The sequence below is a fragment of the Andrographis paniculata genome, unplaced genomic scaffold, assembly GCF_009805555.1.
Source record: "Andrographis paniculata isolate CXL003 unplaced genomic scaffold, ASM980555v1 Contig52END, whole genome shotgun sequence".
Lineage (NCBI taxonomy): Eukaryota > Viridiplantae > Streptophyta > Magnoliopsida > Lamiales > Acanthaceae > Andrographis > Andrographis paniculata.
This window is the reverse complement of record NW_026137587.1, coordinates 3,767,578-3,839,666: the sequence shown is the minus strand read 5'-3', so window position 1 is coordinate 3,839,666 and position 72,089 is coordinate 3,767,578. Positions and strand designations below refer to the sequence as shown.

Genomic DNA, 72,089 nt, shown 5'->3' with positions numbered 1-72,089 from the left:
TGTTCTTCCTTATATAAAATTTTTTTAAAAATTTTTATTACTAAAATTAAAGGACAAACCTTGTTTAGTTGAAAGGGTATTTATTATGTTAAGTAGGTAGTACAATTACTAAATTAGGAAATGATAACCTTATTTTGAGACGGACGTAAATAGAAAATGGTAACCTTTCAATTGGACGAAGGGAGAAATTTAGTTGTGTTCTTCCGTATCAGAGGACAAAAATAATACTTAGAGTATACATAAAGTCCCACATTGCGAAAATACAAAAATAAGATAATTCCACGTCACCTGTCCGACGACTATGCGGGCGACAACATAGCAACGGAAACGTCCACATATACGCCGGCCATGCCACAAAGGCACCCGTGATGATCACGTGCGTCTTTCCGGCGCCGGAGGAAAAAAATAATACCGAAGTACACATAATATCCTAAATTGTGAAAGTAAAAAAATATTGTTCGAAAATTATAATTGAACCTACATATAGGGCATTTTATACAATTTTTCCTAAATAAATAAAAAAAAAATGTTTATCTAGCTGCAAAGACTCGCCAAAAGACCGCTCCCAAGTATGGTACGGTATTTTCTCTAATTTTTTTTTGGGTAAACTGTTTTTTTAGTCCCGTAACTTGACCCCTTTATCATTTTAGTCCTGTAAGTGAAGCCTGTCGCAAATTAGTCCCATAAGTGAAAAATTTTCGCTGTTTTAGTCATCCGGCGCCGGAGACGCCCGCATGGCTCGCCGGAGGTGACGTGTCCGCCAGGTGTCGCGCCAGGTCAGCGACACCTGGCGGACACGTGGATTTATTATTATTTTTTTTAATTGGACCAAATAAAAAAATACAAATAAAATGTAAAATAAATTAAAAATAAGTTTTAAAAAAAATAAAAAAAATAAATAAAAAAATCCACGTGTCCGCCAGGTCAGCGACACCTGGCGGACACGTCACCTCCGGCGAGCCACGCGGGCATCTCCGGCGCCGGAGGACTAAAACAACAAAATTTTTTTACTTATGGGACTAGTTTGCGACAGGCTCCACTTACGGGACTAAAATGATAAGAGGGTCCAGTTACGGGATTAAAAGAACAGTTTACCCTTTTTTTTTCCATTATATATATATATATATAAAATATGGCGATGTCCGTGTTGTGGGTGCCCTAAGAGCAATCATAATGGCTCTTGGGGAAAACTTTGAAATACTGATGTGTTAATAATTTTTTAAAATATGGATAAAAGATGGTAAAAAATTCCACAGCGACTTGTTTAATCATTCAAGTTTCTTATTGAAAGATGTAGAAATTGGAAAAAAATTCAATAATCTTCTTCACCCATTTCTCTATTCACAAATTCAAGCAAAAATCGATTAACTAAGACATCTACATCTTCAATTTATCTCTGGGAACTCCGACAATGAAGAATTGCACAAGTTGCTCTCCCTCTCATACTCTTTGTTATTCTATCTTAAAGATGCCGGGGTCGAACGAATTTCAGGTAATTTAATCTCTCAGTTTCACAGTCTATTAATTAAAGCTTTATGAATCTTTAAATCATTTTCTTTTCTTCCTGAATCACTACTTGATACATACAAAGGAATAGCATAAGTGTTTATAAATTTCTAGATGAGTTTTTTAGTTAGGTTTATCAGTTGACCACTTCAAATATTCTATTACTAATATTTTGAAATAGTTCACAAGAACCTTTTTGAAATGGTTGATGAATTTGTGAATTTCGGTCTTTAGCTTTCATTGTATAGTTTCAATCGACTAATGAAATGTTAGTGTTATTAACTGGGCTCTAAATGAAATTCTGATAATAAACTTAGTATTGTACATATTTTGGACGTGGAATTACTCTGAGCGACAATTGATTCTTTATTGCTTCTCAAAATCAAGGATAAAGTTTGTTGCAGTTTTCACGGTTGTTATAATGTCAAACTTTGAATGAGTTTATTAGACGTGTTATCAGGTTTTATATAAAAATAAACAGTGAACCTTGTCTAAATTGTCTTGAATGAATGAATATTGCATCTATCAAAATGTTTAATTATATTTGCTCATTTGTGGATGTACTATCAACTTTATGTTTACCATTTCCGAGTTTTCTTCTTATAGAGGATTTTTGGATGATTTATTTGAAAACATCTTTGTTGTTTTATAGGTGGTTTCACTATAATGGTCTTTCTTCATTGATGAATATATAAATTTGATGAACCATTTGAGCTATTGTAACTTGTTCTACATATTAAGATTTCAAATGTTCAAGTGCAAACACTTTTGCAGTGATCTATAAATGATAGTTTTTATGTTGTAGTTCTCTCTCTCCTGTGTAATACTACCTTCATCGAAATGATCACATTTTTCTACACAAATGTGGAATATTGTAACACCTGGTACCTCACCTCAACTTCCGTTTCAAAAAAGTCACGCATTACAAGGCAACACATTAGCCTTTAATGGTAGCCGTCCACCTTTTTAGTCTAAAGTTCATTCTCAAAGCACCCATTCTGTAAGGCATCCTCAGACAAACCAACGCGCAAATAAGAATTGGAGTAGTGAGGAGGGTGTAGAGTTGACTATTGCTCAGTATAACATGATGACGGATGCACGAGTTGAAGTTGGCCAGAAAAACCAAAGTTTATGGGGGCATGTATGCGAGAATTTTGGAGTGCTTATAGAAAAATATTTTGGTGTAAGTAGATTAAAAACATAAGAGAACACCGGGAGGGCGTGAGAACTGATATATAAAAATTCGATCAAAATGTAACAAATGGTCGGCCATTTAAGTTCAGGCACAATCATAACATGACCTACATTGTGTTATGCACTAAATTAACAACATACATATAAACAATAATATACAAACAACCAAATTAGCCAACATTAAAACACAAAATATTGAAATGTCATCCATTTATCTTCTTCCAATTTTGCATGGACATGTACATCGAAGTGCATTACTTATACAAGGATGTTGAGACGTAGCACTTGAATCTTTAATATAGAAGGATCTCTCCTCTTTGTTTCAAATTTCCGATATCATTGTTTATTTAGATCGTCATCCTAACACTACCAATTATTGCACGGATTATATTTGGATTGTTTACATTCCTAAAGCCTTTTAGTACGTCATCTTTGCCATATTGATATTTTGGACCCATCACGCAGCCTGATATTTAAAAAGTAAATGTTTAATATGTATCAAAAGGTCCCGTCATAAAGCAATAGAGAATGAAAATTTTACGTGATCAGACAATAATTGTCATAAGTCACTCAAATTTAAAAGAAGACAAATTCCAATTTTATAATCCTAGGATTTTTCGTACAGGTTACATTTCCCAAAAATTCAAGAGTAGTTTAAATGATCTATACCTACTTGCCATGGACATAACAACTCACAAGTACACATCAATAATTTGATATAATCTATAGATATTTCCAACCAGACAACTAAGATGTCCCCAAACTAGTTTGATCAAATATTAGAAAAATCAAATAAATCAGTAGTGCAAACTTTAAATTCCTCGAAGAAATCAATCAATTATAATTCTGCACAGAAGAAATTTCTACTAAATTTATTCACAAACATATTACATCATAAATTATAGTCTACACACGAAAAGAAATTATAATTTATCATAGCTTGCAATTAAAATCTTAAAGCTATAGAAATTTTAAATTAAATTGTTTTTTTGAACGTGTAGAGCAACCACAATCAAATCGATTCACATCAAATCATGTATTTTTCCAAGCATTACGATGCAACTCTAACCAATAAAATCCACTAGGAACATAATTTAAATCAATATTGTATTAGACATTTGCTAACCTGAAATTCACAGAGCGTTTCATGTCCTCTTTGAAGCGATTTCAGCATTTCTTTTAGCCCTCCAAAATAGATTGGATAATGTTACTCTCGAACAACCTTGATTATCTCCTACGAATACAAAAATTGTCATTTGGAGCGAACCCTCATTTCACAAAATAATTGAGAGCAAAATTTCTAGATCGAACACATACCAAGCCAAGAACACCTTCTCTATGGATATGTCCAAGAACAATCAAAACAACAGTGAAACCCTTCACTCAAAACAATTCCCATTTGAACGACTTCCTTCAACTACCTGCAATAGGAAAGACAATAAAAACAAAACATAAATTTTCAAAAATAGAAACGACGACACGCAAGGAGATAGGATAACGAGATGAGAGAAATACCAAAGTAAAAAATTACTTTATTTGGAGAAGAGAGAGGTGGAGAATGAAGAGAGAAGGAAGAAAATTCAATTGACGGAGTCTCACATGCACCAAGTTGCATCCTTTTTTACACGAAAAAAAAAAACCCTGACAGTCGGACCATTGTACAATACGTTTTTTAGAGGCTAGGGAAAAAAATAAGAATTTTACAAAAGTAGTCTCTATTTAAGAGCATTGTGATTGCTTTAAGCTTCTTTCATGTTAATGTTTGCAATGACGGTGTAGTACATGCTACTATTAATTTTAGTATAAAATATTATATTCATACAATAAATAACAAAAATGAACTTGCAACATACATTTTGATTTAATATAATACTACTGATAGTTGGAAATCGCATGCATTTTATAGTCATATCATATGCAATATTTGGGTGATTTTGATTGGATTCTACCTAATTTATATGCGAATTGTTTATTTGTTGTGTGCAGAGGGAAAATATTAAATTTTGCATAATTGGTAGAGAAAGGAAATAAAATTAATTAAAGGTTCAAAAGTCCATCTACAAAATAATTAGGGCAAAAATCAAATAAGAAGAAAAAAAACACGCCTATTGCCAAGGGGAGAACGGCTAGGGCAGAAACGCACAGGAGCAGAAGATTGACAGATTCATAGATCACACATGAGCAAATCGACAGAGAAGATTTCCCCCTCCCACTATGACTTCATCTTTCTCTTTTATTCTTTGTTATTTGATTATGGAGTAGATACTTTTCTGGTTTGAGGGGTGATAATGTTTTGGTTCTTTTGTTTTGGAGATTCTTGATTTTCTTTATAAAAGTTCTTTTGGATTATCAATATTTGTCTAATTCTGATAATAGCGTTTGTGATTGTTAGATTGATTGAATATTTTGGTACCGATATTTAAATTAGTCTGATAATCTAAAGTCAATTCATGTAGGATATCCGTAATTGTATTCGCACTTGAATAGGTGATAACCAGGTTGAATAGTTCATTCCCAGGGGTTAGACAATCAAATCTAATTGCTCCTCTTAGGTAGTAATTGTTTTGAATTGGGTTTTTCTAGATTACAATGCGGTTAGCAATATTCTTATGAGCGCACCTAGGTTTATTTGCTTAATTAGGGATAGTTAATGGTCGTACCTTAATCACCTGCACCGTAAGGAAAAATTGGTTGTCAGAGCTTGTTGATAACTATAACCAATTTATTGATACTTTAATAAGAATTAATTTTATTGAATTAATGATAAAACACAAGTGCCATAACTGCTTCATCCCTTGAGCCAGGCATCCCTTGATAGTCAGTTCCCCATTAATTTAATTGCTTTATTATTTTATTTTCATTAGATAATAAAAGAAAATTCCCCCTTTATTTACTGCAGTAGAACACGAAAGAGTGAATCACACAATCCCTATGGAGACGATCCCTTCCCCTATATTACATTAAATTGTGATCACGGATTATGTGAAATATTTGATTGACCGCGCGACAGTCAACTACCTCTGTCTGGCTCTAAGGATTCTATTTATTTTTAGCGCGTGAATCATTGAATATAAATTATTATATTAAAATATAGTACAAATTAAAAAAAATTACAAAAATACTTCTATTTGTGTCTTATAATACTAATAAAAGGATATTTGTACAAAAAATTATACAAATATAAAAATATTTTTAATGTTAAGTACAATGACACAAAATGTAAATGTGATCCTTAGAAGCGGACGGAGAGAATATATATTAAATGAAAACATATTGTTTGTTTATTTTATAGAGTATGTATTACCTCAACTTTAAATAAATTATGCATGTGTACGATTGAGAGCAAGATTAAAACTATTAACAGTTGTTGCTACTATGCTGGCTAATATTATAGTCCAATATAACATTTACAACATATAAAATATATACAAACAACACATGAAATATAGATTGATAGTACAATATATATGTTAATATAATATAAATACAATGCATGATAATAATCAATATAGAATATATTACAACCGATGACAATACACAATATATATTAGCAAAGGACATCTGTAAACTAGAATATACATCACATGTTAATATAATATAAAGGAAAAATTATCCACAATTTCCATATAGTTTTGAAACTCGGCGTAAATCCTCTATTTACTTTAAAAATGACATGACGCTCCCTTATACTATTAAAAATATTGCATTAAACCACTATGTGGTTTCAAACTCACTATAAATTTCTATTTTACTTTTAAAATTTATATGGCGCCTTCTTATATTTTAAAAATTGTTGCATAAAATCCCCCAATCATGCAAAAAAAAAAAAATATAGATATGAATTTATGTTCTCATTACACAACGGAGATTTCATAGGGCTGAAATTTCATGCAATATTTTTTAAAATATACGAGAGCGTTAAACAATTTTTTAAATACAAAAAATTTTTACACTAAAATTCGAAATTACAAAAGAATTATGCGCAATTTTATCTAATATAAATACAGTGTATGATAATTGTCCAGATAGAGTATATATTAGCATAGCACACCTAAAACTAGAACGGACATCACATGTAAATAATCAGTACAGTGCTTAATCAGCACTCTTACCTCCTTTTCTTTTTTCTTTTTTTTTTTCTTTTTTCGTTCAAACTTCATTTATTTATAGTCAAGCAAGTAAGAAAACAAACAAACAAACGCAGCCAACCTAGTTCTTCCTTTTTCGAACCCATGCCCATTCGGGCACTAGCCTTAGTGCCTACTGCCTACTGCCTACTGCCTACACCACCTTTTTAACCTTTTCTACATATGTACATACATATACATATACATATATATATATATACATACATACACGTATGTATATGTGTATATAGAGATGGGGTGGGAGTGAGGGTGGGAGGCAGGCATGTTAATGTTAATAGTAGTAGTAGTAGTGTTGGGGATTCCGAGGTTGTCTGACCTTGAAGTTTGGAGTGGCGCTTCAAGCCGAAGCCGAACAATCTTCTCTGCGTGATATTTAAAAGTATACTCATCAGTCCCAATACAATAGAATTGTTTACTATTTTTGTCTATTTAAAAATAATATTCTCATTTTCATAAATAATCGTATCACTGTAAAATTATTCTTACTTTTTCATTACTAGTACACAATTATCACTACTTTTTTACACTAATACACTCACAAGGACAAAAAAATATTTTACTTGTATTTTTTATCCACTGCCAATATAATATCAATATTCCTTAAATTCCGTGCCAAACTATATTTAATACTCCCTCCGTACCTCCTATCATGTTCGTATTATTGTTTATATTCATCCCACATCTCATGTCACTCCTTTTTTTGGAAAATGATTACACACTTTAATTTTATTTTTAATTTTTTAATTTAATTGTTTTTAATTTTAATTAAATTAATTAATTATATTAATTTTAATTTATAATTATTTATAGTATAAAATAATTATTTTTATAAATATATTTTTAATTATCTATTAATTATATTTATGCTAAATTATGGTGCTTATAGTAACTCAGATGTCCAATGTTGGACGGAGGAAGTATAATATAGTTCAGATTCAGTTCCCATCTTCACCATTTCTTAACCTTTCTTCTATTGATTCTCCCACCTACCTAAGTCCTTTTCTCTTTAATTAATTATTCTCACTTCATTTTTAGTTAAGAAAATAAAATGCATTTTATGAGACATTATTTTTATACATTATCTTAAAAATAAAACATGCATGCTCACACTTTTATTATTATTATTATTATTATTATTTACAAGGACATGCAAAGTTATTCTTGATTTACATGACCCCTATAGCTAGGCTCACATATATTGTTATTATTTATTAGGGTTCGAAAAGTTGCTAGTATTATTTATTTCCATATGTGTGCATAAAATTGTAAATACATAATTAATTTTACTACACAATTATAGGTTTTGTTTGTTTAGTATTTTTTATTTGAAGAATTTTCTCGGTGTAAAATATAAAAAATTATATTGATAATATAAAAAATAATATTTTATATTGAATGTTAATATTTCTGTTATGATAATATAGATATATGGAGAATCGTGTCAAAATAAAAAAGTTTAAACAAACAAACCCTATATATGTATGTAAATATCAAGAAATGGGGCTACATTACACAACTATCATAATTTTTTTCTTAGAAGAAAATGTTGTTTGTTAATTCATGTTTTTACGGTTATGTTTACATATTAATTTTTGGAAATTATAGAATTTTGAATATTATAAAAATTATTAAAATGAAACTATATACAGAACATTATTAAAAAGGCTCTGGTTACATACATTCAAGGAGAAAATAAATTGAAAATTATTATGTATAATATATTAATTAAAAAATAAATACTCCTTCCGTCCAACTGAAAGGGTGACGTTTGTTTTTTACACATAGATTTTTTAATATTAATATTATATTATTTTGTAGTAAAAAGGACAAAAATATCCCTATTAATACAATGTAATATAAAAGTAACGATATTTGTGTAATATATTGTAAGTTGAAAGGATATTTATTATGTTAAGCAAGTAATACAATTACTAAATTAGAAAATAATAACCTTGTTTTGGAATGAACAAAAATGAAAAATGACAATTTTTTAATGGGACGAAGAAAGTATATAATTTAATGATTTGAAGGAGAAAGAAATAAAATTATTAAATAAAAATAATAAAAGAAAATTAATTAAAAACATCCAAAAATCATATCTAAATGTATATAATTGTGGTTGGAAGTGTGGGAGGCCAAACTGGGTAATGATGATTACCACTTTTCAGGACTTTCTATTAATTATTATTATTATTATTATTATTATTATTATTAAAGTCGTTCGCATGCTTATTCATTGGGCATGCCCTTTCACGCACATGCACTATTCTCATTTTAATTTGATTTAATTTCTTAATTATCATGGATTATTTTAATATTAAATACTATTGTAGAGTTTAAATAAAATTAATATTAATTTACATACATATTTTTAACGTTATTAATTTATAAAATATGATTGTTGAATTTAGACTCTTGGAGTGTTTCTTCCGCTTTCAATCTTAAATTTTTATTATTTAATTTCTTGTTATAAAATATTCCATTTAATGATTATTTTAATTTAAAATATTAAAAATAAAAATATAGAAGAATGCACACTGCTTGAGCGCAGATAAATACACCACCGTCAATTAACTTAAAAAATAAATAAATAAAATGGACTCAATTAGACCATTATTGTTTTTATTATTGGCACAATTATTAGTGCAATATATATATGTAGTTTGTGAGGAACATTTTCCAATATGTAAAGTTGAGTGATTATCAAATTGAAAGGTTTAGAATTAATCATATAATGAATTAAAGTTGATTATAAATAAGAATAATAATTTTAGTATGATATATATGTAATGCATAGAATTCATAAACACAAAAAATCATCATGAGGCTAATTTGGTGCAATTATTATTAGGGTAAACTATTTTTTTAGTTCCGTAACTGGACCATTTATCATTTTAATCCCGTAGGTGGAGCATGTCGTAAACTAGTTTTATAAGTGAAAATTTTTCACTATTTTAGCCCTTCGGTGCCAGAGACGCCCACGTAGCTCGCCGGAGGTGACGTGTCCGCGTAGCTCACCTGGCGGACATGTCACTTCCGGCGAGCCACGCGGGCATCTCCGGCGCCGGAGGATTAAAACAGCGAAAAATTTTCACTTATGGGACTAGTTTGCGACAGGCTCCACTTACGGGACTAAAATGATAAGAGGGTTCAGTTACGGGACTAAAAAACAATTTATCTTTATTATTATTATTATTATTATTATTATTATTATTATTTGAATTCACTTTTGGCTTTGAATTGTCAAACATAAGCTATTATGAAATCCTGTCTAGTAAACCACAGTATGAGTATCCTCTTCTATACGTTACACTATTTTCTATACTAAAACTTTAGTCATATTTTATTTTTATGAAAAGTAAATTATACTCCCTCGGTTCCATATCTATATACTCATTTATTTTTTGTACGAATTTTTAAAAATATTAATATTATATTGAAATATAGTAGAAGTAAAGCTAAAAAAATAAATTGCTCTTATTAGTATTGTATGATATAAAAGTGATGACATTTGTGTAATATATTGTAAATTAGAAGGGTATTTGTAATGTTAGGTAGATAGTACAGTTACTAAAAAAGGAAATGGATACTTTGTTAAGGGACGGATGAAGTATTTTATTACAAAGTAAAAAAACTGTTAAAATATGAAATTGAAATTCTCTATTTCAATCATAAGAATGTATACATATTTATAGCAATATATAAATCGTCTAAATAAGACAAGAATCCTACAAATCTCTTAAATAAGATAACTACCATAAATATAATATATTACTTCTAAATATATTTTAATACCCCTCCTCAAACTCAAGATATGATAAAACAAACTTGAGTTTGTCAGAAGTAGTGACAGAAAAAGATATATCCGAAATCTTCCACGTATGAATTTGAATTTGTCAAGATTGACTAAAAGTGGTGTAGCCGTCCACTGGATCAGAGTCAGAAGCAGAACTCTCTATACCGTTAGAGTTGGAAACATGACTCGCTCGCTCATAACGGAACTAGAGTCGAAAACAGGACTCGCTCACTCTATAGAGCTAGAGTCGGAAACAGGACTCTCTCGCTCTCAATAGAGTTAGAGTAAAAAAAAAGACTCTCAACGGCGTTAGAGTCGAAAGTAGACTATGTCAGTGGAGTAGTAGAGACGGAGACGACATAAAAATAACATCATGATCGTGGATAGAAACAAATACATTAATAAAATATAAAAATATATACAGATATAACGGGTTATGGAGGTACCTGAAGAGAATTTGGGTCTGATACCATGTTAGAATATGAAACTGAAATTTTTTATTTCAATTATAAGAATGCATAAATATATTTAGAGTGATATATAAATTGTCTAAATAATTCTACGAATCTTTAAAATAAAATAACTATCATAAATATAATATATTGCTTCTAAATATATTTTAACAAAAACAAATAAAAATTACTTTATCTAAATAATTTCTTATATTTAACAACAAAAAACTTTGAATTCATATGTTTCTTTACGTTTGATTTTGGTGAATGGTTTGAATTTTATATTTAAATAATAGTTTATTTCATGTCTAATGAAAAAAATATATACTTTACTTAAAAATAAAGAAATAAAATAGTAAAAACGGAGAGATAAATTCCAAAGAAACACTCACAGAAAAAGTTACACAGTATACCTAATTTAACCTATCATTTAACAACAAAGGCTGGGATGTCTAATTATTTATTTATTTATTTATCAAATTCAAAAAATTAAATAAAAATTGCTAGCTAGTCATTTTTATTTTTTATTTTTTATTTTTTTCATACACGCAATTTATTTCTTTCTTTCCTCCTGTGACCACAATACCATTTGCGAAATTCCAGCTATATTTTCTTCACAATGCGCCGGTCAGAGCTAGTTCTGAGCAAGGGCAAAACAAAAACAGAGTCCATAAATATATAAATAATATTTTTATTTATAATAAAAGTTTAAATGATTAAATAAAATATATTTAGATGAAAAAATAGTATAAAAAAAAATTCCAAAATTTTATAATCCTATGAATTAGAACAGATAACTTCAGCAATACAAAATAAAGTAAATATGTTCTATATATAATAACTATACATATATATATATATAACATAAAGATTTGACAGACTCGATTTATATTGAATCCTGGGCGAACCACCTCTCGCCCGGGCTCAAAGTTGGCCATGCCGGCGCTGATGTGGTTTTGCTCCGTATTGGTCGCAGCTATATTCGAATTTAATGTTCATTATTTTTCTTTTTCTTCTATTGTTTTTGTATTAGGTATAACATAATACACTTCCGATTTCGTTTCAGTCCTATAAAAGTAGTCAATGAAAATGGGGGAATATTGTAAAAAATATCTCACAAGTATAACCCATTATCATTTTTGTTTTGTATTTATCTTGCTGGCAAAATATATTGCAAAAGTCGCTATTTCTATCATTTGGCCGCGCGTGATTGCGCGTAAGGACGCGTGGTGTGAATTTCACGCGCTGACAAAGGACATAAATAGCGACTTTTGTAAACACGTGGGATATATTTTACAAGGGAGATAAATACAGGACAAAAGTGATAATAAGGTATAAGTGTGAGATATTTTTTTGCAATATTCTCGTGAAAATGTATATTTCATGCGGCATAATATTAGAAGAAGATGTTCTTTACTTGCTTGTTTTCGAGGATTTAATAATTTATTAGTGTTATTAGAATCACAAGATTTATTATTAGATATAAAATGATCAGTTTTGTTTTTGTTTTTATTTTTTAATTTCGAGAAAATTTAATGAAGAAGTAGATGAATGCATCATACCTATTATATATTTATATACTATTACATATATATATATATATATATATTACTTTGGTTTTGGTGAGAATGCGTAAATGAGACAGAAAAAAAGAAGGATTGATGATCCCATCCCATAATAAATATGTATCGTTTAATAGAAGTTAATAATGTAACCACTCATCTACAATAAAAGTCAACGTTTCAAACACATAAAATACTAGTCGCTCTGTTTTAATACAATAGTCTTTGTTTACCATTTTTATCCGTCCCAAAGCAATAGTCTTATTTCTATAAATAACCATATCACCATAAAATTGTCTCTACTTTTTTATTTTTATTACACAATTATCACTATTTTTTACACTAATATACTTACAAAGGCAAAAAAATCTTTTATCCATATTTTTTACCAACTATCAATATTCCTTAAATCTCATACCCAACCCAATTAAGAATATATTTATTGGAGGGAGGGAGTAGTATTTTTTATAATAATATTACAATTCTTTATTTATAAAATTTATTTAATTATTATAATCTTCTTCGCCGAGACATAAAATAATATCCATTTCTTTGGCTGAGATTTGATATTAAATTAAAATGAGGTATTGATTTAAGTTTATGTTTAATACTTTCCCGTCCAATCAGAAAGTACACATAAATTTTTACGTATTTAATATTAAAAATATTTTTGTATTTATATAATTTATTTCACAAATATTATTTGTATCATAAGAGACTAAAAAAAATATTTTTTACATTTTCTCTTTTCATACCGGACCAGGCCGGAATGGGGTTAAGAGGGGAGTTATTGTCTATCGTTGGCCTAGCCTGCTCCAATACCCTAACGAAAATTTCGCTATTAGCAGTTCGTCCTGTTGGTCCTCCAGGACCTAAATAACTCTTTATAGTATGTTTTGATATAATAATTAATATTCAAATATCAACACAAAAAAACAACCGTGTACTTTCTAAGTGGACGGAGAAAATAGTATTTTGATGTGATGTTTTATAACATAAAAAATACTTCATCCGTCCCAAAAGAGTTGTCTTATTTTTTCATTTTCGTCCGTCCCAAAACAATTATCTCGTTTCCTTATTTAGTAACCGTGGTCCTCACTTTATAACAAAATTATTTCTACTTTTCCAAACTATCCACCATTATTACTTTAACTTACTTTTTAAAATTCTTCAAAAAAACAATGGCATTTTAGTCTTTTACATTTTACTTTATACCCACTTTTAATTAAATAGTATTATTCTTTAATTCTCGTGCCAACACTCAATAAGACATACTTTTGAAATGGAGGGAGTATATTTTTGTTAAAGATTGTATAAAATAAATGACTGTGATTTAAAAATCAAATCACAACCAAACAGGAATTACGAGTGAATGCTTGAAACTTGATGAAGATAATTGAAAGACTGTTGTGTTGTGTTTTGTAGTTTTTAGATTTTATTTAAACTAATCGTGCTCTATGCTATACACAAGTATTGTTTATATAAATATATATATATATTTTTCTTTATATTGTATATCCTAATACATCATACATCATAGAGTTACGTTTGGCTTGAAATGCAGTTTGGCTAAGCAATATTTAAAATATTTAAACTAGTCCTTACCTATCTAAAAATAAAAATAAAAACAAAAACAGGTATTACTCAATGGTTAAGCTTAAAAGTCAGTAAAAGATAAAATGAAATACTAGCAAAGTAAAATATAGAGACGTATACACTTCAATAACAATTCTAAAATCATTAGGGTCCTTATCTCTGCAATAGTTTTAGACACAAATAAAATGAGGCATACTTGGTAGAAGAGATATAAGTAAATGAAACTAAACTTAATACTCAAAGAAGTCCTCCCTCCGTTCCAAACATCCTGCAATATATATATTTTTTTTAAGTATGTCTCAAACATCCTGCAATATTTTCAAAATAAAAAATAATTAATTATACTTAATCTCTACCCCACATTTTATCCCCTCACATCATCCAAATAAAATATATATTTTTCTCTCCATCACATCACCTAATTTCTAAATTATTCTACTTAATACTACCAACCTAAAAATTCGTGCAAAAAACAAATATTGCCCATTGTTTGAGAATAGCACTATGAAATCATACTCATCATTATTTAATTCACCTATATTACTACCTTGTTTTTAGAAATTATAAAATATCTAAAATCAAATGTATTTTAAAAATCAAGTAGCAAATAATCACAACGTTTACTTTTTTTTATTATTATTATTTTGTATTTGTATATAATGTGATACTTAAAGTTAAATATCAATGGAAATGGCTAACTTAAACAAATTCTCTAATAAACCATGCGAAATCACCATCCTTAATACAGCGGCGGCTACAGTGCTTAATATATTGTGTGCTATTGGACAATATATAATAAAAAATACAGTGCTTGAACAAAACATACATAATATAGTCTCAACAAAACACAATTTTACTACAGACAACATGCAATATTACTACAGATAATACATTGTATATGTTAATATAATAGAAATATAACACATAAAGTAACAATACATATTATAGTCTCGTACAACAACACAACAGTTGATTTTAGTATATTACATACTTGTTATTATTAAAACAGAAAATGTCAGTATTTATAGAATTAATGCATAGAGCACAATATTTATAGAATTAATGTATAGAGCACACTTATTATCATATCAACACTTGCATAGATATGACGTGTGTTAATATAAAAAATCTTGATAACAAATTGATAACAATTTCAAATATCACCGAATTTTCGCTTAACAGAAAATGTAAAGACCCATCCTTCACATATAGATATATTATATAAATCTCTCAAAGCCCAAGGACAAACCTAATCTAAGCCCAACCCATAGGATCCAAACCTAATTCAATTTTATCATTTATTATTTAATGGAATTATAAGTTAATAAAGCATGGTGAATTTATTTGTGTTCCCAACGTTGGACACAAAACTCTTTATTTTCCTTTATATTCTCTCCTCTTTCACATACAAACCCAACAAAATCAGCATAGCACCCTTAATATTTGATTAAATTATTATTTTTAATATCACAAAGTTGAATATTATATTTGACTTAATTTTACTATTTCTAAATATACACCCTCATAAATGCACCTGAATGACTTGGGTGCTTCGGGTCCGGGTGCATACATCATACATAATGTCTGTGTAAAACTGCCACTACACAATAAATTAAATAACTAATTAATTAATATCGATCATATTCAATCTTTTCTTGTGGGCGGCGGCGGGCAGCTTGACGTGGGTGGCGAATCCGGCGGCTTGGAGGAGGCGGACGGCGTACCAGGTCATGTCGAACTGCCACCACTCGAGGCCGTGGCGGGCCGAGTACTGGAACGCGTGGTGGTTGTTGTGCCACCCTTCTCCGAACGCCACCACCGCCACCCACCAGTTGTTCCGGGAGCTGTCGCCGGTGTTCCACACGCGCCGCCCCCACACGTGGCACGCTGAGTTCACCAGCCACGTTATGTGGTACACCCACACGATCCTCACCCCCTGCAATCAAATCCAACAAATTAATTTGCAATAAAATTGATGCTAAAGATTGTGATTTTGGACTGACCATTCCCCAGACGATGTAAGAAGCCCCTCCCATGGCGTAGAGCAGGCCTCCCAGCAACAATGGATGGACGCCATAGGTGCTTTTTATGAACCTGTAAAAACCTTGCTGTTCTAAATCCCCCACGTTGCTCGGCTTCTCATTCTACAACAACAATTCAGAATTAAAATTAGGACAAAGGGGATCACATCACAAATTCACAATTCTAGTATGATTTGGGGTGCACCCTTTGGATGATATATCTGGTATCGAAGAGCCAGCCCACGTGGCTGAACCAGAAGCCCTCCCTGGGACTGTGCGGATCCTTGTCCGAATCCGAAAACTGATGATGGTACCTGTGCGTGCTCACCCAATCGATCGGGCTGCCCTGCAAGATCCCAATCGTTTAATCAAGAATCAAATTGATGATCGATGATGAATGTGAATTGATGAAGATGATGAACAGACTTGGAGGGCTTGAGCGCCGCAGTAGGCGAAGGAGTACTCGAGCCATTTGGGGATTTTGAAGCTTCTGTGAGAGAGATTCCTGTGATAAGACAGGGTGATTCCTAGAAGCCCTGTAATGAAATATAATCCAACGGCTACCCAGAAGGCTCCCCAGGTGAATGTGAAAGGGGCCCATAAACAGAGAAGATGCATCCCGATTATCACTCCCACCGTCGCCTTTTCCGACAGGAATCTGCTCCTCCGCCGGAGATGGTCTGTCTTCTCCGGCAGATTATTTCTGGGCTTTCCGTCATCGTATTCACGATCGTCTGCTGCCATTGGGATTCTTGCAGGGGAAAAAACTCCTCCGACTCCTATTGGGAATGAAATCGAATTGTTGTTGAGTTTAAGGTTGTTGTTATGCTTGTGTTTGAAGGCTAAGGAAGAAATGGTGGTTGGAGAAGAAGAGCGACTGTGTCTGTGTGTGGGTGTGGGTGTGGGTGTGGGTGTGGGTGTTCTTGCCTTGCACGGCCATGGAATGGTTAGAGTCATTTTGTTCGTGTTCTTTGATGGATCATAACAGACAGACGTGCACTTTAGTTTGGCGCCGATTTAGATGCGGCCTACCCGTAGACGGAAATTACGAGGACACCGTGGCGGCGGGAGGGCGGCGGGGTAGATTAGGTATTGCACTCCGCCTCTCTCTAGGCCTCGCAATTTGATATTCTTAACATTTTTATAAATTTGGATCCGAATTTGAATCTTCAGGATCCGGATCGGATCGGGTCCGACCCGGATTTGATTGATAGATATTTTATTGAATTTGAATTCGTCGTGTTCTGAGATATTTTGGGAGATTGGAGAAAATGGTGTGGATGATTTTGTTCCTCTGCGATTAATATCTAATATCTTATCCCTTTTTAGTTGAATCTGAACTTGACCTCGAGCTCCAACAATGGCGGCTGCGACTGCTTCTCTCTTCGCTTCTTCCAAGCAGATAGCATCGATTTCTAATCGAATCGCGGGTAATTTAATTACTTAGGGTTTTTATTTTGATTCTTTTTCTTAATTAGGGTTCTTTTTACGGATTTGAATTTCTTCAGGGCCTTCATGTGATCATCAATGGCGGATTGCGGCGAACAGGCTTTCAGGGTCTCCTCTGCGGACCAATAATCCGTTCAGGAGAAGGGTAGCGAAGACGACGGAGATTAAGATAAGAGCCGTTGCAACTACCGTCGAGGAGATTAAGGAGTGAGTTCAGTGCTCGATTCTTTTTGCTTCCGCCATTTGTGATTGATTATTGTTGTTGTACTAGTATTATTCTTACTGGATTTTGTTGGAGGCCGCAGATGTGCGCTTCCAACGTGGGCCGAATTCGACTTGGGACGAGCCGCCGTCTACTGGAAGACGATGAACGGTCTTCTTCCGACAGCTGTATGTAGTAAAAATTGCTTCTATCATCAGATCACTGTTTCTAGCTGATATATATCTTATGAGAAATCTGGTTGAATTGAATTGAGAGTTTATGCAAAAACTTGACAGGGAGAGAGATTGAAGCTGTTCTACAATCCGGCCGCAACCAATCTCGCTCCGAATCTGGAATTCGGCATCGCCTTCAACGGTATTATTACATTACATGCCGTAGATATTTCATTGGGGCTGGGATACTATTAGCATGCTGAGTGAATATGTTTAATATTTAATACAATTATTGAAAATCAAAACAGATATTGATTTTGGACACATCAAGATGACACGATTCCGATAAGATCGATAACATAATAGTTGACATATACATGTTTCAAAAAAACACAATATATACTGTATATATATAGTAACTAATCACATTAATTAATTATATTAGTACAATAAGAATGGGTTTCTGTTTGCAGGAGGTTTCAACCAGCCGATCATGTGCGGCGGCGAGCCGCGAGCAATGCTTCGGAAGATCCGAGGGAAAGCCGATCCTCCAATCTACACCATCCAAATATGCATCCCCAAGCACGGTACGGTACACACATATCTTCCTGTCTTGTCTTGTCTTGATGATCAATGATCATCATTGTCCTCCATTGTTATCTGTCTGTTTTGCATTGCATTGCAGCGACGAGTTTGATCTTCTCCTTCACAAATGGAGTCGACTGGGACGGCCCCTACCAGCTCCAGTTTCAGGTCCCAAAAGCCTGGAAGAATCGGCCCCCTGAATTCTTCACCACGGTCAAATATGCATTCCCTCCTTTTCAGACAACCACAGACATTGCTCCCGTCCTGAATATTTTCTGTCCGTTTCAGGGCCTCGCCGAGGAGTTGAGCAAAGAAGGCGCCTGCGAACAAGCCATTTTCCCCGATACAAATGTCGTCGCCACCACTTGCGCTATGGTCGGAAACCTGTCCGTAGAAGGAGTAAGCTCCCACATATCTATCTTCTTCCCATGAAACAAAACAATCATCCATGTTCTAACATTCTTAACCTCAAACAAACAAACAAACGTTTCTTTGATGCTCAGGGGGATCGATGCAGTCTTGATCTCGTAGCCGGATGTACTGACCCAAGCTCGCCGCTCTTCAACCCCCTCGCCAACGTTGATGACGGCTCCTGCCCACTCTCTGATTCCGAGGATTAGCTTAGTTCGTAGGTAGAATTAAGTAAATATTGTATACTGTACAGACTACAAAACAAATTTCGATTGCAACAACGTTTACATTATTAGTAGTTCCTAAGATTGTTACAACATTGTCCGATCCCAACAAGCCCGGAGAACGGGCCATCTCAGGCTCCGGCTGTCTGAGAAATCATCCAAACCCGAATCGCCCGGATTATATCCGTCAGTGAAACCACGCCGTCAAGAAACCCGGACTCATCGACGACCCAAGCTCGATGAACATGGTTGTTGACAACTTTATCCACTACTTCCCCGAGGAGGGATTCCGGCCGGCACGTGACCAGTTCCTTTGTCAGGTTCCGACCTTCCTGCAATGGGATCTCACCAAGTTTGACAATGAAATCAAGAACCTTCATCTGTGGGCAAGACCGTAGTACGGAAATTGGACATCCTCGAAGATCTGTCGCCGAAAAAGTTCCCACAGGCTTCCTACCTTTTCCCTGCAACCCACATTACAACAATCCACAGATTTTATGAAAGAAACGGACAACAAATTAAACTACGTACATTTCGAAATTAACATAAACAAAATGCTACATTCATAAGCTCTCCTTGATCCTCCCCATCATCATCATCATCATCGTCATCATCGTCCTCCTCCTCCTCGTCGTCCTCCTCCTCCTCCTCCTCCTCCTCCTCCGGAGTAGATTCGACGACGGGAACAGCAGTAAGTGAAGCGCTGTTCATGCACCGGATGGCGTCGATCACTGATGTCTGATCAGTGATGCTGAAAATGATGTCGCTGACCGCTCCGAGTTCTCGGACCGGACGTCCGAGGATGCCTGTGAGCTCATTCTCGTGCGCCTTCAAGTAGGTGACGAGATCCATCTGCGTGAGCATTCTGTAGCTCGACGCCGATTCGACCAGTTCGACTCCGGCTATACTTTCGAGGAGATGACTGTCGACCGGAACTAAAGCTCGGTGTATTCCTTTGCTGAAAGCTTCCATACAATCTAGGATGCTGCCGCCGACAATACAGTCGTTTAATGATGGGATGGAATGAATTGTAATATTTTGGGGGTAGGGAAATTCATTAGGTTTTACCCTGTGTTGGAGTTGAGTGTCCACAAGCTGAGGCTCTCCAGGCACCGTCCGATGATCGAAGATACGGGGACCTGCATCCGACGGTCCAGATCATCTCCGGACGAATCGCCGGCGATGTGCGCAACCACGTCCAGCATTGTCACCATCCCTATGTAGTGCTTCCGCGCTGCTCCCGTCTGCTTGTCCGATTCCAAAATCATCGACCCTCCCGCGCCGATCCAGTGCCCCGGCGGCGCCGCCACCGGAACAGCCACGACGCGGTTTGCCTGGAGAGCGTTCATTGTGTCGGCGAGCGACGCCGTGTACGGCACCTCCACCAGTCGCCGCTTGTCGGCGATTAACTCCTTCACTTTCCTCTCCCATAAATGCTGCTCCGCCTGAGAGGCGGCGCGGAACTCGCTGGCCTTGCCTTCTATTCTGGCAGCGTGCATGATCGATCTAAAAAACTCCGAGAGGACTATAGCGTCCGCCGCACATAAATAAATAGTTTCAACATGCGCCAAAACGGCGTCATTTAAGTGTTGGAATTCCGCGTCCACGTGTCAGCCGAGGAGGACGCATGCAGCATTGCATCACCACCACGTGGCAAGACATTAAATAGGATAATTCCTGCTGTCTGAAATCAAAGCCCAACGCTACATGCATATCACTTTCAGTATACATCACAAGCACAGTCCAATCAGTAGTGTCCCACAGCACAACCTATGAACAAAACAGCATTCCCAACTTTCTTACATCACATGATCGTGTGTTAGCCCGCAGAGACGCTTATTCCAATTCCCGACACAAACTATGCATATATATATTAGACACCATTTGTCACAAAGTATTCTAGTCTTAACAAGGAGTGATATACTAAGACACCATATCACCACTTCATAGTTTGTCTTGGCTACCTCGACGACTGATCCAGGCCACCGGAGGCCGCCGCCGTGCTCGGCCCGGCGGCACCACCATTTTCGTTCGGAGGTGCCGTACCCCACTTCCCCTCAGTTTCCAGGGGCTCCAGCACGTGCACTGCACCATCCGTGAGACCTAACGCGAATTGACAGGGTTCAGTCGGATGCGCCGTCACGACAAGTGGATAAACTCTCGAGCTGATCAGATCAATTCGAACAATGCAGAATTAGACGACGTTATATATACAGCGTAGCATCAATATTCTGTAAGAAACGGCAATGTGTACCTCGGTGTAGATGGCAAATACGCAGAGGGGCTGATTCGGCACCGTAGCTTCAGCCCTGCACTGGCGAAGACATTGATGCTGCCGTCATCAAAGCTCGCGTATATTGACTGGCTGTCGCAGGAGTACGTTGCGTTGGTTATCGCAGCGGCAGATGATTCGCGAGAAACCCACTGCCATCGACAAACTCTAGTTAGAAATTGTATTTCAGTTGTGCTAGTCAGAGCCGGAAGGTTCTGGAACAGTACCTGACTGATGAGTTCCAGTTTGGAAGCTTCATATACGGCGATTTGCGTCTCGTGGACAGCCAATACATGCGTTCGATCCTGGTGAAATTGCACGTGCATCTGCGCTATGGGATTTGACGTACGCCCTGCGGGAATCTGCAGAAACTTGCTCGCCTTTTTCTCCCATCCATCTAAACTCCAGACACATATCTGGACCACAAAAGTTGTAAGAAAACTAGAGTGTAGGTGTAATGTAATTACAAATGGGAAGGCAGTCGCTAACCTGCGCATCGGCTCCCGATGAAACGAGAACATCTAGAAGACTGGAAAAGGCGAGGCCAGTTACCCTCTTCTGATGACCTTTGAGCTTGCTTTTCACCTGCCCAAAAGGCAACAAATCGAATCAGAAATTTGCATAATCCAGTGGTAATAAAGGAAGTAGTACCTCGTCGACGCGAACGTTGTATATTTGTATGGACGAGTCCTCCATGCCAATAGCAATGACGTTGTTGTCCTGAGGATGGAAGGCAAGATAGGTTGCAGCCGGTGGAGGCGGCATAAAGGTTGTCATTGTCTGAAAAGATGGAAGTGCACAAATCAGTCAGCATTAAAATCCTACACAACATTTGTAGGCGAACCATGACAATTCCGTAACCTTAAATGTCATCATATTAAACAGGGAGATTTTCCCTCCTGATGCTGACATAACATAGGAGTCATTCTTGGAAAGTGCAAAGCACGGCACGGCTTCCTCGAGGTTTGTCTCGCTTATATCATTGGTCATCAAGATTCCACTAGAAGGTTGCCAGAGTTGAGGCGGCACTGCAGCCGTCGCCTACAAAGGAAAAATACGAAAACAATATAATCCAGCGGGCACAAGGGGAGCGAAAGATAATAAGATTCCGAAAAAGTAGCACCTTTCCGGTAGAGTTTCGTTCATTCCGTTGCCATTTCCAAAGCTTGTGGACGGCGTTATATGCTAACGCCAAAATGGCATTGCCAGAATTTGTGTAAATCAACCGAATAATCTGAAATGAAAAGATGCCCTCTAAGCACACAGCAATTTAATGGAATATAAAAAGATCGTTAATGTATATATACCCTCACGGCCAACAAAGCATCAGGAAGACGCAAGGACCGAAGCTGAGACTGTTCAGTTATTTCAGTCAGCTTCCAAATCTTTGATTTCTCCAGATCATCAGATATTCTGGGTTTTGTGTCAGCCAAATTCCTGCCTTCCCCGTTCTGCCAACAGGTAAAAGGTGGTTAATCTGTCTTTTAATTAGCTGGCAAAAATTGACATGACACGACAATCCAATACGAAATAATTGAATTTTGATCAAATATTTCAACTCGATTAGATATACGGATTGGTACTAACCCTATACGGTAATGACAGGTAATAAACGGGTCGGGTTAAGGTTGAGGCTCTCAACTCAAATCCGACACAACATCACGATTATAATATATTTATTATATATGTAAGATAATTATAATTTAGTAATTAGTCCACATAATTCATTATGCACATTATACTAGAACCAACAAAAACTAACATAACACGACAATCCAATACGAAATAATTGAATTTTGATCAAATATTTCAACTCGATTAGATATACGGGTTGGTACTAACCCTATACGGTAATGACAGGTAATAAACGGGTCGGGTTAAGGTTGAGGCTCTCAACTCAAATCCGACACAACATCACGATTATAATATATTTATTATATATGTAAGATAATTATAATTTAGTAATTAGTCCACATAATTCATTATGCAGCATTATACTAGAACCAACCAAAACTAACATAGCACGACAATATGACAAGATAATTGAATTTGAATTAAGAATTTCGATTTAATTATGTACACGGGTCACCACGGATCGACACGATGATAAAAAGGTTGGGTTAGAGTTGAGTTATTTAACCCGTTTAAAATATTCAATCCGACACGAATCGACTCACTGTCAGCTCTACTTTTAATAATTAATATTTCTGCAAAGAAATCAGAAAAAGCCAATGCTCACCAATGTTATAACATTCTTCATTGGTAAACTTCGATCGGGGCCGACACCAGGCCCCACTGCTGAACTAGAAGCTGCCGATGCACCTATTGTATGTGCCTGTAGAGCAAACAGTTGAATTAAAACCAACTAGTTTCAGATTCATCAAAATGGGGAATGTCAAAGTTACCTTTGCAGTCGAGCCAGCACGGTTTTCCATGGAGCGCATTAATCGAATACCATCAGCATTTGCGAGTATTTTAACACCATTGTCACTTGTCGACACGGCCAATAGCCTCCCTCCTTTATTAAATCGAATGCAAGGAGAAGCCTACTGGACAATAAAGGTAGCTACCGTGGTTACTAGTTCCTCTTCGAAACGGTTACAGGAAATGCACAAGGCACAACAAAATTTTAACTCTTACCGGCAAGCCACCATCAGCATCAATGCTACTCAAAAGGTTTACATTGTCCATGTCCCAAAATTTAATTTTGAACTCATCACCAGCAGCCAAGAACCTGTTCATCACTGTATCAAATTGCACCACTCCACCGACAGAACGTTTGCCCAGACCAAGATATGTCCTCTTGATAGCTCCTTCACTCTCATTCCATTCCACAATGAATGATTCCCCATCTTTGCTCGTACCACAGGAGAATAGCCTACCGTTTGTTATAAATAATGAAGTGTTAGGAAAATATGATCAAGAATGCAAAGTAAAAATAAATAAATAAACATAAATAAATAAGAAGGGTTTATGCACCTAGTCCCATCATCACTGTAGGCCATGGTGGTACAAGAGTGACCCGGAGCATCATAATCCAGTCTTGAACCCATATTGTCGTATAACCAAGCCTTTATCTTTCCATCAACAGAAGTTGAAAAGATGAACTGAAATAGAAAATACCACAATATTATAAACAGACCAGAAAAAAAATGCCGAGGGGAAAAACAGAACATGTAAATGAGAAAAGGAGTGTGCAAAGGTACATATTCGCATTAGAAAAATTACCTGAATGTTTTCTTTGTGGTGTGGGCATATGGAATAAACAGGCGCCTCATGACCATCAAAAGTATACTGCTTAGCACCAGAGATAACATCCCACACCTATACAAAAACCAATCAGCCCTTTGGAAAAAGTTAAACTCAAATGTCAAATAATTTACTATAGTATATATACAGACCTTGATTGTCTTATCATCCCCGCAGGTTATGATGCACATATGCTTGTTCAGGAAAGAAAAGGCAAGATCGTTGACACTACCGGTGTGGGCATCAATCTGAAAAATTAACCAAACAAATATAAATTTGGTCTTCATATTTATACTTCTTGAGTGTTGGAAACAGAGATCAGATTATGAAAATATACTCCCAAAATGCCAACACAAACCTCAAGGCGATTCCTTATATCATCACCGCTGTAATGAATGTACAGGTGAACTATATGCTTTGAATATGCAACACCTGGACCAAATTTTCAAGAACCAAAGCGTAAGCGACAACAACAAATTCTATGCAGCTATAAGTTATAAACTATTGATTAGAGAATCATATATATTGCAAGTAGAATGATACATATAAAAAAAACAGAATCCTTTAACTTCATACCAGCAAGGTTTCCATCAGGACTCCACACGACACGGTTGACAGATGCAGTAAAGTCATTAGCCAAAGATGCCTTGGAAAAAGGCCCACATATTAGCCTTCACTTGCAGATAAGAAAACAAATTTGACAGAACCGCCATACCTGAAGTGTCATTGAGCAAGTCCCAACGTCCCACACTTTGAATTCCCTAGATGCAAGCTTCTCCCCAGTACTCACTTCCCAGAGAGAAATCTCACCGGTACTAGTTCCAACTAAAAATAAAGGAGCAAAGGACAATTAAATTTTGTGATATTCTAAGGATTTGGGACACACAACCACCTCTATACTCCAAACCATTTAATGAAAAGGAATTCCTATCGAATGATCCGGGGTGTAATCCATGCATGAATTATACAATATCCAATAAATTGCATGAGAACTATCATGTCATGAAGTTCAAACCCTAAAGACCAAATGAAAGAAGTGAAGCTAATACAGCAGAGATTTCTTGTAATCCTATTCATTTGCTGCATAAATGTAGAGGATTGTGTCCAACAATAGCATGAGCTAACCTAGAAGTATAGTCGGGTCTGCCGGACTGAAATCCATGCTCTTCACAACAGAACCCTGACTCAAATTTGCTACAACAGTCTTGGGTAGGTCATCAGCAGAATACGTATAGGCATGGCTCTGACCAGGATACACAACAGGCAATACATTGACAGGAAGATTTGTGGCCTGAAATTTTTCATGGAAGGTATTATAGAAGTATCACAAAAAACAGAAGAAAACTACAACAAAGAGTGAACAGAAATCTCTGAGAAGTACTTGAATAATTGCAAGCCATTTCATGACCAGATAATTTTAAAGTAACTATTGGAACTCAACAATTATTTTCATGTTAGATATATAAAATTCCAATCCAATATCTCAAACAGGGAGCAGTACCTCCTCGGGGAATCCAAAAGGTCTTGATCTCTTCAGCACATGTTCGGAATCTGCAGTTTGATAGTCCATTGCTGCATTGTTAGAAGGAGGAGTCCTAGGACGCTTTATCATAGACACTACCATGACATTTCGACACAAGACAAACAGTTGATTAGGTACAATAAATCTGGTCAGCAAGAGAAGGGGGATTTTACAAGAAAACACACTACAATTACATTTCGATCCAAGGTTATGATTCCACAATTCCATGCTAGAAAAAAAACCTTGGCTACAACAAAATAAAAAGGGAAAGTAATGCCAAAAAAGTGGTCAAAAATCAAAATCTTTAGAAGTAATCACAATTGAGAATAAATATAATTACCAGGATTAGTGGGGGGAGTTAATCCCATAGGTCCGACAGAAACAGCTTGATGTGGCACAGCAGATGGACTGGCCATCCATCCTGCAAGTGATGCGGTCAATGGAGCTGGAGCATGCTGGAATGGCTGTTAAGAAAACAACAATGGCAACATATTCAATAAAATTTATCTTCTCATCAGAATAACAGGGACAGGCAACAAAAGTCTCCACTATAGCTTACCGTAGGACCTCCTCCCATTGGTGGAAACCCACCAACTTTAGGACCCATTGGACCCATCGGAGCCATTGGACCCATTAATGGATTAGCAACTGGGGATGGAGCCCGAGCACCATTTGGCTGCCCACAAGCATGGTCCACAAAGAGAGTCTTTATATCAGGGTTGGGTTTTGGATTCTTACAAAGTTGGTGCTGCCAGTTTAAGCTGAAAGCCGATGACAAGCATAAATATTCTGATTATTATCTCATTAAATAGCCAAAAATAATACATATGCACATATGTCACTCCATTTACAGAATCTTTTCCACTGCTAACCTCTGGTTGATTAGTGTTCTCAATCTTGAGTTCTTTAAAGTAGGAAACTGAAGCTTCTCGCGAAACAGAGGATTAGCTTCAATTAATTTCTTTAGCTCAACAAGCATTATAGCTCTAGCTGACTTGGTATCTCCATATTTCGAAAGCTGGTCGTTTTCCCTGGCATGAAATATTAAAATTAATACAATGATGTGACTAAAGAAACTGCCAGGATTTATTACATCCAGAAGCCAAAATCCACATGTAAAAAGTGCACTATAGACACTCTACGGTACAGTTACTAGCATTCAATTCAAACCCATTCGCCATTATACAAAACCTTAATAGAACACTTAAGATTATTAATTCCTACAATGCAGTATACATTTGCGTCAGCAAACATAGCAATTGTAAGCAATAACAATCAAACCCTGCCATCATTTTAACTGCAACAATTTCCTTCAAGTAACATATTGTAAGCATTTTTTAAAATTCAAAACCTTAAACAACAACAGAGAAAAATGAGCAATAATCCATAATCTCAAATATGTGTAATTCTTCCACACAATTGTAACCACATTTATCATTCCAACATCAACTCCATTCATTTATACCTAAAGTTCTGCAAGGTGAGGAGCATCGTAATTTCCTTGAAGAGATCTTCATTGAACGTTGAAAATACTTTCAAATCTTTCGTAAGAATCTCCACAGCCCTAGCATGATCCCGCCTGTAAAAGAATTAAAAAGATATTTTTTAACAACAAAAGCATTATTCTTATCCCCAATTTTCTCATCCAGGAAAAAACAAATCTCAGCGCTCACTTGTCAAGGGCTTCGAGATACTTCTGCTTTCGGAGCTCGAAGAATATTTTCATGGAGTATCTGTTGTCATCAACCTTCGTGAAACCAGATAAATACTTTTCTACCTCCTCCCATTCCCCATTTGTCACCATATCTTCAAAATATCTCATGTTGAAGAAATACCCAGACTCTTTCTCCAGTCTTCAATCATTTTAAAAAACACACGCAATAAATAAATACCCTCCATTAACCACTCGAATCAATTACATACACAAAAACAAAGAAAAAAATGAAGACCAGACTCACCTGTGCACAGTATCCTTGAACTTCTCTTCGTCTAGAAACTGAAGAATCAAAAATACAAGTTCTCTACTTAAAGACGACATCCTGTAAAACAATCACAAAATCCGGAATTCAGCAGATCGGCAAACACTCCGGATTCCCACACCTTCAAATTTCAACAAAATCACATCACAATTACTGATTTCCCCCATCGCAAAACCCTCGTAGAAGCTTAAACCTAGAGCAGTAACGACCAGAAAGTGCAAGATTGAAAACCAAGCAGTGAGGGCAACTTGACACAAGCAAACTTTTACCTCGGAATTCGGCAAGTGAGTCAAAACGAAAGCAAAGATCAAGAGTTTTTCTAGGGTTTCCCGTCAACCTATTTTTCGCCCTTTCAGCAGAGGCAAGTTTTCCACACCGTCAGATGCACTTCTTCTTCGCACACATATCCTTCTTCCACAATCGCTCCAATCCTCATGGATTCTCTTCCGCTCCGTCTCCTTCTCAAAGGCCAACGCAGAAATCGTTGCGCGCGAGAGCTTCGAGCGGACGGAAAGTCGAAAGACAACAACGCCGACCTTCGTGTGGGGATGCAAAGGCAGAGGAAACACGAGATGAAAGGAGGGTTTTCGCGCCGGGTATTTACTGAGCGCTCCTTGGACTTCTACGCCGGATGAATCTACACCGTTGGATGACATAGATTGTAATCTACAGTAGTGTTCTGAAGTTGGAATCCCAGTTGCTGCTGTGTTAGTTGTAAGAAAAAGGACAGAAGTTGTAATTAACGATACTTGGCGGCTCCTGATTAATCTGAACCGTCAATTTTGTAGGTCCAATACGATTTCCCCGTAATGAACGGGTTGGATCATGTCCGGATTTCAGGTCCCTGCACTGGGACGGTCCGCATGTTTAATAAGTACTTTGTGATAAGGGCCCACCTATGTAAGAAATCAAAATAAAAATTGATGTCCCCATCTTTCAACGTCGTCGCTGACATGGTGGTATTTTAGTTCTTAATTTTATAGTATCTCTATCTCATTTTATTTATTTGTCTAATATATTTATTTTTATCTGTTTTATGTTATTTTAAAAAAATAAAATAGTTATATTTTCTATTATATTTTAAATTTTATAATTAATAATTTTTAATTAAATAATTAATTATTTTAATTTTAATATATAATATTTATATATGAATAATATTTTTATTAATATACTTTTTAATTATTCGTTAATTATATTTTACACAAATTTTGTGTGAGCAAAAATTATTTTTAGTCACATTCAATATTATAATTATCAATTTTGATTTCATTAAAAAAATTTTATCAATTTTTGTTCTACTCAAATGAATATTATCAATTTAATTCTAAGATAATTGACTGGCACTGAACACGACCGTTGTTGCTTTGATCGTGCCCGTGTTCATATTTATTTTATTATTTTTACTTCTTTGTTAAAATTATTTGATATATATATTTATAAATCAACAACAATATTTTTTACAATTATTTTCTAATATAAAAAATAATCAATTTTTAATATTTTAAAAAAATAATTGCAATAAACGTAAAAATAATAATATATTAATATATATTTTAAATAATCATCATTATATATATTTTTAAAAATTTATAGTAAAACTTTTAAAATATTATTTTAAAATTTTTACTATATCGTTTTCAGTAAAAATTTTGAAAAATATATAAGATGATAATTAAAAATATATATTAATATATTATTATTTTTATATTTTTTTTTACTATTATTTTTTAATATATTAAAAATTAATTATTTTTTATATTATAAAATAATTGTAAAAAATATTTTGTTGAATTATAAATATATATATCAAATAATTTTTAAAAAAATATAAAAAATATTACATTGTCAATACATTTTCATTCATTTGACACTATTCATTTTTTTCAAAAAAAAATATCACATCAAATACACTTTTTTCTTAAAAAATATCAAATCAAATGCTAACTTTTTATTTTCCACAAATTTTCAAAATTTCAAAAACTTTCAAAAACTTTTATCTAAACAAAGCTCGTAATAAAGTAAATTAATATATACTTAAGCATAATCATGGTAAAATGTCAAAGGAATATTAATGCACCAATAAATAAAATATTATCTTCAAATCCAAAAGAACAAAGAGAGCAAAACTGGGAGTTTGTTTCTTTTATCTCAAATATAAAGTTTTTACTATTTAAACTTTGCAATTTTTTAAAAAAATTGCTTTTTTTTTTTTTCTCACAAAATATTTTATCATACATTATTTTAATATCAAATTCAAATCAAAATTTTTTTAAACCCATCAAAAGAAACATACGCGGCACCAACATAGACAGACAAATACACAATATTTGTTACCTAAACTAATAGAACAATAGGATAAGATAGGACTAGCAAGAGAATCTCTACATTGTTGCTAATAACAAGTCCCTACACCCCCAGTCTGGTGCAGCATTGCATCTATCTCGTCTCCATTCTCCATCTCCAACTGCAAAAACATATAATTATATATATATATATATGTTATGTTAAGACAATCGGTTTAATTAGCTAGGCTCTGTTGACGGACATAGATGAACAAACATAGTTGAATAAGTAACTCAATGTTGCATTTAAGATATTAAGCGATACCATAATCTATGGATGGACTGGATTTGAGGTGATAATGACATGAAAAGTGAAAAATGGAATAACCTCATCTAGCTGCTGCTCCGCTCGGATGCGACGCCCATCAAACAAAAATGCAATGGAGTTAGGATCCAAAGAACGATGATTGCAGCAAGTAAACATGAGCTTCTTCAATTGTACGGTCTTCTTAATTTTGAAATACAATTTACTCCCATCTTGCAACACAACAAGGAATCAAATAAGTAACCACCGGCATAGATTCCATACATATAGAAAAATTTTGAAGTGACCGTATCAAATTGCAACAGTAAGATTGCAGTGATATTGTAGGAGATGAGGATATCTAACGAGAGAATCAACCAATACATTAATTTAATACATGGTTTTCAGAAGATAATTGAGACAACAATTACAATGAAAGACTTTGCAGATGAATTTATACCATTGAGTGTATAAGAACAATAAAACAGAATATAAGATTTACGACAAACTATTAATTGTTTCAGGTGAAGATCATAGCTACATTTAGCTTCAAACAACCACAATTAATTGCTCGAGCGAACGCAATCGCATGAACCTGAATTGTAATAACAATCACCAAAACAAAAGTTCCCAAAAAAAAAAAAACCGCTTCAGCGATCTTTTCAACATATAAATCCACCAAACATCAGCACATAAAACGATCAGATACGCATAGGCATATGAAGCTTGCGAGTCAAAACCTAGAACAACTGTACCTATCAACTACTCGTCATTTCATAATTTCGGAGAACAACAACCTGCAATAAACCGCAGCGCGAACCAACAAAAACTGCATAACATAAAATAAAACAATAATCGGAAGCGCTCATGTAAAAGATTTTGGAAGAAAGCAAGTTAAGGCTTAGACAACCACAAACTTCTCCTTTCACTTGAGACTAATGTGTGACGATGCATCCACCGGCTTTATATCGTCTTCGACGCTCGACATTCTCACAATCGTCAATTAAACTGATGATGCTCGGATTCAAAGTTTGTACTTCGTAATAAGAAGTGCCACTTCCCACAACACCATACTTTGGAAATAGTACCAACGGTTGAGATTTTTTCAGCGTGTGATCTGACGGTAGATAAATTACCCAATTAATTACTTTGTGGGCGAGATATTAAACGTGATTTTGTGTATGTAACCTATCTATAAATAATAATAAAAATACTATCTATAAATACTAAAAAAAACTATCGATTATTTTTTATCTCATTCAATTATCATTTAATTAATTTTAGTCATATAGAAATTTTTTCATCAAAAGTGATCCTAAGTAATATTTTTTAGTTATTTTTGGTATCATCATTGTATTTATAATATAACATGCTGACGTGATATAAGAAAAACTGACGCAGTATGCAATATGTAACAAATACGGCCGTATTTACTATAGCATGCCCGTATTACTTCAATTAAATAATAAGAACATGTTAAAAACTAAACGGGCTCGTGTTTGAAAACAAATTCAATTTTGCAAGCTAAATTTGGCCGGTAAGGGTAAGTAATATGGGTTTGCTTGTTTGGGATTTTGGATTTTGGATTAAGATGTGAATAATAAAAATTTTGAATTTAAATAATTGTATGATGTGATATAAATAGGTGTTGATGTGATATTTTGAATATAAAATTAATTTATAATACTCCCCCCGTCTGCCGGCAAGAGTTACATTTATGTTTTGCGTCATTGTATTTAACATTAAAAATATTCTTATATTTGTATAATTTCTTATGCAAATGTCATTATATTAGTATTATAAGACACTAATAAAAATATTTTTGCAATTTCTCCGACAAAGAATTTTGCTACCTTAGGACCGTTATAGTTTCGGCCTCCGAATCTTGTCGTGACGCTTTGGTTAGGCCGTACATTAGCCCCAGTCCATGGCTTAGCCCATAAGGGCCATGCGGACTTGACATCATTTCCACCTTCCTCCAACACCTGTCCCCAATGGAAGAATGAGTGATATTTTTCCTTGCATATCATGGCCTTTAGCCGCTCATTGAAGGTCCCATAGTTCCTTAGGGGGTAAAGAACAAGAAACCAAAGACTAACAACAATACCAATCTAAAACCAACAAAAGGAAGAACTTTTTTTATTAGTTGAAATTGGCAGACGTAGGTAAACAGCTGGGCCGGCATTCAATATTCCCTGGTCGCACTCCAACATTATTAATTACTTGGTGTAGGACCTTTTTTAATCCCGCATTTTAGGAATTCTCGTGCCTACCTCTTTGCCCCCGAATGATCGGTGTGATGATTAGGCACCTTAGACGAAAGAGTGGTCTTTTAGGATTAACTGCATCGAATTTCATTGATTCGTTTTTCCCGGGTCTCATGGATGGAGGGTCTGGAGTCAGATCAAAATTCATACCACAGATCGGATCGGAAAGGTAAGAAGCATCTGACTCATAAGCTACTAAGACCCGAAAGCGCTTCGGTCAAAAACATCTACCACAAACTCATTCCAATGAAATCCTTCCCCTATCTTGACGGAAAATGGACTATTTGTTCATCTGTGAGAGGTGTTTCACTTTTCTATCACAATACTTGTACGCTATCGGTCATTGAGGAATACTTAGGCTTAGGCTTAGTGGGTGTCTCCCTGGTGCCCGTGGATGACAGTGCGTAAACCCCCAAGCCGCTATTAACGAGGTCTCGGTTAAATTCCCTTCCTTGAGGCCAACACAGGATAAAGGCAGAGGCTGAGCATACAATAAATGCCGAGCTGCTTGGAGAGTCGCCGGTCAAAAGGTCTTTCTTTTGTGCAACAATCAAGAACAATACTTTCTAAAAAGTCTACCATGATGATAGCAAAGTCAAGTGCAATATGAAGCTAACTGATAGCGCCCTTCCACTACTTACGACACTACCAAATGTATACACCGGAAATTTGCCCCACTGGAGAAAGAGAGAAATCACAGACTAAATTGTCCTATGAAGACTCGTTTTTGTTACTGTTATACTCTTCTTTGCTCCTTTAGCAGTGAACTGCGCAAATTCCTTGAAGTTGAAAGACAAAAGAGTAAATTGTAACTCTTGCAAACCGATTAAGAGAATATAATATTAAAAATAAAAAATAAATATTTGATTTGATATTTTTGGATGAATAGCGAAAAATGAAAGAAATCTTTAAAACAAACACACCCTACTGCATATGGGTCATTCTTTATAAATATATTAAATGATTTATATATAAATTATTTTGAATTATATTCTATTAATAATAGAAATATTTTTAATATTATATAAAAATTATTGTTTTAGAAAATGACATTTAAATTATATATTTATTAAGATTTCATTTTTACAATATTTTAAAAATTTTGTTGTTAGTTATTAAATATATTTATTTTTGTTAATTTAAATATTCTATAAGAAAATTTATAGGAGTATATTTTCATTGATAATTGTATCGTATTAAAAATACATTATGATATTAATTAAAACATACCTATAATATATAAATTTGATTCATATTTAATTAATATATCAAATTGAAGTTTTATATGTTATTTTTATTATTTTTAAATTTTAATGTAAAAAAATTATACTCACTGCAACTCGAAAACTTATGTATCATTGAGTGGAAATAAAGACTAAGAAGGTATTATATTTTAATGTTAAAGTAAAATGGGTAAAACCAAAGTGAGAGTATTAGCATAAATTTATTTTAAAAATTGATAAAAAAAATATAATAATAATAAGTAGAAAAAATAATAATAAAATTGTTAATATTTCTACTATTTACTATTTAACATAAATAAATCTTAATATGATATTTTTAACGTGAATGTGTATAGTGTATTAATATTTTTTTAAAAAATGTGAAGAAAAAATTAGGAAGAATTTTTTTTTTCTTTTTAAAAAAATCATATATATTATACCATAAATTAAATATTAATTAAAAAAAATCACTTTTGATACAACTTCCAATTTAAAACCAAACCACTGACCAAACACTATAATATAAATATGTTTTACATTATTATTATTATTATTATTATTATTATTATTATTATTATTATTATTTGAAACTCTAATGCCGTATCTTATTTTAACTAGTTTGAAAAAATATAACCCAACCTTCTTATAAAGTAATATAGGATGGGCCAACCCAACTCTCTCAATCTATTTTAACGGTTTTATTTCAAATTTAACCAAAGTTTGTCTCAATACTTGAACTATATTTCAACAGTTAATTTTCAAGTAAAAAATTTCAAATTAAATTTGTTTTTATGGAATCAAAATTGTGCCGATAAAATTATTTGGATTTCTCCTTACCGCATAATGGATAAACATTATCTAGAAAATTATTACAATTAGCCATTATGGATTTCTATTATCCTGACGTCCTTTTTACCTTTAAAAGGCCGGATTTTTTTTTCCATAATTTTTATATAAATGTCGAATCCCTAATTTTTGCAATAAGCTTTGAAAACTTTTCATGGATACTTCACCTATTTTTCCCGCTACACCTACTTCTTCTCCATCCTTAGGCGATGCTAATTTTGATTGGCATGGCGCAATATCCTCAAAACTCCTACTCGGCTTTCCATGTGGGGAAGCCGCGGCAAAAAGACTCCAAGATTTCTTGATGGAAATGAAAAGATACTATAAGTTTTCATCTTTTGGCGAACAAACTTTCAATGATCTTATCTTGGAACTAGAAGACTTGATGGCAAATTATTCACGCCACCAATTGGTTCTAAGAGGCTATCATAGCGAAGATTCAGCTCTAGCGGAACACTACGAGCACTTAGTGTCGCTATCCTTCATGAATACTTCAATTCATCCAAAGGATCTACAACAAAGAAAGTTTGATATTTTCAAGATTAGGGATAAACTAAGGGATAAATACCAAGATTCTAACGAGTGGATGGTGGAAAAGAAACAACGTTGGAAACATTTCCTTCGAATGTGGGAAGGAATTTGTACTGAAAAGCCACAATGGATAATGGATCTCAACAACGACGTATCTACCCCAAATGATGGATCTGAAGAATAATTTGTTTATATCATAATTGTACTCTGAGTCTTACTAGTCGTTTCGACAATTATTGTTTTTTATTTTTTACAATTCAATAAAATAATTTAAATTTTTAAATGCAAATCATATTTCATAACCTAAAATTATATTGCTATGAGCGGGCAAAGAATCTTGTAGAACACAAGGCTAACAAAGACACATGAACAACTAAAGCTTATAGACTGAGTTATAATTAATCAGATCCCCTAGTACAAATGGATGCTACCATTTGATGTATTTCAAGCAATACCTGAAAGCACTTTCTTAGACCTTTTGACATCGTGCAAGTGGAGGTATGTGAAACTTGCACATACAAGTGCTGCAAATGGGGACGGTGAGATTCGAATTTGAGACCTTGCCAGACTCTGATACCATATCGGATGCAGAATGATCGTCTCACCTAAAAACTCGAACTGTTAGGGAAATGCAACTATTAATTTATATATCCGCAAACAAAAGTCCCCAACAATTTGTTTTTCTTTAATTTTCTTGTAATTTTTGTAAAGAAAACTTGATATTTTGTCCTTATATTTGTTACAATGAATTCCATTTCATTTACCAATAACCTATTTATTACCGAGGACAAACTTCATTTGATGGCCGACATCGCCAAGGTCTTACCACCTTTACTACTTCTGTTGTCACCGCCACAACCGTCACAACTGTTATTCTCCCTTCCAGCATAAACTCTACTATTTCTGACCCTATCTCGAAGTTGTCAAAGTTGAACTCAACTCGAAAATACAAACTCATTTGATTTGAAAATTTTTAGATTTTGGTTTGAATATTTTAAAGGTGGTAATCTCATACTAGCCCAATTTTTTCATGACAGATTGGCTCGGTTCATTTCATATCTGTGCCTGATAGGCTTGGCCCAATTTTAGATCGAATTTGAAAATTTAAGTCAATACCTGATTTCTGTGCTGGAAAAGATTAGCTCAATTTTTTTTTAAAAAAAAACACTTTAATTTTAATTATATTTTATTGTAATTTTTTTAGTGAAATATAAATTATATTAATCTAAACAAATATAATTATAATAAAATAATATTTTTATTGATAATTAAAACCTTGAACACTAAATATATAACTAAATTTTTTTATTATATATTTAAAAAAATATTTAAACTATAATTTTTTTGAAAAATTGGATTGTGCTTGGTCGGCAAGGCCACAAAATATTTTGTAGCTCATTTTAAAATCCAAATCATTATATTTTATACCATGTTTTGGTCTGATTTGAGGCCTTATTTTTTTTTTACCACCTTTAAAACATTTTGAATTTTTAAAAATCGGATCAATTCAAACTGAAAATGAAAAGTTTTAGATTCATCTGATAACCTGAAACTAAAAAACCAGGTCATTAGATAACATAAAACCTAGACCCGATCCGATTTATACCTAATTCACAATAACAATTAATATTGTTTTTACTTAATTTTTAATTATATTATATTAATAAAAATTATATAGTATTATGCTATATTGTGGTTTAAAAATTTGTAATAAAATATATAAATTTAAACTTTGGTATCCATTCCCATTTGAATATATAAATATGCGGTTGAGTAGGACTTAGCATGCTTGAAGTTGGAAGTTTGATCTCCTTAGGATACATGTGTAGGATTAAAAAAGAATGTATATAAATAAAGAAAAACTGCAAATATTTTGAAATATTTCAAATTTTTAAAAATAGCAAAAAAAAATTAAAACGAAAAATATTAAGAGCAAAAGATTTGAAACAAAAAGTACTAAATATTAATATATAATAAAATAAATTATAATGACGACGGTTATTATTATTATTATATTTAATTGGTCCAGGCCAACTTACCTTCGCTACAAGCCAATCCATCGTAGCGAGTGTAAGTTGGCCTGTGGGCCAATTAGAATACTAGAATAATTAATTTTATTATAAAAATTTTTTAATTAATTTTAATTTTAGTAGCTTCAAAATTGTACCGTTGAGGTTGTCTAGATTTATCTTTAATGCATACTAAATACATTTGAAATTCACAAATAGCCGTTATACGTTTTTATGACTCTAACGTCTTTTTTGCCTTTAAAAGAACATATTCTTCTTTCACAATTTTCATGTAAGATATCAAATCCCTAATTTTCATAATAATAAGCCTCAAAATTTTTCCATGGATACTTCACCTGCATTTCCCGCTTCACCGACTTCTTCTCCATCACTAGGCGAACCTAACTTTGATTGGTATAGCGCATTGTCATCAAAACTCTTACTTGGCTTTCCATGCGGAGAAGCAGCAACAAAAACACTCCTAGATTTCTTGATTGAAATGAACAAATGCTATAAGTTTTCAACTTTTGCGGAACAAACTTTCCTTAACTTGCGGTTGGAATTACAAGATTTGATGACAAATTTTTCGGACCACCAATTGGTCCTAAAAGGCTACTATAGTGAAGATTCATCCCTAGCGGAACACCACGAGCACTTGGTGTTCCTCTCCTTAATCAATACTTCAATTCATGAGAAGGATCTTGAGCAAAGAAAGTCTGATATTTTCAAAATCAGAGCTGATCTAAAGAAGAAATATCGAATTTCTAATGAGTGGATGATGGAGAAGAAACAACGTTGGAGGCATTTTATTCAAAGGTGGGAAGAATTTTTTTCTGAAGAGCCTCAATGGAGAATGGATCTCAATGACGCCATAGTTATTCCCAAAGTTGAAACTGAAGAATAAAATCTTGCTAGTTGTTTCGACTTTAATAAGATATATTATGTTTATCTTTTACAATTCAATAAAATAATTTCAAATTTCAAATGCTACTTATATTTCATAACCAAGCCATTGCTACAAGTGATATATATATTTTGGTTCAATGAATAGGCATCAAATATGATATAAAAACGTCAAATTCAATTTTGAGCAACTTATTATCTCACCCATTGACTAGTAGGATATCATGTAGAAATGAAAAAATTTCGAAGTAAAGTAAAACAGGAAAGAGTCTCTATCTACGATCAAATCCTTAGACTATCGGCTATTGAGAGGGCTTAGACCATCTACATCTAAGATACTCATTAAAAGTACATCATCACCATCATGTCATACTCTCCTTTCTTCGTATCATATTCAATTTCTTCAGCATCGCATCGACAAAAAATATATATATATATGTTTATATTTATATCAAAATTATATATTTTCAAAAATAAATATAAATAAAAGTATATTAATATTTATGTCATTATGTATAGAATACAAATTTATACAATTTTAAAATATAAAAATAAAAAATATAATTAAATTATAAAAAATATATATTGATTTTTTTTATTAGTTGAGGTGGAGGAGAGAAGGATATTTTCCTTAGGCATAAGGCAAAAATCCACTTTGGCATTTCTTCTCATTCTCTCTCATGTATTTTGTTAGTTTTTTTTTCCTCCAATTATATTTTACACCTACATCAAAATTTCAAAAATATCTATATTTTTCACCTCATTAAATATTTTATATATTAAGAAAATAAAATTCTACTTTTTCATCGTATTTAATTCTATACTCCCTCCGTCTGGGCTACCGTGTCTCATTTACCGTAGAATTTAGACACATAAATTTATGAGAAGTATAATTAGTAAATAATTAAGAATGTATTAGTGAAAATAATTATCTTATAATAAAAATAATTATAGATTAAAATAATTCATTAGTCTAATTAAAAACAAAAAAATTATAAATTAAAAAAATTAACATGGGATTAAAGTATATAATTTTTTTTTAAAAAAAATGGAAGTGACAGAATAAGTAAGACAAAAAAAAATAGAAAGATGGACACGGTAAGTAGGACGAAGATAATAATATTCAATAAAAGAAAAACTAATATTTTTTATCAATACAAAAAATTAAATAACTATCCGTGTGTAATTTTAATTAAATGACATAGGTTTGCATTTAACTTTATGAATACTTTTATGTGTTTTCAAATTATTATCTATATTGTTTGTAGTTTTAATCATGTCATATAACTTTGCATTTAAATTTATGAATATTTTCATATATTTAAAATTTGTACTTTTAATTAATTTATGTGTGCCGTTAGTAAATATATGTTTACTTTAAACAAGATTTATAATTAAATTAATAGATATCAAATCAAATGTTTAATTCATTGAAAAAATATTTAAAATACAAAAATAATATATTTGAAATTAATTTTTTTAATAAAATTTATAAATATTAAATATAATTATATACAACAAATTCTAATATAATATTTTATTAAATAAATTCCAAAACATAAATATAATATATTGTAAATATAAATTTCATAGTATTAATTAAATAAGAAAAAAAGGCCATGGCCCATACCATATTGAAAGAAACGATGGGTTTATTTGTTTCATAAAATTATTTGATATGATATTTTTTATATAAAATATACAAAATTATATAGATATAATAAGTATGTAATATATTAATTTTATGAAAAAATATATTGATTGTTTTCACAAAACAAACAAACCAAATCCTATTGCATTAAACTATATATTTTTGTGTCAAATGCATTTTCTCTTTTCTTTTTTGTCTTCAATGTTGATGCACTTAAGCAGCTCCGCCGTGAGTAGTAAAACAAACGAACAGTTCACGAGCTTGGCTCAGTTTGACTTGTTTGAACTCATTAAAAATTTCTTTATTAAGTTAAACGAGCCGAACACGAATATATATTTTGGCTCGTTCCGTTAACGAACGAGCTCGAGCTTATTCGATAATATTTATTAAAAAAAAATTAAATTAATAATTTTATAATTAATAAGTATATATATCTTTATAAATATTATATTTTATTATATTTGTATTTAAATTTATTAATAAAAATTATAATTATTATTAACATAATTTAATATTTTTAAAAGAATTAAAAAAATAAAATAAAATTTCTCTTAACAAGCCGAGCCGAGCCGAACACGAACATAAAAATTGCTAAACGAGCCGAGCTCAAACAAAAATTTCGGCTCGTATCTCTTAACGAACGAACACGAGCCGAGCTCGAGTCCTTAACGAGCTGAGCTCAAACATGACAAGCTCGACTCTGTTCAGCTCGTTTACAGCTCTAGTTGTGAGTGCCCTTAGAGAAAATGCAATGGACAAACACTCAAACAACTTCTAATTGATAATATAACTGCGATACTCAGTAATATTTTTTCCGACGCAGACTTTCAATACAAAAAATACAAACCGTTTATATTTTTTCTCGCAACTTTGTCATGTCATCGCATGCACTAAATCAAACTAAAGTTTTTTGTTTTTCTAGCCTCTCAAAATAGGTCATTGTGCCATATAATTTTTTAAAAAAAACCTCAATGGATGGGAGAAGGCTTGGAGAATATAACCATTGCACATACTCTTATGACTAATGCAAATTCTCATCTCATCTTTGACAGATGAATTTCAATTGAAGCTATTCTCTTCGGGGTTTCATATGAGGTCTATTCTATAGAATCTATTTTTATAAATCTAATGCTAGTCAAGATTTCTTTTTCTTTCCTATTCGATCCATTAATGTTGGACTGTACATATGTCGAGCTATTTATTACAATAGCTTAACAAAGACACAACAAACAACTAACGCTTATAGAATTGCTTGTTAGCAATCCCCTAATATACCCATAAATTGGCCTATGCGAATACTTGACAACATGGAAATGTTAGGCAACTCCATCCCCGGTGGAAAATAATGTTTCCTACAATTCGAATGTATTCCAAATATGATTTTGAAAACATCGGAGGCTCTAAAGCTTGTATCTCATCTTCAAATGAGCGTTACATGATAGTAGCGATGAGGTCGGCAAGATTCTCTTAATATAATTATGTATCAGAACCTCCGTTGAATGTATCAAAACCTTGAGCAATTTGTAGCCAAACTGGCACATATAATGCTTGGAATTGTCGCGCCGCATTGGGTTCAACACGAGTTTGTCTTACCCCTGGTACCAAATTCTTTATTCCAAAATTCTTCTATTCCTTCTTCTCCAATTAATAATATGATTGTATTATATTGAGTAAACTGATTTTCTTTATTCCGGTAACATTTATCATTTTAAGTGAAAATTTTTTCAATTTAGTCTTTAATGTTTAGGTGACATCTGCGTGGCAGGCTGGGGGACATATGTAGGCCAGATCACCGTGTCCGCCAAGTGAATTATTTTTATTTTTATTTTTCTTAAATATAAAAATTTTACATGTGACTTTTAATAATTTATATATTAATATAATTTTTAATTCTATTTTTTATATTTTATATTATATTTTTATCCACGTAGCAGCCACGTGGCGCTAACTGACGGACATATGGTTAATTTTTATTTTTTAATATATTTTATACATTTAATTTTATTTGTATTTATTTTTATTAGGAAATAAAAGTAAAAATTATCCACGTGGTGCTAATCTGGCCAACATCGTGTTTGTCAGCCTGCTATGCAAATGCCCATAAGCATTGAAAACTAATTTAAGAAATTTGTAAGATTATTTTAAGACAACATACTCCAGTTACGAAATTAAAATGATAAAAAAAGTGGTAAAAAAGGTCGTTTACCCTTTTATATTTGCAATAACATAGAAGATAAAAAATAATAGTATTTAATTTCATTTGAGTTTTCTTTTTTTAGATTTTTATCTTTATTTATTTAGTTCATTGATTTTTTAAAAAATAAAAAAATTATATATAATCTTAAATTTATTTATTTTTATCACCATAATTTATAATAAAAATACAATTTTTCCATATATACAAATTTGTATTATATATACAAATTTGAATATATGCAGTATAGCTAGTCACGAACACCTAGTGTGTGTATATATATAAGCAGCTATTTGAATTTGATTTGAATAAATATATATATAATTCTATTTATAATCAAAATCAAACTAAAAAATAAAATTTTGACTTGAATAGAAATTTCAATATAATATTTGAATAATTAATAAAAATCAAGCTAAACAAAATATTTTTTCAATTGAAAGTATACATTTGATTAAATAATATACTCCCTTTCCCAGATACCGTGTCTGCTACACTGTAAACACGATATTTTTAGGAGGAGTGTAATTAGTAGATAATTAAGAATTTATTAATGAAAATAATTATTCTAAATTAAAAAAATTAAAAAATTTTAAATGAAATTAAAGTGTGTAATTGGAAAATGACATGGTACGTGGGACGGACAAAAACAACAGCGTGAACATGACATCGGGGACGGAGGGAGTAATATTTTACTAATTAGCAAAGTAATTGTTAATACTTTTGTCGTTTATAAGTATAAAAAAAATATTTTATTATTTTTATATAAATTAGAAATATTTTATAATATATGTATATAATTATATTTGTTATAATACATTTTGATGTGACTGGACGATATTTGATTTATTTCATTTTTGTTAAACCATAATTTGATTAATTTTACACAGTAAAATTCAAGAAAATTGCTGGCAAACTCAACGGGTCCCACTAAATAATTCTTCGTTTGTTTAAATTTAATTAAAATAAAATAAAATATTACTATTAGTTTGTGAAGACATCCCTAATTTTTCGTCCAAACACCGACTGGGCACATTTTTCCTAATCCGACTATTCTCCGGCGACACTCCAATCGAATCGAATCGAAGGAAGCGAAGATGATGTCCGGAAATTATACCTCGATTGACAATCAGAACGTCTCCGGATCTGTTCCTGTAATGCTATTATTTTTGTTAATTTTTAATTGTGGATCTGATTTAACTGCTATATGTTTGTGAATAATTCGATGGGATTTGATGTCGTCGCAGTCGGTCGCAGATCCGCCTTCCCACGTTTCCGTAAAGTTTGCCGGTACGTTGAATTTTCTTTGTAGTAGGGGTGATTTGATTACAGTGTATGTTTGTAGTGGGGGTGATTTGATTTACTTGCTTGATGGCAATTTTTGGTGTGGTGATGCTGTGTGCAGATTCGAATCTGCAAACGTTTCCGCCTGCGGGAGCTCAAGGGAAGATCTCTGGTGCATCGCTTCCCCCTCGCGATGCCGATGGTATTTCTCTTATTTGTGGATTTTGTTTAGTTTATTGTGAATTTTAAGTGTAGAATGGTTTTTCAGATTTAATAAGTAAGCCCTGATCTCTTAACTGGATTTGATTGGTGATGTTCATTTTTAATTGGATAAGTATTGACATTATGGAAGGGATTCAATTCTCTATCTGCCTGTGTTTGTGTAGATCTTTAGAGTTTGGTAGCCCATTCTTGTAGAGTGGTGATCTAGTCTTGGAGTTTTTACCTGGATTCAGCTTAGGCAGTGATAACACTTCGAATTTAAATTGATGAGTTCACCAATAATGATTAGAAGAAGTTAATAAGTATCTTCGAAACTTGATTGTGATGCATAGATCATTTGCATCAGTTGTTCAGGCAATGGTGAATTTAATTATTAACTACCTATGATCCACTGTTTGCAGCATTGCAGCATAGATGTAACTAAGGCAGGCTGATGTAATGCAATTTGATCAAAAAAACGTATCAATTTCGTGCCTACATAATATCTCCATTCCTCATCCCCACCCCACCCTCACTATGTTATTGTTATTTCTCATTTATTTATTGACTTCAGATACATTTGGCAAACCTGCATCTGGTTCTGATGACTCCCAGCAAAGCGGTTGGTTTCGGTCCTTCACTGTTGCTGCATACAGGCCCTATTTTGATGTAGACACATCTGATGTTCTTGAGAGGATTAAAGATTCACTCCTTCCTTTCAATGGAAGTTTCTCTGAAAAGACTGCCGATAACCCAGACTTGTAAGTTTCACTATATGAGACACATATTTACAAATGCACTACATTACGATCATATAGCCTTTATATATGCAAAGTCATTAGTATGTTAGAAGCATCCCTCTACACCACCCTCTGTTGTATACAAGAAGGCTAATTAAAGTGCTTTATTGCAGTTTATTAATTATTATTTCTAATGGAGTTTGTAGGGTTGCCACTATGTGTGCTATCTTGTTATTTACTAATTAACAGAAAATAATGAATGATGTTGATATCTTTTTCAACCCTAGAATTGAGCTTACTTAAAATCTCTAGAAAATAATATTTCACCCTTCTAGCCACCTTCTTTGTCTAATTCTTCATGTTTCATGTGTCAAATGGTAAGTTCTTTTGTTGTGTAGGCACAAGGTTATAATTTGCTGTTTGATCAAATATCATCATATATATATATATGTATATATATATATATATATATATAGTAAGAGCATGTTTGACTCATCATTTTATTTTTATTAAGTAACTTTGGCAACACGTAATACTTAAAACCAATCCCAGTGGGATAAAGGCTTATATAATGAAGTAGATGTATGTTTCAGTATATATAAACATCTACATTTTAGTTCAGGTTTTCTGTGTTTTGCTACTTATTTGTAATTTTATATTTGTGGGTCAAACTTCCGTTGAATGGTGAACAACATCAGATACCTGCCAAAATGCATGATAATTTAGCTCTTTTATGAACAATTTTCTCAGTCCAATCTTCGAAATCAATATTGTCTGCACTTTATGATTTCTTGTATCAACCCCTGTACTGGAACAATCTTATTTGAGGCCTTCCATTTAGCATGTGCTACTATGCTTGTGCCTCCTCTCAATCTTTACTGAAATTACACTGCTAAACTTTTTAGTCGTACAACAACTATTCATTCATCACCCTAATCCTTGTTTTCAAATGTTGCGGCATTTAACCTGTCATGCCTTGTAGGTACGGCCCTTTCTGGATCTGCACTACATTGATATTTGTGGCAGCTTCAATTGGAACATTTGTTACCTACATAGCACACAAGCTGCAAAAAAAGGAATGGGACTATGATATCAATCTTCTGACTTGGTCCGCTGGTTTATTCTATGGCTATGTCACCGCAGTTCCCCTCGTATTGTATATAATCCTCAAGTACTTCTCTGCTCCATCTGGCTTGGCTCAATTGCTTTGTCTCTACGGTTACTCACTGTTTGTCTTCATTCCCGCATTGGTAAGATACATGTTTGCATTTCCCCCACATTTTTGGTAGCACTGGTTTACGAATGCATCATATATAGCTCATTTTGATGTATGGTCTTTTTCCATAATGTACTTACGGAATATCTAGCTAATTAGTGATATATTCTATTTTTTTCAGTTCTATAATCATTCGTTTTCTGCCTGCTTATCGATATGGGCTGCTAAAATCATTTTATAATGTATTTTTTAAAATACCGCAATATTGGTAAAAGCTGTTCCTTTATAAATTTTATTGGTAAATGTTTTGGTACGTTTCATTGTTCCTTTTTAAGTGATTCAATCACATGTATTGACACGGTTACTTGCTTATATATCGCAGTGCTTATCCATTGTTCCCCAAGAAATCTTCCGATGGGTTATTGCAGCCGTAGCTGGTTTCATGTCTGCATCATTTGTCGCCCTCAACCTCAGAAACCACATCAAATCCGCAGGTGAAAGTTGGTTCCTAATTGTTGTGGCAATCTTCTTGCTGCAGCTCGCCCTTGCTCTGGTGCTCAAGTTCTACTTATTCACCGTCACTGTATAACCACCACAAATCGTGTCATATATATATATATATATCCGGCTTCTACATATACACATCAATAGCAGCGACACAGAGACGACACATTTTTCTGATTCCTTCTATTGCGCATCTCCCGGGAACTAGGTGCGTCGAATAGCTCCAAACTGCTACTCTCTTCATTAATTTTTGATAGTGTTTATGGCTATGAATCTGGTTCTCTGTTAGTATCCTTCCATGAATTCAAAATGTGAATACTGAATATATAAATCTCATGAATTTGTTCGACTTTCTCTCCCATTTTAGTATATCGCAGATCTGTCTTAAATGTTACAGCTTTAAAATTTGATGCTTTTTTTTTTTATATGGTTTTTCAATAAGTGTACTTTGTTTAAAGTTGTGAATTTAATGAACTTCATGAATATTGTATGGTAGTTTTTCAATCTGGTTCCTATTGAAGTATATATATATATATATTATTTTATTTTATATGTAAGATATGGAAAATATTGGGTGTGTTTCTTCAGTTAAAAACACATTTTCCCAAAAAACATATTTCTAAGAAAAAATTAATATTTTACACTCATTATTGAACTAAATATTTAATAGGGCAAACAAACCCTTAACTGTTATAAAATTTCTTGCCTTTAACATAATATATATTTTATTGCTAAAATATTACTAAGATAATTAATAGGTGCACATGAATGTAAGACGTGTGACAAAAACTTGTAAATTCTATTGAATTGTGTTTTAATAACAACTTTAGACATACACAATTAATTTCACTGCCTTGTAAACATTAGTGTATTCTCTTTAATGGTATAATCTTTTAATGTTTATTTTAAAAACAATACCTAACTACTACTACTTTATCTAATTTGAAAAATCAGCACCATACTGATTCTCCACGTCTTTATTAAATGCATCATGTGTTGTTTGTAATAAAAATATGTAGTGTTAGTTAATAATTATAACGTATCTTGTACGAGAATAATCAACTATTGTATATGCTGTTATTTATAATATATTAAAGTATATTCTGTATTGTTTATAGTAACACGTGTGCTACTCAACACAAATGCCAAAAGAACATATTTTTGGATTTGTTGGATTTTGGTTAAGTTTGAATATGTATTTAACTTAAGTTTAAATTGTATTTAATTCATAAAATATATATATATTATTAAAATAAGTATAAATTGAATAATAATTTCTTCTTTTAAATAAAAAATAGACAAACCCATTTACTAATTAAGTTCAACATTATTGAAGCATCAGCCCAATAGCACAACTCATTATATCTTCAATAATTATCATTAAGGCCCAATTTATTCTCCTTTTTTAGTTTTAGGTTTGTTTGATTTGGGTTTTAAATTTTTTATTATTCAGCCTTGTTCTCAATCAAAAGTAAAATATTTTAAATTATTATTCATTATTTTAGTAAAAATATATATATATTTTTTTTATAAAATATTCCTTAAAAATTTTTTCAAAGTTAAACATAAATGACACAAAACTATTGACTTCAATTTTCTTTTTTTCTTTTTTATTATACAAATATTACGATTCTTAATAAAAATACAATTTTTTGTTTTACACAATATTATAAACAAACTATTTTGAACAAATAACTTGAAAAAATAAAATAAAATAAACCAAACTCTAAAATAAGCATGCGGGGTGACGTTCAATTTTTTCATCAATTAAATAATTGCAATGAAACTTTATCAATATTCTCATATAAATATTATATTAATAATCACGTTTTTTTTTTTTTTTTTTTTTTTTTTTAAATTTAAGAACAATTAAACAACATATGATGTAATTTTAGTTGATTTTGGTATTAAAAGAATATGTAATGATAATAGAGAAAAAAAAACAAGTTGAATTAACTCCCGATGTTTAATTTATATGTTAAATATGATTCGTTTAATATGATTTATAGTGTCTTTAAAAAAAAAGAAAAATAAAAAACTTGAATTAAATCCGACCAATAGCATCAAGACAGCAACCCTAATGGACACTCCAACCATCTTCCCTTGTCTTAATGAACAGCCAAAACTACACTCGCTATTGTGCTTTTAGTTTTACTTATATTTCTTGTATGATTTTATTTATTTTCTATTTAGTAGAGATGTCATTTTTTAGAATAAATAAATAAATAAAAATAAAAATTACACATTTGAATTTGTTCACTCAATATATTTTTGTACTGTAAGATTCATATAAATATTACAAAAATGAAATATATGCATATTAATATACTCCGTTCGTCCATACACAAAGTAAACATTAATTTAATTTAATAGTATTAATATAAATAAATATAAATTTAAAAGTATTTATAAATATCTAATATGATTAAATTTAGTAATATATACATATAGTATTTGGACGGATGAAAATAATATTATTAAAAAAGAATTCGGAACTCTATCTAAAAATAAATTAATAATAAAAAGAGTTGTTCTTTATAAAGGAAAGCTCCGATTATTTTTTCAACGCGGATCAAATACTCAATAGGTACAATTTATATATTTGGGATGAGCAAAAGGAGTACGTACTTTTAGTTAGTATGTTAAGGCATCTTTAACTTAACTTCATTTATTTAATTTTTACGATGTTGTTACAGTAATTTTATTTTAATCATAATTTTATTTTTAAAATATTCAATTTTTTATTATTTTAAATAATTTTTTATTTTTATAATTTAAAATATTTTTTATAAAAATTTTAAAAATAAAAAATAAATTTAAAAATTTAAATTTAAATTTAAATTTTTTTTAAAAAAATATGATGCAACGTCTGGTACAATCCAAATGACGCTGGTTTGGAGATCCCCTAAATAATATTTCCTCTGTACTGGCTACTATGATTGAATCACTGTAGAAACAAATACTAATATAACACAAAAAATGACGGGTGTGTTTACTTGAGAGATTTTGATTTTAAGTTTTAATTTTAAATAGTAAAATTTTGAATTGAAATATTTGTTTGATGTCATATAATATGTATTAATGTAATATTTTGAATGTAAAATTAAATTTTAGTATAATAAAATAAATAAAAATTGAGTGTTTTGATTTAATATTTTTGAAGAGAAAATAAATTTGAAATAGTAAAATCTAAGGTAAAATCTTGCAGATTAAAAGATTTTAACTTGCAGAATATCAATTCTAAATTACTCCTTCAGATACTAATAACAAAAGAAAAACCACCAACTAGTATCAGTTTTTATATTCCTCCTTGCAAATTGAAAGTATTATTTTTATTATCATATTTCTTATTAAAAATATTTATTTTTTATTATAATACAAATAATTATATATTACTATCAAAATATTTTTAATTTTTATATAAATTATAAATATATCGTTATATAAACATAAAGTATTAAGGTTGTGTCTGATACAGAGAAATGAGGACATGGAAAATGGTATCATTTCTCTTGTTTGTTCGACTCAGATAAATGGAACTTGAAAAATAATCCATATGCAGATAAACATAGAAAAATAATGTTGCAATATATTTTCATTTAATTTTTTTTTTACTTTTTTTTGGTACTATTTAATGTTTATAAATTTTTAAAATTATATTATTTCAATTTTATAAAAATTAAATTTAATTTATTGTTAACTATTTTATTTTTACGATATTTTAAAAAATTGTATTAAAATATAATTTTAAAGAACATCGTATATAATTTATAATATTTATAAAAAAATTCACAAAAAATATTTTTCATTAATTCTCATTTATTAAAACTCTTATTTTTATCTTATTAATCATTTATTATTGTTTCATCATATTTTTTTTTTTATTTTTCAACTGAATTTTCTGTTTTACAAACAAGAAATTAATTTTCATTCTCTATTTAATTTCATTTCTCTCCAATTCTATTATTTTTTTATTTTTTTGATATTCCATTCTTTATACCAAACGCAACTTCAAATAAAAATATCAAAATTATATTTACCTTTTAATAAATTATTAATTATCTTTTAATTTACTATATTAAAATCCAAATACATACTTTTTCTGAACCGAAGAAGTAATTTACAGCATACATACGCATATTATATATATATATGGGATGTCAAATATCAAATCATCACATGCACCTAAATCTTTTAAAATTTGACCTCTTCGGATTTCTTGTCTATATTCATTTAATTATATGCTCCTTTTTTTTTAGATTAAATAAATAAATTTATGTTTTTTTTCATGAGTTCGATACAAATTTGGTTTGAATTTGATATTAAGATAATGTATGATAATATATTTTGCGAAAATATATATTTTTTCGGGTAAAACGTAAAGTCTAAATAGTAAGGACCCGTTTGAATTGATTTAAGAAATAAACAGAAACCAAAAGCAAAAAGCATTAACAAAAAATAGAAGTAGTTCGATTTTATATTTGGATGAATAATTATAAAAGCAGCTTTTTATAAAAAAAATAGTTTAAATATAATAAAGTTAAAAGTACTTATAAATTGTTAAAATTACCGAATAAGACATAGTAATGTTAATACACTCTCACCGTCCAGTTAGAAAGTATACATATTTCTATTTTGGAACGTCCAATTACAAAATAACAATTTCATTAAATACTCCATTTTTTTCATAAATACCCATACTTTACATTTTATACCAAAAAAGTGAAGGCAAAAATATCATTTTACTACTTTTACTTACCCACTATAATTAAAATACTATTATTCCTTAATCTCTGCGCCAAAAGTAATTGTATACTTTTAGCTTTGACGGAGGGAGTATTGTTTATTAAAATTTTCTAATTTATTTAGAATTTTATAAATTATATTTACAAATTTTAATTATCTAAACTAATTGAAAATATATTTATTAAATTTTATGTATAAATTATATTTGTAATTTTTTACTTTATATAAAAATGAAAATTAAAAATTTACAATTAAATTTAAATAATACTATTTTACAAATTATTTTAACTTTATAAATGAAGTATTTAAAAATATTAAATTATCTCCTATATAATTAAAATTTATATTTTTAAAATTTGATATTTTCAATCATAAATTTTAAATTTAATTAAAATAAAATATATAAATTAATAATTAAATACAATTATATTTAATTTTATATAAATAAATTATTTTTATTTTTATTTTACTTGATTACTTAATTTGTTATTATTATTATTATTATTATTAGCGTTAAAATTATAATTGAAATAGTAAAATTCTTTCTATTCTTTTCCAAGAAGTACCTCTTCAAATGTTTTCTAAAAAAGTATTTTTGGAGCCTAAAGCTACTTTTATTTCTGAGAAAAAATCAATACAAATATAAATAAATATATATATATTTTTAAAATAGAAGTCAAAAGCATTTTATAGAAACCAATTCAAACGAAACCTAGAAACTTGAAATTTTGGGTAAAAAAAACAAACTATGTGTGTTTGTTTGGGAGTTTAGATTTTGAGTTGGAATTTGAATAGTAAAAAATTTGAATTTGAATAGCATGTATAATGTGGTATAAATAGGTATTGATGTGATGTTTTAAACGTAAAATTGATTTTTAGTATAATATAAAAAATAAAAAATAAATGTTTAATTTAATATTTTTGGAGAAAAAAATGGGATGAATAGTAAAACTCTAATCCAATCCCCCGAACAAACACACAATATTTATTTATCTGTCTATCTATATTTCAACTACAGTTAATATATGCAAACGTTTTACTTTTTATTTTCTCTTTGTACATTGAAATACTTCTTCCTCCCATTTCTTTTTATTTTTAAGTCTGTTCCACATCAAATGATTTTTTTTATTCTTTTTTGGATAAATTTAATAATTTTTTAAAATATACTTAATAAATATAAATTAATTATTTTTACTAAAAATTATTTTTATTGTTTTAAATAAATAAATATTTTTGTTTATATTTAAATTTTTTATTTTCTTTCTATAAAACTATTTATACTTAATTATAGATAAATAACTATATTTTTATTTATTTGTATTATATAAAATTTTATTATAAAAAAATGATATTCATATTATATACTATTTTTACTAAAATATAATGTTTAAAATATTTAAACATCTATTTTAATTTTTTTAATTATATATATATATTATTTTTTTGTTTAAAAATACTAATAACACTATTTAAAAAAAAAAAATAAAATGACATTATAAGTACTATACTTAAGTTACTAAATTATATTACATAAAATACTGTATTCTAATTAAATGGGTCATTTTACCGTCCAGTATATTAGATCAATTCAAAGATTTCAGATAAGATTTTCCTTTGAAAATATTTGTTTTTTTAGTATTTTTTTTAAAATTTTAATTTGAATAATATTACTTATATTATCAAAATTTATTTATTTGATCGGACACGATTTTTTTAAAAAATAAATAAAAATACATATATATATTTTTTTATAGTACAAAAAGTAAAATAAAAAAAAATGGTATTTTTACTAAAAATGAAACAAAAAAATATTTTTGATAAAAAAAGAAAAAATATATATATATATATAAAGTTGAATGATAAATTTTTTTTTAATATAATATTTTATAAAAATAAATAATACTATATTTTATTGACCTTGTGGTAAAATTAATTTAAATTTATACAAACACGCCCTTTGTTTACTTTGCATTTCATCTCAATTTTTAACCATTCAACTCTCGTAATTGTTCGTAAAAATATTATCTCTTATTATAAAATATTATTTCTCCATTTCTGTTATTATGTCCAGGTTATTATAGACATATGAATTTTGGGAGAAATATATTTAGTAAATAATTAAAAATATATTATTAAAAATAATTATTTCGTAATATAAAAAATAATAAATTAAAATTAGAATAACTAATTAAAATTAAAAGATATATATGTGTTAGAGAATTTAAAATAAAATAAGGTGCGTAATCTTTAAAAAAGTGAAATTAGATGTAAAAGAAATAGCAATATAGACACAATAACTTTTTAGATATGTATAATGACATTTGTATAAAATAGTATATATACATAAAAAATATTTTTAAGATTAGATACAATAACTTAAAAAACAAATGAAGATTTTTTTAAATGACGAAAAAAATATATAAGAGTATTTTAACTAAAATGATTGTAAAGTACAGTTGATGGATTATAGAATAAGACACTGATATGTTAATAATTTTAGACAAAATATAAGAATATTTATTATTTGTACATAAACCAAATTACTACATTAATAAATGAACTTTTTATTGTCGATAGTGTTATGTTGTGAAGTGCCAAATTGAAGTCTAAATTTTTAGGCAATTTGTACAAATTATTGGGTTTTACATCTGCTAGAACTTTTTCTTTAATATTTATAAATACCCAATTTATTTTTTTTCAAATTTATATTGAAAATATTAGTGATATCTAACTAAATCGTCTCTAAACGTAGATCATTATGATTGAACTGAGTTATCAATTGTCATATTTCTTATATGTTTTATTTTTAAATTCTAATTTTAATAATTTTGCAGCAAATAGTTCAAAATGATAGATTTGATATATTGATATTGTTTAAATACTTTATATAAATCTATTTTGCATACTTTAATAAGACAAGTATGCATAAACATTTAATTTTATTTGTATGTACAAGAATAGAAATTTTATGCATGATTAAGAAAAAAAAAAATATATATATATATATAAGATAAATTATAATATAAATGTAAATTCAGTAATTCATACCCTTATGTTGAGACATATATATATATAACTATAAACATAATTTATTGAATCTATCTATAGTTAAATGTTGATCTCCATTGATTCCATATATATATTCTTGAAAATCTTATCATAAACATGAGATGCCAAACCTAGGATTTAGGGTTAGGTTATTACACATGAGTTATATATATATATATACTCCCTCCGTCCCTTCATAATTTGTTCATTATTTCATTTTCGTCTGTCCTATAACAAAATATCAATTTTTTTTAGTAACTGTACTATCTACCTAATATTACAGATACCCTTCCAATTTACAATATATTATACAAATTACTTTTGTATCATACAATACTAATAAGGACAATTAAGTCTTTTTATTTTTATTTCTACTACATTCCAATATAATACTAATATTTTTTAAACTCAGTGCCAAAAGTAAATAGATATATAGATATGAAACAAAGGGAGTACTATGTTTAGGACGGCATCAAATTCTCTATTCTCATTTCCCCTATTTTCCCTATTCCCTCTGATAGAAGGTTGTCACATTACATGTAATGTGAGAGAAGATATTATCTATTCTTTTTATTATTATTATTTTATTTACTTCCTAATTTTTCTAAAATAAAATAAAGATTATATTCTATCTCAATTTTTATTATATTAATTTTTTAAAAAAATTATTATTTTATCAAGATATCACACTTACTATTTAGATTCAATATTTACATAATATTTTTTTTAAAAAATTATTTGAATTTGGTATTGATTTTTATTTTGAATATAATATTTTATGTTTAAATAATAATTTTTTTTTAAAAAAAAGTAACATAAGAAATAAATTAAATTAAATTAAAATTTCATATTATTTTTTATTTTATTTTTAAGAAAATATTTTAATAAATAAAGCAAATGTCTAAATCATAAATTCTAATATTTTTTCATAAAATTTCATATAAAATAATATTATTATAAAATTATGTTAAACAAAATCTGAACATTATATTTTTAAAATATAGTAATATATTTTTTTATGGTAAAATAAAAATATAATAAAAATTAAAATAGAAAAATTATGAATAAGATTTTATTAAAGATATAATTTTTTTTTGAAAAAAAAAAAGTGATAGAATTATAATTAAAAAGAAATACATAAATTTTATTAACGATTTTCATTGAAGAGAATAGAGGGAATAGAAAAGTTCAGGACACACAAAAATACACAATTAAAAGGTGTGTTGTGGGGCACCCCACATGGGTTTAAAATTAAGGGCAAAAAGATTTCATTTTTAGGATAAAAAAGCTAATTTGACAAATCATAGAAATTGACTAACAACAAAAAGGGAAAAGCAAAATTCATAAGTAAATCTTTGGGCAAATCTTGCCACAATAGTCTCATTCAACGGTTCTAACACCATCTTCCTAAAGTGTCTCACTATTTCATCATTACAACAATAATTTATGGTTGATATTTGATCTATGGTTGAAATAGTAATTTTTAGATTCATTAAATAAATCAAGTAATAATATATATCTTTCAATTCAAGGGGTTTTTTTGTTTTTTTCGATAACTCGAGAATTCACAATCATTACATGAAAGTGCGCACTGGGTAAACCTCCGGCCGAACCTAATACCCTATAAACTAAACTTGATAAGGCAAGTTACACCAGGCGATTTAATTTAAGGGTTATTGATCATAATTAACATTGACTGTAGATATAACTTTTATTTATATAACTTTGTTTGGAGGTTTGAATTTTGAGTTGAGATTTGAATAGTAAAAATTTTGAATTGAAATAATTGTATGATATGATATAAATAAATGTTGATGTGATATTTTGAATATAAAATTGATTTTTAGAATAATATAGAAAATGAAAAATAATTTTTGGTAAAATCCCTAAAAAAAACCACGCCCTTTAACTTATTTAAGAGGCTAAGTTAAAGATTTGAGTGAAACAAACTTATTTCTTATGATAGAAATCATACAACTAGGGTGTGTTTCTTTTGATTATGTTTTTGTTTTTTTTTCTTTTACATATATTTTTTTAAAAAAATTAATATATTATATATATTCATTATTTTTATATTAACTATACAATTTTCAATAACTCACAAAAATATATATATATATATTCGTTCAAATTATTTTACAAAACAAACACACTCCGAGATGGAATAAAGTATTTTTCAAAAAATAGTACATATTTGATGTACTTGATTAAAAGTTTTTGACATTTTACTATTTCAATTATATGTTTTTCGGAAACAAAAATTTTCTCACAAAATATTTCATTAAATATTATTTAAATACAAAACTTAAACTAAATTTTTTAAATCAAATCCAAAGAAACACGCAGGTTGTGTTCTTTTGTGGGTTTTACATTTTTACTATTCAAATTCTTATTTTCCTCAAAAAATATTACATCAAACCATTATTTTTTTTTAATATTATACTACAATTTATTTTACATTCAAAATATCATATCAACTTTTATTTATATCACATCAAACAACTATTCAAATTCAATTTTTTACTATTTCAAAATTCAAACTGAAAAACTAAAACCCACAAACAAACACATGCATAGTTCTTTGTTGGTGGCTATCAGTCAATATATCAAATTATCAATACCTACTTCTTTCATTTATTAGTCCAACCTTCAGAAAATTTTGAAATGCAATTCATGCAACTCTTGTGGTTGTTTGTGTAGATTCAAATCACATCAAATTAAATTTTCTTTTATGGTATTGAACATGAAATATGGTATCCTCAATGTTGTAGTAAATTATACTTTTTCCTCCTTCCGTCCCAATACAATAGTCTTGTTTACTATTTTTGTCAGATCCAAAACAATAGTCTTATTTTCATAAATAACCATATCACTGTAAAACTATCCTTACTATTTCATTATTATTACACAATTGTCACTACATTTTACACTAATACACTCACAAGAGCAAAAATGTCTTTTACCTATACTTTTTATTCACTATCAATATAGTATAAATATTCTTTAAATCTCGTGTCCAATACAACCAGTACTATAGTTCGGGGACGGAGGGAGCAGTACATTTTAACTTTGAATTGATTTCTTTTGATTTAATGCATTATATTATTGTGGTTAAATAACACTCAAAACAACTTGTGTGTTTACACAACAAAATTTTTTGATACAACTTTCTACTTAATATTACCAAAAATATAATTTATACACATAAACATAATACATAATACATAGGGTGTGTTTGGTTTGTGTTTCAAACTTGCCATAAAAATACATTATTTTTTTTTACAAAATATAATACTATAAAAATACTATTTAAATTAAAATTTTAAATTAAAATTTCAAATTCAAACCAAAACCAGCTAGGCAACCCTATAATTTATATATTCTATTAATTCATAAAAAAATCAATAATTAAATATAAAATTTTATTTTTATATTATCAATTTCATACTTAGTGTAAAAAAAAATCACTTACATCCAAGAACATAAAGTCAACACACCCAACATAATTTACCATAATAAAATTGACAACAAATTAATATTATAGTCATAAAAAATAAACGGAGTGGTTTGGATATAATACCATAATAAATAAGGTTATATATATATATAGGAAATCACTAGTAAAATATTGAAATCAAATTCAAAAAAGAGCGTAACACTTTTGTTTGTTTGTAGTTTATACATTTTTCACTATTTTTAATTTAAAATAAATATTAATTATAAGTTTTAAAAAAAATTATTTTATAAATTACTTTAGAATAAACTATTTTTTTAGTCCGGAATTTGACCCATTTTATTATTTTAGAGCTTTAAATGGACCAAGTCTGAAAATAGTCCCTTCAATAAAACATTTTTTTGCTAAAATTGTCTTCAGGTGCCAGACTTGTCATGCTAGCCCGCAGTTACTGACGTGGTTGACAGTTTATTGCCACGTATACGTCATATTATCGACACGTGAGATTTTTTTATAATTTTTTATTTTACAAACTGTTTTTTTAGTCTCATATCTCTTATCCCATTATTATTTTAGAACTTTAAATAAACTATGTACGAAAATAGTTCCGCAAATAAAAAATTTTGCACTAAATGATCCTCCCACGTGTATGTGGCGATAACATGTCATCCGCGTCAGCGCCACGTCAACACCGGCTGGCCAACACGGCAAGTTCGACGCCAGAAGACTATTTTAGCGAAATTTCTTTTAGTTACGGGACTGTTTTCATACATAGTCTATTTAAAATTCTAAAATAATAAAAAAATAAAATACGAGACTAAAAAACAGTTTACCCAATATTTTAGTATGGGAGTTTTATTTTCTTTAAAATAAATTCAGTTTCATTTAATTTTTACAATTCTATATATAAAATTAAATCCAACTATGATTTAAATATATATTGAAACCAAATTAAATACACATTGAATGTTCTCCGATCAATGAATCTAAATAACTTCGATATATCTTAAAAATAAAACATGATAGTATTTAATTACAAGGAAATGATGGATATGATACAGAAATAAATTTACAAGGTAAGGTGGGTGGGTGGGTAATTGGGTTATGGGTAGGGGCCAAAATTTGGAGTTATTAATAATCAGGTGATGCTAATATATATATATATATATATATATGGTAGACATCACGCGTGTACTTCAACAGTGTCGTACCTTATCTGCATGCACCCCACTTCTATTTATTATTATTATTACAACGTCACCAAATCAAGAATAACAACAAACAAAATAATTATGTTTATATATATATATATATATACACGTATATTTGAAAATTTTGCATTATTCATCAATTACATTTAAAAGAAATGTAGTATTATATTTTTGTTATAAAAGATCATATCTAATGTTTTATTTTTATTTTTAAAAAATAAACAATTATGAAAGGAATTTAGAGTGCAATTGGTGTAAATTACGAATGAAATGACAGGAAAATGAAAATAGAAAATATAAATGGCGTGAAAATACTACATATTAATATACTTCGCATAACGGTATGTAGTATTGGCCCTTTGAGTTGGTATTGGGTTGAACCCGTCTGATGTATTCTCTTAGTTTATTAGAGATATAAAATCTGTAATATGTAATCCAGTCGTCCTCAATAAATTTGTTCTCCGTTTCTGTCAATGAATGCAGCCAACACGTTGTTAGTGAATCACGTAAATTTGTGTCTTTTTTATATTTCTATTTGTTATTTGATCATTAATCCTAATACGTCGTAACACTATATATAAAAATAATGTATAATGATGATTAAAAAGATATTTATCATATACATATTGCTTATGAATTAAAAGAATTACTGATTACATGCTTCAATAATTAGAAACTATATATATATTTTTTAAAAAGGCAAAATTGTCGATAATTTTCGAAACTCAGCGTAAATCTCTATTTTATTTTAAAAAATATTGTATGAAACTCTGCTGTGGTTTTAAAACTCAGCGTAAATCCCCACTTTATTTTAAAAAAATTGTATTACACCCCTTATACTTTCAAAAATATTACATGAACCCCCCGCCATGCAAAATATACCGATAGGAAATCATCTTATCATCATACAAGAGAGTTTTCATAGTAGTGGATTTTTATACAACGTTTTTTAAAGTATAAAGGGGTGCTATGCAATTTTTAAAGTATAGGGAGATTTGACGTTGGATTTCGAAACTATAGGAGAGTTATGAGCAATTTTACCTTAAAAAAACATGTTCTTTTTGTATTTTATTCGCACACATTTTCAAAACCATATATATTACATGCATTCATTATTTTATATTATCTACGCAATTTCTTATATCTCACATAAAAAAAAAATATATATCATTTCAAACTATTTTACAGAATAAACACAACATTTATGTTAATCCTGACAAATTCTTGTACACTTAAGGGTGTGTTCTTCTACAAGATTTTGGAAATTTAATTTTTCATTATTCATCAATTTTTTTTTCTAAAAATTATTAAATCAAATATTTATTTTTTTATATTTTATATTATACTAAAAATTAATTTTACATTCAAAATATTACATAAACACTTATTTATGTCACATTATACAACTGTTCGAATTCAAAATTTTTACTATTCAAACTCAATCCAAAATTCAATCCCCCAAGCCACTCAGCATCAAGTCTCGATATTTTTCTGATTATTTAGTTTTATTTTATTTTCTTGCCCTATCAATTGAATTTATTTTCTCCAGTTGAAGAACGTGCATGGAGTTTTATTTCAAAGCTTGGTACTATAATTTATAAATTTCGTATACACTATAATTTGAAATGATATAATTATTGCTTTTAACATCAGCATTTATGTATTATATATTGTAGACAAAAAATTGTATTATTTTTAATAAACACAAAATTTGTACAAATTATATTTGATTTGAATTTAAAGCGGGTCCTATTCTCTAAATGGATCCTTTGATTCTCCTTCCGGGTCGATTTATTTTCTAACTTAGTTTTCGATGGCTTCTTTGATCCGAAGAGGTTTGGTCTTCAGTTTGACTTTGCCGGCTTTTGGAGGGTTTTGGTCTCCGTGCGGGCGATTTGATCGTCAGCTTTGGATTTGATGTCTTTTTTTTAGACGATCCGAGGCTTTGATCTTTGATTTGGCTTTGCCGCTTTTGGAGGACTTTGGTCTCCGTGTTGGCGATTTGATCATCGTCTTTGGATTTGTTGTCTTCTTTGGACGATCCGCGACTTTGACATTTGTTTTGACTTTGCCGCTTTTAGAGGACTTTGGTCTCCGCGTTGGCGATTTGATCATCGTCTTTGGATTTGTTGTCTTCTTTAGACGATCCACGACTTTAATCTTTGGTTTTCCTTTTCCCCCTTTTGGAGAGCTTCGGTCTCCGTGTTGGCGATTTGATCATCGTCTTTAGATTTGTTGTTTTCTTTGGACGATCCGCGACTTTGACATTTGTTTTGGCTTTTCCGCCTTTTGGAGAGCTTCGGTCTCCGCGTGGGCGATTCGATCGTCGGCTTTGGATTTGATGTCTTCTTTAGACGATCCGGAACTTTGATCTTTAGTTTGCCTTTTCCACCTTTTGGAGAGCTTTGGTCTCCGTGTGGGCGATTTGATCCTCAACTTTGGATTTGATGTCTTCTTTGGACGATCCGCAGCTTTGATCTTTGATTTGTTTTTGCCGCTTTCAGAGGGCTTTGGTCTCCGTGCGGGTGATTTGATCCTAAGCTTTGGATTTGATGTCCTCTTTAAACGATCCGCAGCTTTGATGCTTAGACTTGAATGCACATTTCTATGCCGGAAGCCTCGGACAAACGGTCTTTGCAGTTGAGGCTTAGACTTCTCCAGCGGTTGATGTAGTCAATTACTGGTTCATCTTTCCATTGGCGGCTGTTGGTGAGTTCAATCATGCTGACGGTTTTCTTTGTGCTGTAGAACCGATTCAAGAACTCGTACTTTAGTTGTTCCCAATTGTCGATGAAACCAGTCTCTAAGTCGATGTACCAGTCGAAGGCGTTTCCGTTTAGTGACCGCACAAATTGTTTGACTAGGAGGTCTCCATATGTTCTTGCATCATTGCATGTCTCGACAAAGTGCGCTATATGTTGCTTTGGGTTGCCTTTGCCGTCAAATTGTTGAAACTTTGGTGGTTGATAGCCCGTTGGCATTTTGAGGGCGTCAATTCTTGCAGTGTAAGGCTTGGTGTAAGTGTGCGTCGGCCTTGAACTCCCTTCGAATTCTCTTTTGATTGCCCCCTTGATGTATTTGTCAAGTTGGGATATATTGATGAAGGAGTTGGATGATCCTTGAAATGGATTTAATTCCGCCACCTTTTCTTTTCCATGACGTTGCTCCACAAATGTTGCTGCTTTATTTTGGACCGCTGGGGAAGATTGTTGCTTTTCAGTTGCATGGCCAGCTTCTTCAGGCTTGTCCAGCTTTGTGATAAGTTTTTCGATGAGGGCGTCTTGTTGTTGCATATGTTGAGACATCCCTTCAATGATTTTGGCCAATGCTGCAAGTTGTTCTTCTATACTTGAAGCGTTGATAGTCATCACCGGAGCGAAAGCTAATGTACTCGAATGACTTGAACTTGGCCGATGAGTAGGTAGCATGAGAGTGCCTTTGAAGCTTTGATCTTCCTGGCAAAGCAGACTTTGATCCACAAGCTTTGGGTCCTCAATATTTGAAGCGTTGGTAGTCATCACCGGAGCAGAGCTTGATGCGGTTGAATGACTTGCAGTTTGTTGAGGGGTGAACAGTGCGGCAGTACTCTTAAAGTTGTCGTCTTCTTCATAGAGTGGACTTTGCTCTATGATTTTTGGAGAAGTGTCTTCAGATAACGACAATGCTCTTTTGGTCATGCTTCGTGTTGTCATTCCAGTATTTGTCGAAGCGCTTGAGGTTTTGGACGCGATAGGTGCGCCAACTTCTTTGGCGGCGACGGCGGCTTGAGCAGCAACTTTTGACGCAACGTTGGAAGTCTTGATCTTGTAGGAAGCCATTGGTTTTTGAGAGTTCGTCGGAAAGAGAGATGAAAGGTAGAGAGATCCCACTGGGCGTGCCAAAAATCTGTGGAGAAAAAATTGTGTTATTTTTAATAAACACAAAATTTGTACAAATTATATTTGATTTAAATTTAAAGCGGTCCTATTCTCTAAATGGGTCCTTTGATTCTCCTTCCGAGTCGATTTATTTTCCAACTTGGTTTTCGATGGTTTCTTTGATCCGAAGAGGTTTGGTCTTCAGTTTGACTTTGCCGGCTTTTGGAGGGTTTTGGTCTCCGTGCAGGCGATTTGATCGTCAGCTTTGGATTTGATGTCTTTTTTTTAGACGATCCGAGGCTTTGATCTTTGATTTGGCTTTGCCGCTTTTGGAGGACTTTGGTCTCCGAGTTGGCGATTTGATCATCGTCTTTGGATTTGTTGTCTTCTCTGGACGATCCGCGACTTTAACATTTGTTTTGACTTTGCCGCTTTTAGAGGACTTTGGTCTCTGCGTTGGTGATTTGATCATCGTTTTTGGATTTGTTGTCTTCTTTAGACGATCCACGACTTTGATCTTTGGTTTTCCTTTCCGCCTTTTGGAGAGCTTCGGTCTCCGTGTTGGCGATTTGATCATCGTCTTTGGATTTGTTGTTTTCTTTGGACGATCCGTGACTTTGACATTTGTTTTGGCTTTTCCGCCTTTTGGAGAGCTTCGGTCTCCGCGTGGGCGATTCGATCGTCGGCTTTGAATTTGATGTCTTCTTTAGACGATCCGCAACTTTGATCTTTAGTTTGCTTTTTCCACCTTTTGGAGAGCTTCGGTTTCCGTGCGAGCGATTTGATCCTTAGCTTTGGATTTGATGTCTTCTTTGGACGATTCGCAGCTTTGATCTTTGATTTGTCTTTGCCGCTTTCGGAGGGCTTTGGTCTCCGTGCGGGTGATTTGATCATAAGCTTTGGATTTGATGTCCTCTTTAAACGATCCGCAGCTTTGATCTTTGAGAAGGTGGTTTTGGTGCTCCATAACGCTTTTGGCGGCGTGTCCCTTTGACTTTTGGATCGAAGAGGGCCGAGTTTGCGCATTTTATGAAGAACGCGATGAACACCTCGAAGCTTTGAGAGAAACTTTGAAGACCTTCCCTTGGCTTTGACGGATTCCTCGGTGGCTTTGAGAGCTTTGATCCTTCCTCCGGCTCAGACATACGACGAAGAACGTTAACTTCATCGATTCGTCAACCAATATTGGATCATTTGTCCAAATTAGTGACTTTCGACGAAGAACGCTTCGAAGGACACGAAGAACATGAAGAACAATACAAAGAGAGTCTAGAGACTTACCCTTTGTTTGAATCCTCGATGCAACTTCGGTGTGTCAAATGAACTGACCATGGCTCCTATTTATAGGGGATGGGTGGTCTTGACTTCCTTTTCGGATGGTGCCACGTGTATGGAAAGATTTTATAATCTTTTCTTTTCCATCAGATGTTGTTTTCCATTCTTGACGAATTTGATTGTGCACCTTCCTTTCTCGTCAAAATCTTTATATCATTGCCTTTTTTGGAAGATATTAATTTATATATTTCCTTTATTGACAAGATCTTCATATCATTGCCTTCTTTGGAAGATATTAATTTATATACTTCCTTTATTGACAAGATTAATTTATTTTGCTGCCAAATTTATTATGGCTCTATTTATGCACGTAATATTTGTACGATATCTTCCATTTTAAGCATATTTTGCATTAATGGTTGATATTTATTGTACAAAAATTAATATATGTGCATAATTAAATACCATATATTTATTTTATTGGAATTTTATTTTCTTCCAAAATACATGATATTTAATTATTTTAGACATATATTTTTAGTGTCTACGTATATAAAATTTATATATGTGAATAGATTATATAGCTAAATGGATGAATTATCCCTTCACATCTTTGAGAGTTGTGGTAAAATATAATATATATATATATATTATAAAATATGACACTGAGTAATTAAATTATTATAAAATATGACACTGAGTAATTAAATTTGAGCGAAGGATTTCAATTCAATTATGTATACGAATCAATACGAAGTCGATACGATATTAAACAAGTTGTGTTATAATTGATGATCTCAACTCAAACCCGATTATAATATATTAGCATGAATTAATCAATTTATTATATATGTATAAAATAATTCTAATTTGATAACTAGCCTGTATATTAATTTAAATTAAATTTAATTTTAAATAAGTCAATTTAATTCACTATACACAATCAATTTATTGTCGGGTCTAATAAAGATTGTTCAAACCAAACCATGAATGAGTTATAAGCATTTATAACTATAAGAATAAAAATAAAGAACAATAATATCAAACAAAGGCATATGTGATTGCAAACTATTCTTTTCGTCCCACCTATTGGGTTAATATAATTTTATTAATCTCACATCTCATATCATTTTTTTAAAAATGATTACACACTTTAATCTTATTTTAAAATTTTAATTTATATATTTTTTTAAAAAAATTTAATTAAACTAATTATTTATCTTAATCTTAATATATAATTATTTATATTATAGAATAATTATTTTCACTGTTCTAGAAGCTTCATAATCGATCTCTTACTCTTTCTCATATTCACACCTTCGGATGCCTAGGCTATGTTGACATCAATCCTCATCGTACCAAGTTAGATTCCAAATCCAAAAAATGCATGTTCTTGGATTATCCATCTGGCCAAAAGGGGTTTAAATTGTTTAATCTTACTAATAACAAAGTCTGTCTATAGAGTTGTCCACTTCTACGAAAATATTTTTCCATACCAAACATGCTCATTCTGCCTTTCCTCTCGACCGACTACTATGTGTCCCTACATTCCTCCAGCTGCAGCCTCATGTTCAGCCCATGCAGACCTTTTTTTTTTTTTTTTCTTTCTACTGTCGTTCCATCTTCTTTATGTGAGCCAAACACTTCACCCAACTCTCTGTCGCCTCCCTTCACTTTTGTGTTTTTTCTTGCACCTCTTTCTGTTGAGACTCTGGCTGTCTACCCCTGTTCCAATACCAGCGTGCCCTCCCGATAAACCTCCCAGACCTCACCGCCCCCACTGCAAGCCATTTTAGCACACGGATTACATCCTTTCAAGTCATTCGACACATATATGGCATTACACATGTACTATATGTGAGCAGGAACCTGTATCCTTTGCATAGACTATGAACGCTCCTTCTTGGAGGGCTGTTGTCGATGATGAATTACAGGTCTTAGAATCAAACGGAACCAGAGAATTAACTACCTTACCTTCCGGCACCAGACTAATTGCTTGCAGATGGATTTTTCTTATCAAAAGAAATGTTGTTGGTTCAATCCACAAATCTAAGGCATGTCTGGTCGCCAAAGATTTTCCCAAAATACTGAGGCGTGACTTTACGGAATCATATGGTCATGTGGCGAAATCTTTCACATAGCACCTTTTGTTGGTTGTTGCTACTACAAAGGGCTGGAAAGTCCATCAACTCGACATGAATAATGCATTCCTTCATGGCCGCCTCGGATAAGAATTGTATATGGTGCCCCCATCAGGCAGCCAGGTTCCTTTCGGCCTTGTATGCAAGTTACGAAAATCAATTTATGGTCTGCGCCAGGCACCTCGTCAATGGTACAAAGAGTTTTCAAGCAAACTTCTTTATTTTGGCTTCCAAAAATCTACACATGACAACTGTTTATTCTTCATGGCATTTGGCTCCCACCTACATTGCCCTCCTGGTTTATGTGGATGATGTTTTGCTGACAGGGACTGACTTTCCAAACATACTTCGTGTCAAGGCCTACCTTGATAGGGAGTTCACCGTCAAAGATATTGGAAGCGCAAACTATTTTATTGGTATTTAGATTGAATCAACCTCTTCTGGTTTCTTTATCTCGCAACATAGGTTCATTGAGGGTATCCTCCGTGATGTTGGCGTTGGTGATGCATCTCCTTATGTCACTCCCTTGGTCTCTGGCTGCAAGCTCCAACATGACGATGTCGCTTTCAACATGCTTACATTGTATCGCCGTGTTGTTGGTCGCTTGTTGTACCTTACCATGACTAGGGTCTGATCTCTCATTTGCCGTCTAACAGCTTTTCCAGTTTATGTCATCTCCAACCACTCAGCATTGGAGGACTGCGCAGCATGTACTTCAGTATCTTCGTGGTTCCAGGCACCTCAAGCTCTTCTTTTCTTCTCAATCTCAAATCACTTCACTGCTTTTGCTGATGCCGATTGGGGGTGCTGCTTAGACTCTCGCAAATCTCTCACGGAGTTTGGTATATTTCTTGGCTCCTCCTTAATCTCTTGGAAGACAAAGAAACAACCTATTGTATCATGCTCCTCCGCTGAGGCCGAGTATTGTGGCTTTGCTGCGACTGTTTCAGAAATTTTATGGATCACCTACATCTTACATGACTTCCAGATTTCAGTTCCGCACCTTTTCCCTTTATTTGTGACAATCAATTTGTGCTGAAGATGGTGCAAAATTTGGTCCATCATGAGCGCACCAATATATATAGATTGTCATTTTATTTGTGATCATCATACTGCAGGAGTCATTAATCTCGACTTTGTTCCCTATTTTCAGCGGTTGGCCGATCTTTTTACCGTGTTTGTCTCATCTGTTGTCTTAAACTCTTTTCTATGCAAGTTAAACTTAATTGTTATGCCTCTTTAGATGATGAGGGAATGTTGGAAGGTCATAAAGGTGATGAGGACCACATTGCCAAATGTGCGCATATAGTAGTTGGTTACAGTTTGCTAGAAATTTGTCAGAATTTGTTGTGAATTAGTTTTGACTATATATGTCTCTATGTATATATATTTCAACCCCTTAATTTACTCGGTAACAAATTATCAAAATAAAACATCTCAATTTTTGTCTTCTTTATTGCTCTGCTATTCTTTTCCATTTTTTTCTTATTCAATTGTAATGTAATGTTGTCCACCGTATTTTAGAGACAAAATAAATGGCACAAATGTTGCCATCAAATATTTTATATAATTTGTAATTAATATTGACATTTTAGACCATTGGGTTGGTTTAGTTGTAGATTTCAAATTTTGAATAGCAATATTTCAAATTTAAAAAAAAAAATAATTAGAGGGTGTGTGAAACAACTTTTTGAAGAGCTTTTAGTTTATTGAACAACTTTTAGCTATTTGACTAGTCAAAAAACTAATTTAGATGTTTGGTAAATTAGCTTTTATAAAGAGCTTTTTGGGTCCAAAAACTAACTTCTGAAAAATTCATCTAGTTTTGAAAGAGCTTTTTTATTTTAATTTTGGTTATTCCTTATTTACCCTTAAAATTTAATTATTTATTTTATACATATAAATATATTTTTATAGCAGTATTTATTAATTAGTTTTAATATATTTAATTTATTAAATAATATTTTTATTTTTGTAAATTTAAAATAATTACTATTATTAATTATTACATATAAATTATTTTATTTGTAAAATATATAAATTTTTAAACTAAATCAAATAGAAAAAATAAAGGTTATTAATTTATTTATATATATTAAAACAATAATTAATATAATAAAAATATATACGAAAGATTTATTATTTTATATTTTACATAATTTTAGTAAAATTTATTATTTTTTAGTAAAAATAATTTTTTCAAATCTAAATAATAAAAATAAAAATAAATATTTTATAATTTTCAATAATTAATAACAAAAATTTTCATAAATTTCAAACCAAAATGAACAAAATTAAATATTTTAAAAAATAACATATTAATGTCCTTAATAGTAATTTTATATATAAACAGCTAATATCAAACAATTATTTTACCAAACACTTTAATACAAATTGCTAATTAAATCAGCTAACCGCTAACAACTAACAGCTAAAAGTTATCAGCTAATTGCCAAACGCACCCTTAATATGATATGAATTAATTAATATTTCAAATATAAATTTAATTTTTAATTTTTAATTTTGATATTTTATGAAGAAAAAAAATCATGTTTTTTTAAAAAAAAATATAGATAAAAAGGAATAAATTCTACGGTTCTTTTTTTTCTTTCTAAAATGAATATAAATTCAATTTTAATTATCCAAAATTCCTATTTTATATATATATATAAACATCAAATTAAATATTTATTTTAATTTTTCATACTACACCATTAATTAATCTTTATTAAAAATATTGCTTCAATATCTATTTATAAATTAAATACTTCATAAAGTCACTTTATTATTATTATTATTATCATTATTATTATTATTTCCAATCACAAATTCAACTTTACAAATATATCCAAACACATCCCAAGGCTTTGTCTCTTTTAACGTTTGATTTCAATGTCGCACACTCACGTTATTCATCGGTTTTTCTTCTTTTCTTTTCTTTTTTTTTTTTTTTTTTTTTTTTTCCTCTCTTAAGATATCAAACAAAGCACTCAATATTCAACTATCAATCCCACGTCCAGACACACTCCAAAGCTTTGTTTCTTTTAATGTCTGGTTTTAGTATCACATTCATTAATTTTTTTCCACTCAAAATATCAAAATCCAACATCTAATTTTTATATAAAATATTATGACAATAAAATAAATGTTTATTCTAAACAACCAATCAAACACTTATTAATATTACATCAAATAGTATTTCAATTCCTACGGTTTTGTCTATCCCAATCATGCACCATTACATGGCACGCGAATGTATTTATATATATATATATGGGGAAACTGTTTTTTTAAATTATGTAACTGACCCCTATTATTTTAGTCTCCTAAGTGGAGTCTGTCGCAAATTAGTCCCATAAGTGAAAAATTTTCGCTGTTTTAGTCCTTCGGCGCCGGAGATGCCCGCGTGGCTCGCCGGAGGTGACGTGTCCGCCAGGTGTCGCTGACCTGACGGACACGTGGATTTTTTATTTTATTTTTTTTAATTTTTTTTAAAACTTATTTTTAATTTATTTTAAATTTTATTTGTATTTTTTTTATTTTTTTATTTGGTCCAATTAAAAAAAATTAAAAAAAAATAAAATAAAAAAATCCACGTGTCCGCCAGGTGTCGTTGACCTAGCGGGACACCTAGCGGACACGTCACCTCCGACGAGCCACGCGGGCGTCTCCAGCGCCGAAGGACTAAAACAGCGAAATTTTTTCGTTTATGGGACTAGTTTGCGACATGCTCCACTTACAGGATTAAAATAATAAATGAGTCCAATTACGGGATTAAAAAAACAGTTTATCCATATATATATATATATTTGTTTGTGTATGTATGTATCGTTATAATCATAATTGTATCCCTACACTAGAACATCAATATTGACTAGTATTACTATATATATGCAATATAAAATATTAAATAATATTTATAAATAAATAATAAATTAAGAAGTATGCTTGCTGGATGAATTTGTTGAATAAAATATAAGATGATCAAAGCAGCATTGGGATAAGAATATTAGGATAGCGATATACATATATATATAACATTTAAATATTTTGCACAATATTTTGGTGATGTGGATCCATATGTATGTACATAATTAATTAATTAATTAATATAAATCACTACTTGCAAATGAGATAAGGATCTTAATCTCAATCTAACATCATTTTTATAATTATAAGAGTTATGCCTTTAGTTAATTCCATGCAAGAATAATTTGATTGAAACTTAAATATATATGTATATATTTTGGTTTGTTCTTATATGACTTCAAACTAAAATAACTCTGCATTCAATAATATATGATGTATTATTTTTTTTATAAAATATCATATTAAAATGATATTTAAATAAAAATAATATTATTTTAAATTAATTTTAAACAATAACCAAACAAACCAATTATGTCTTGTTCGTTTGAAATTTTATTTTTAATTTTTAGATATATAGTTATCACAATTTCTTATAAAAATTACTATTTTTTCTTAATTAAAAATAATATTCAAATTATTATTGTGAAAATATTAGATAAAAGTCCAAAATAGCATGCATTTTTTTTTTCATTTTTTTTTGTTGACGGGTATCTCACTGATCGCTACTTTTCGAGTGCGCTTTGGATAAATTATTTGTCGAACTTAATAGCTTGCAATCTAGGTCCGGCAAGTCAAGTCACATTAGACAATCATGTATGACAGATAAGACATCGAAAGTTTAAACTCATGACATCACGGTCACGAGTTCACCCAATGCCACCAAGTCATTCCTTACGGGACTAAATAACGGACAAAATGTATTTGACCGTGATATGGAAATAGTTTGATGATTTTAAAATAATAGTAATTTGAATTAAAATAAGTTTTTGATAAAATAGGAAAAAATACTTTTTAATATAATTGTTACCGTGGGTTGAAATTCTCCAACCATATGATAACCAAGGGCTTCTTTATGAATGATTTAGAGTGATTAAATTTTTAATTCGTACCAAACGCAATACCCAAATGTTTGATAATAAAAAATTAAAATGAATAAGAAAATGCTAGAAATTTAAATAAAGTACAGAAAATAAAAGAAATAATAAATTTGATTGAGATGCTGAATTTGAGTTTTCACAATGATTACAAATGCATATTTATAAAATCTAAAGGGTGCTTGCGAAACAATGCGACCATCTACTCGACTAACAATGCGAAAAGATGCGACTTTTGATACATAAATAAATACAATTAAATTATTTTTAAAATTTTTAAATTTAGAAATCACTTATTAAAATAAATCTGATAAAATAAAATAAAAATATTATTTTAATGTTGGGGCGCTTCTCTCGTGTAAAGTACCCTTACCTTTGTAAATATATCTAATCTTTTATAAAATAGGCGTAGCTCTTTGTAAATGTATTTGAAAATATATTCAGTCTTCTAATAAAATAAAATATAATATAATATACTAATATTTTAGCCTCTCATTCTGTAAAATACACCGAGACTTTTGTAAATATATCTAAAAATATATCCGGCCTTCTAAAATCTAAAATCACGCCCACACCTTTGTAAATTAAATCTAACAACACCCGAATTATCTAAAATATATCTGGCAGCACACCCGCACCTCTGAAAAATAAATTTGACAATCCCCCGACTATCTAAATATATTTGGCAACACCCCGCCTTCTTAAAACACGTCTGAGCCTTCGTAGATATTTCTGATTACGCCCGAACCTCCTGAAATACACGCCCAAACCTCTAGAAATACATGTCCTTCATTTTGCATTCATCTGACACTGTCTGCACATTTATCCCCGTGTCGTGCCTTCTATCCCGAAAGCTTCTGCATTAGCCTGGACAACTTTCGCATCGGTGGAGAT

The 72,089-nt window shown here is 31.0% G+C and overlaps 5 protein-coding genes across 8 annotated transcripts; 2 read left to right on the top strand and 3 right to left on the bottom strand.

Moving 5' to 3' along the window:
• Window positions 1-15,637: 15,637 nt before the first annotated feature.
• Window positions 15,638-17,372, bottom strand: LOC127254557 (palmitoyl-monogalactosyldiacylglycerol delta-7 desaturase, chloroplastic-like). The gene is made up of 4 exons (XM_051279717.1): window positions 16,702-17,372; window positions 16,481-16,621; window positions 16,258-16,398; window positions 15,638-16,190 (listed from the first exon to the last, which is right to left on the bottom strand). The coding sequence occupies exons 1-4, from the start codon at window positions 17,230-17,232 to the stop codon at window positions 15,879-15,881; spliced, it is 1,125 nt and encodes a 374-aa protein (XP_051135674.1). The 5' UTR covers window positions 17,233-17,372; the 3' UTR covers window positions 15,638-15,878.
• Window positions 17,373-17,527: 155 nt separating this feature from the next.
• Window positions 17,528-19,393, top strand: LOC127254556 (protein POST-ILLUMINATION CHLOROPHYLL FLUORESCENCE INCREASE, chloroplastic). Of its 2 annotated transcripts, XM_051279716.1 has the most exons (8): window positions 17,530-17,705; window positions 17,784-17,931; window positions 18,030-18,114; window positions 18,223-18,301; window positions 18,573-18,686; window positions 18,785-18,897; window positions 18,973-19,083; window positions 19,188-19,393. In XM_051279716.1, the coding sequence occupies exons 1-8, from the start codon at window positions 17,636-17,638 to the stop codon at window positions 19,302-19,304; spliced, it is 837 nt and encodes a 278-aa protein (XP_051135673.1). In that variant the 5' UTR covers window positions 17,530-17,635; the 3' UTR covers window positions 19,305-19,393. The 2 variants fall into 2 exon arrangements, with proteins under 2 accessions (XP_051135672.1, XP_051135673.1); XM_051279715.1 differs by having other exon boundaries at window positions 17,528-17,705; window positions 18,785-19,083.
• Window positions 19,351-20,957, bottom strand: LOC127254555 (SNF1-related protein kinase regulatory subunit gamma-like PV42a). The gene is made up of 3 exons (XM_051279714.1): window positions 20,388-20,957; window positions 19,881-20,304; window positions 19,351-19,783 (listed from the first exon to the last, which is right to left on the bottom strand). Exons 1-3 carry the CDS (start codon window positions 20,816-20,818, stop codon window positions 19,451-19,453), a joined length of 1,188 nt encoding a protein of 395 aa, XP_051135671.1. The 5' UTR covers window positions 20,819-20,957; the 3' UTR covers window positions 19,351-19,450.
• Window positions 20,958-21,004: 47 nt separating this feature from the next.
• On the bottom strand, window positions 21,005-28,875 carry LOC127254554 (topless-related protein 4). Of its 3 annotated transcripts, none has more exons than XM_051279712.1 (26): window positions 28,611-28,875; window positions 28,321-28,462; window positions 28,036-28,215; window positions 27,828-27,941; window positions 27,235-27,393; window positions 26,922-27,123; window positions 26,703-26,826; window positions 26,342-26,457; window positions 25,966-26,131; window positions 25,556-25,665; window positions 25,417-25,486; window positions 25,199-25,272; window positions 24,993-25,088; window positions 24,820-24,915; window positions 24,571-24,698; window positions 24,232-24,469; window positions 23,997-24,137; window positions 23,831-23,926; window positions 22,899-23,042; window positions 22,715-22,825; window positions 22,453-22,632; window positions 22,243-22,371; window positions 22,081-22,176; window positions 21,819-22,007; window positions 21,574-21,743; window positions 21,005-21,484 (listed from the first exon to the last, which is right to left on the bottom strand). In XM_051279712.1, exons 2-26 carry the CDS (start codon window positions 28,398-28,400, stop codon window positions 21,280-21,282), a joined length of 3,414 nt encoding a protein of 1,137 aa, XP_051135669.1. In that variant the 5' UTR covers window positions 28,401-28,462; window positions 28,611-28,875; the 3' UTR covers window positions 21,005-21,279. The 3 variants fall into 3 exon arrangements, with proteins under 3 accessions (XP_051135669.1, XP_051135668.1, XP_051135670.1); XM_051279711.1 differs by having other exon boundaries at window positions 28,321-28,401; XM_051279713.1 differs by having other exon boundaries at window positions 26,342-26,391; window positions 28,321-28,401.
• Window positions 28,876-43,553: 14,678 nt separating this feature from the next.
• Window positions 43,554-46,848, top strand: LOC127254552 (uncharacterized). Its single transcript, XM_051279710.1, has 6 exons — window positions 43,554-43,708; window positions 43,802-43,844; window positions 43,960-44,040; window positions 44,614-44,800; window positions 45,762-46,029; window positions 46,378-46,848. Exons 1-6 carry the CDS (start codon window positions 43,652-43,654, stop codon window positions 46,582-46,584), a joined length of 843 nt encoding a protein of 280 aa, XP_051135667.1. The 5' UTR covers window positions 43,554-43,651; the 3' UTR covers window positions 46,585-46,848.
• Window positions 46,849-72,089: the final 25,241 nt, after the last annotated feature.

Bases quoted from the DNA above. Each gene is read 5' to 3' on its own strand.
- LOC127254556 (XM_051279715.1), top strand. From the start codon at position 17,636: ATGGCGGCTGCGACTGCTTCTCTCTTCGCTTCTTCCAAGCAGATAGCA. The intron at 17,706-17,783 runs GTAATTTAATTA...GAATTTCTTCAG, and splicing joins GATTTCTAATCGAATCGCGG to GGCCTTCATGTGATCATCAA. The intron at 18,115-18,222 runs GTATGTAGTAAA...AAAACTTGACAG, and splicing joins ACGGTCTTCTTCCGACAGCT to GGAGAGAGATTGAAGCTGTT.
- LOC127254554 (XM_051279712.1), bottom strand. From the start codon at position 28,400: ATGTCGTCTTTAAGTAGAGAACTTGTATTTTTGATTCTTCAGTTTCTA. The intron at 23,043-23,830 runs GTGAGCATTGGC...ACCTGTTGGCAG, and splicing joins TGAAGAATGTTATAACATTG to AACGGGGAAGGCAGGAATTT. The intron at 21,744-21,818 runs GTACTGTTCCAG...TGTCGATGGCAG, and splicing joins AACTGGAACTCATCAGTCAG to TGGGTTTCTCGCGAATCATC.
- LOC127254557 (XM_051279717.1), bottom strand. From the start codon at position 17,232: ATGACTCTAACCATTCCATGGCCGTGCAAGGCAAGAACACCCACACCC. The intron at 16,622-16,701 runs GTCTGTTCATCA...GGGATCTTGCAG, and splicing joins GCGGCGCTCAAGCCCTCCAA to GGCAGCCCGATCGATTGGGT. The intron at 16,191-16,257 runs GTCAGTCCAAAA...ATTTGATTGCAG, and splicing joins CTTACATCGTCTGGGGAATG to GGGGTGAGGATCGTGTGGGT.
- LOC127254555 (XM_051279714.1), bottom strand. From the start codon at position 20,818: ATGCACGCTGCCAGAATAGAAGGCAAGGCCAGCGAGTTCCGCGCCGCC. The intron at 20,305-20,387 runs GTAAAACCTAAT...TGTCGGCGGCAG, and splicing joins ACACTCAACTCCAACACAGG to CATCCTAGATTGTATGGAAG. The intron at 19,784-19,880 runs GTAGCATTTTGT...TGTGGGTTGCAG, and splicing joins ATCAAGGAGAGCTTATGAAT to GGAAAAGGTAGGAAGCCTGT.
- LOC127254552 (XM_051279710.1), top strand. From the start codon at position 43,652: ATGATGTCCGGAAATTATACCTCGATTGACAATCAGAACGTCTCCGGA. The intron at 44,041-44,613 runs GTATTTCTCTTA...TATTGACTTCAG, and splicing joins TCCCCCTCGCGATGCCGATG to ATACATTTGGCAAACCTGCA. The intron at 44,801-45,761 runs GTAAGTTTCACT...CATGCCTTGTAG, and splicing joins ACTGCCGATAACCCAGACTT to GTACGGCCCTTTCTGGATCT.